This window comes from Carassius auratus, chromosome 4 (genome assembly GCF_003368295.1).
Source record: "Carassius auratus strain Wakin chromosome 4, ASM336829v1, whole genome shotgun sequence".
Lineage (NCBI taxonomy): Eukaryota > Metazoa > Chordata > Actinopteri > Cypriniformes > Cyprinidae > Carassius > Carassius auratus.
Genome location: NC_039246.1, coordinates 10,288,783 through 10,351,195, shown reverse-complemented (window position 1 = coordinate 10,351,195; position 62,413 = coordinate 10,288,783). Strand labels below are relative to the sequence as shown.

The 62,413-nt window shown below is 35.2% G+C and overlaps 4 protein-coding genes and 1 pseudogene across 5 annotated transcripts in view; 1 reads left to right on the top strand and 4 right to left on the bottom strand.

The window, feature by feature from the left end:
• Positions 1-1,722: 1,722 nt before the first annotated feature.
• LOC113067830 (ataxin-7-like protein 1) lies at positions 1,723-18,966 on the bottom strand (annotated as a pseudogene).
• A 1,541-nt stretch (positions 18,967-20,507) lies between these two features.
• On the bottom strand, positions 20,508-25,029 carry LOC113068130 (synaptophysin-like protein 1). Its single transcript, XM_026240752.1, has 5 exons — positions 24,511-25,029; positions 23,463-23,581; positions 22,241-22,442; positions 21,958-22,146; positions 20,508-21,228 (listed from the first exon to the last, which is right to left on the bottom strand). Exons 1-5 carry the CDS (start codon positions 24,580-24,582, stop codon positions 21,109-21,111), a joined length of 702 nt encoding a protein of 233 aa, XP_026096537.1. The 5' UTR covers positions 24,583-25,029; the 3' UTR covers positions 20,508-21,108.
• Positions 25,030-26,520: 1,491 nt separating this feature from the next.
• Positions 26,521-47,037, bottom strand: LOC113067909 (nicotinamide phosphoribosyltransferase-like). The gene is made up of 12 exons (XM_026240397.1): positions 47,020-47,037; positions 44,532-44,777; positions 38,821-38,977; positions 35,625-35,728; positions 35,410-35,538; positions 31,674-31,832; positions 31,259-31,395; positions 29,909-30,134; positions 29,698-29,817; positions 29,478-29,618; positions 29,253-29,387; positions 26,521-28,256 (listed from the first exon to the last, which is right to left on the bottom strand). Exons 1-12 carry the CDS (start codon positions 47,020-47,022, stop codon positions 28,143-28,145), a joined length of 1,671 nt encoding a protein of 556 aa, XP_026096182.1. The 5' UTR covers positions 47,023-47,037; the 3' UTR covers positions 26,521-28,142.
• Positions 47,038-47,108: 71 nt separating this feature from the next.
• On the top strand, positions 47,109-54,234 carry LOC113067686 (phosphatidylinositol 4,5-bisphosphate 3-kinase catalytic subunit gamma isoform-like). Its single transcript, XM_026240084.1, has 11 exons — positions 47,109-47,273; positions 48,132-50,125; positions 50,500-50,565; positions 50,642-50,867; positions 50,952-51,055; positions 51,444-51,590; positions 51,673-51,763; positions 51,875-52,005; positions 52,327-52,438; positions 53,267-53,424; positions 53,504-54,234. Exons 2-11 carry the CDS (start codon positions 48,140-48,142, stop codon positions 53,783-53,785), a joined length of 3,303 nt encoding a protein of 1,100 aa, XP_026095869.1. The 5' UTR covers positions 47,109-47,273; positions 48,132-48,139; the 3' UTR covers positions 53,786-54,234.
• Positions 54,235-57,283: 3,049 nt separating this feature from the next.
• Positions 57,284-62,413, bottom strand: part of LOC113067810 (FYVE, RhoGEF and PH domain-containing protein 4-like) — a 16,192-nt gene continuing 11,062 nt past the window's right edge. For both annotated transcript variants that reach the window (XM_026240292.1, XM_026240283.1), the window contains exons 9-17: positions 62,271-62,329; positions 61,934-62,080; positions 61,199-61,371; positions 61,081-61,111; positions 59,689-59,772; positions 59,455-59,580; positions 59,192-59,341; positions 58,724-58,867; positions 57,284-58,015 (exon numbers count right to left, since the gene is read on the bottom strand). In XM_026240292.1, coding sequence (XP_026096077.1) covers positions 57,755-58,015; positions 58,724-58,867; positions 59,192-59,341; positions 59,455-59,580; positions 59,689-59,772; positions 61,081-61,111; positions 61,199-61,371; positions 61,934-62,080; positions 62,271-62,329 — 1,175 coding nt within the window. In that variant the 3' untranslated portion in view covers positions 57,284-57,754. The remainder of the gene's footprint in view (positions 58,016-58,723; positions 58,868-59,191; positions 59,342-59,454; positions 59,581-59,688; positions 59,773-61,080; positions 61,112-61,198; positions 61,372-61,933; positions 62,081-62,270; positions 62,330-62,413) is intronic.

Genomic DNA, 62,413 nt, shown 5'->3' with positions numbered 1-62,413 from the left:
TCAGGCTATAATCTTTTTTTTTTTTTTTACCAGTAATGTGTGTTCAATGCTACACCTGAAATGCTTCAGTTCTTCAAAAACTGATGACGAAACAAACTCATCTTCATCATAAATGGCCTGACGGTGAGTACATTTTCAGTAAATTTTTGGGTGAACTGTTCCTTTAAATATTCAAATATTTATGCTAGTGATGAAGAGGCTTCTCAGAGATTAAACAAGAGAACATGGAGCTGAATTGTAAATTATGAAAAAATATCACAATGCAAAAACACAACGATCTGGAAACCTGTTTGGAAATCATCATTATTTTGCAATTCCGTGCAATTCTATGCACTTCACATTTAATGTCAACATGAAATTTCCATTTACAATCCATTTTACTCTTGCAATTTCAATGTAAAACTGAATATTCAGGAGGAAGTCAGTGGGACTTCCTTTTTTTTTAAGTTATCATGGTGCCACATTATTGCCATATAGTTTATTACAATTATGCAAAAAATAGGCCAGGAACACTTATACAGCTATTTAAAAAAAGGATGTTTTGAAAAAAAAAAAAAAAAGTATTTATTTGATAAAAAAAATAGTGTAAAAACTATAAAATGGGGAAATATTATTACAATTTAAAATAACTGTTTTCTATTTGAATATATTTAAACTGTAATTTATTCTGGTGAAGCAAAGTTGTATTTTCAGCATCATTACTCCAGTCTTGAGTGTCCACATGGTCCTTCTGAATTCATTCTAATATTTATCATATTTTTATGGAAACTGTGATTCTTTGAGGAATTTTTAAGTTTAATTTCACTTTTGATCAATTTAACGAATCCTTGCTCAATAAAAATAAAACGGTAGTGTAAATAGAGAGTAAACAGCCAATTCATCTCTCCGTTAACTCTTTGAGAAGCTCTTCATTTCTGATGGTCAAACACTAAAAGTAGCACGTATGACCTAACAACATCTTTAAAAAACTGAATTGGCAACAGACCTCGGCCGACTGCCAATACTGGCTCACAGCAATGTACCTTTCCTCTAGAAAACACTGGGATCCTGTGGGTACATCATCATTTCAGTTAGTATTCCTTAAAAACTTAATCAGAGAGTATAAATGGAAAGGCCCTTTCATAATCAACCATCTTAAGGTTTGTGAAGATACATATGACTGAGGAAGATAAGAAACCACTAAATCCTTGAACCTCCGAGCGATACGAACAATAAATACAAAACAAAACAATTATAATAAAAGATATGTACACACATTTCCAACAACAGGGTCTCTGTAATACTTTAAAATGGCATACAAATATACTTCTGCTTAATGTGTGAAGCACTAATCAGGTCAGTTAGAAAATTAATAAAGGATCGATTATTGTACAAAATTCATCACTGGTTAAAGTTAATTTACCACAGAGGTGTCAGTCCTGGCTTCTTTTTTTTTTCTTTTTTTTCAAAAACAAAAACTCGATAACCTGAATTCATCCAATTTAGAAAAATACAGCTTGCTGAAAAAGCGTCTGTAAAATATTCCCTTGTTTGAAACGTTTTTTCCCCTCCTCAGACTTGAAATTAAGTGGCACTTTAGATCGACACGGTTGAGTCTGAAGGGTTTTCCTTCATGTTGTCCTACGTTAAAAAGAAAAAAAAGAAAAACTCCGTATGTCTGAAACGTGTTGTGTACTGGTCAAATCAAAATCTGAATCTGCATGAGAGGAAACGTGAGAAATTCATTGTTTGAGAAACTGGCAGATGAAGCATTTATTCCTAATGGGAACTGAACGGAAGAAGCTGTAGGAAAGGAGGACGCGACTCAACCGTAGAGGCAGTGGTGGGATCAAGGCAGGACCTCACAGGACGTCCCAAGCTCTTCTCAAACTCACACTGCATCAGTGAGGGACCTTGGCTACAAATACATCACTGGTTAGTATTTGTGCATATGCAAGGATTCTGAATGTACAGTTTAAAAACAAAAACAAAGAGAACCAAAAACCCTCACTATAATTCATGAAAAAAAAAATGGTATGAAAATAATTTAGGAATACATCACATTATCCAAGGATGTTCCACGTTATTATTTCTTCTTCTAGTGCATAAAATAATATAATAAGAAATATATTCAGATGATTCTTTAAAATTGCATTAAATTGAATTTAAAATATTATATTGTTTTATAATCACAATCTTTTAAAAGAATAATATCTTTTATGAGCTAGAAAAAAAAAAATATATTACACTAGAATAAAATATAGAGGCTAGAAAAATTGCATGATTGTAAATAACTCAAAATAAAATAATAATATAAAAATTTTTTTTTTTTTTTTTTTTCAAAAATATATACATTATTAAAAGAATACTATTTAAAAAGTATAAATTTTGTCCAGGCCTGCAAAATTATAATATTGAAATACCATACTATTTGATATGTCTATAACAAATAATAATCATTATATAATATTGTAATTGATTTCCAGGGTAGGAAAAAAAAAAAAAATATATATATATATATATATATATATATATATATATATATATATATAATATATATATATATATATATATATATATACATATACATATACATATACACATATATAGAGAGAGAGAATGTGTATGCTAAAAATTAAGAATTACATCACAACTTTTATATTATCTTAATAAATAATTGTATATATATCTGAATGTGATTTATGATGGTATATCATATTTCTTATTTAAACAATATAAACATTATTTTAAAAAAGTACTATTTAAAAGTTATACAAATTTTCCAGGCCTGCAAATCATTTCTATTATTGCATTTTATTTCTTAATATATCTTGTCATATTGAGTGTTTTTCAGTGGATAAATGCAATGAATTGAAATCAACACAAACACACAAAACTTGGTCTACATCTGTCGGTCTATAACGACACATTACTAGATTCTGAACATGTTGCACCTGTCTGTGGAGGGCGCTGTGGGGCGACTCGGCGACAGACGACAGTAAACCGCTGCTGCTCTTCCTGAAGATCCCGTCCAGTGCTGTGGATTTGGTGCTTCTGCTGGTGCTCGATCCAGAGCTCTTTCTCTTCCTCCCATCGGAGGATCCGTAGGGCAGTGGACTGTGGGACGAGACGCCCCCATGATCCCCGGTGAGCGCCTGCGGGAGGGACAGCTCCACGCTCCCATACCTGTCCTGCTCCCTCGGCCCCGGGGCCCCTGGCCGTGGCTTGGCCCGCACACTGAGGGCCGCGGTCCCGTTACTGATGTGCGCAGATGGCAGATGGTAGCTGTTCCCGCTGCTCCCGCTCTTTCGTGACTCAGAGGCCGGAGGTGCTTTCCGCTTTTTAGGTCCAGCTCCGTCCCCTGAGGCTTTTTTAGCCGGTTTATTCCGCTGCGGTGTGGGTCCGGGGTCCCGGATGCAGAAAACCCCAGAGCCGTTATGAGAGAAAGAGGTGGAGTAGGAGACCATGGAGACGCCGTCCAGAGGAGCCGCGAGTGCGTGGTTGGAGACGAACGGAGAGCCGATGGGAGAAACTTCAGTCGGGCTCGTCATGCTCTCCACCGCTAGGGGGACTTTCCTGTGACAAACAGGATATGACATCACCAGTGTGCGGTAGGAAGCCTACCAGTTATGTGGCATGTTAACCTAAATTTTGTCCGTCTACTGAGTGAAAGAAAATGTTTTGAGCCTTTGTAAAGTCATCCGAGTACTCAAAATACTCAACTGAAGCTAGAAACATAATTCATTGAAGGCTTATGAAACAAAACTCACCAAAAAAAATTGTAAAATCTTAAAAGAAAATGTATTATTTTTTAATGAGACAAAGAAAAAGAAAAATAATATTTGCATAAAGAAAATAAAGTTTTTCATATTTTAATGAGGCTATTTTTCTATATATTTATATATGTATGTATGATTATTATTTAATATACATTATTATTATTATTATTATTATTATTATTATTATTATTCAACAGTCATATTTAATAACATTATTCAGTTTAATGAGGTTTAAAAACTATTATTAATAAAAACAATAATTTATTGTATAATTATTTGTTAAATAATGTCTTAAAAAAAATTCATCATGAGAATAAATGTCAGAATGCAGAAAAAATCTTGATCAAGTTTTTCTCTTAATTCTAAATATATTAAATTTCTTCTGATATTTGGGTGAAAATAATATTTTGCAGATGAAGCCTAGAAAACAAAGCCTGTTTAGAAGAGTTTTGCATTGCAAACATTTGAAGGTCTCTATATTCCTTTGGTATTACTAAATTTAAATTGTTGTATTATAATTACAAATAATTATAGATTAACTGTTAATAAAAAATTAACAGAAAAATTTTTCTCAATGCAATATATTTTTTCCTTATGATTTTGGGTTGAAATACAACCCCTACTATATATAGATGCATCCTATTAAGGAAAAAGTGAACTGAATGCATGCACCCATAAATACATAATTCATAAGCAATAATTGTGTGAGCATATGGACAAGCGTGTCACTGTGGGCCATGCGGGACGCTCACCTCCACATGAGAGAGTTGACGTGTTTTTCCACCATACAGTGGAGCGCCAGCCGAACCCGGTCCCACCGCCGGTCGAACACGTAGTGTCCCCGTCCCATCAACCGACTGCTGAACGCACAGCACTAACACAGGAGAGATTGGGTTTTCCATTATATTCCTCCATCTACAGTAGGTTTCACGCATATACAGCAATATACAGGGTCCCTGATGTTGTAATGTAGTGGGTTTGGTGCAGCTCACACTCATGGGACGCGGGTGCTGTGGAGAATAGTGGCACAGCATCTTCTCCGACTCCTCAGGGAGGTCGGTCTCTCCTTCATCGCTGGACAGACGTGTGTCTCCGCTGCACTGCTGCCAGCCGAGCGTGGGTTCAGGAGGAGGAACAGGTGCAGAGCTGAACACGACTGCACCGCCGCCGCCAGACGCTCTGCAAATAAAAGGCTGATGACACTCCACGAAAACCTTTTTTCTGATTTTTATTTTTTTTTATTGTTTAATTATATTTTAGTATTATTATATACTTGAATATTATTTATTTAATTTAATTGATTTGTTTTCATTTTCATTTGTTTTGGTAATTTTGTTATATGTTTTTGTCATTTTTAACTTCTTTTTTTTTCCAGTTTAGCATTCAAGTATTTTTAGTATTTTTAAAAACATTTCTGGAAATGTAAAAATCAAGAAACATGTGAATATTGCATTGATTTTAAACATGCTTTTTATTTGCGCATTAAGTTTTCCTATTAAATGTGTCATTATACTAATTAAACTATCTTAAACTTTAAACTGTCATTTCAGGTAGCTGCCAAACCAACATTTCTAATTTTCATTTTAAAGTTGTCCTTCTAATAATTATTCACCATCATACTACAATAATGATAATATGATAAGATATATGAGTGATAATATTTATATTTTATGTTATCTATATTATATAGATAATTAGATATATATAGATAATAGATATAATATTATTTTAACTAACTAAAATCTGTGAATCGGTTTATAAAGTTCAACAAAAACTCTGACTCAAAAATTCAAAGTCCACCATAATTTACGTGTCATATAAAAAAATAAATAATAATAATATTATTACAAATATTAATATTATGCATATTTATGTTAATTAATATAAAATGTTTTAGTCAAATTATGTAGGAAAATATGATAAATTTTTATTTATACATATTATAAATGACGCACATAAATAAAACATGGAAAACAGGCTTTGAATATTTTAACAAAAATTTTTCTGTTTTACTTTAAAAAAATAGATGATAGATACCTAGACATTAAAATAATAGCACAGTCCTGTAGTCAGTACCTGTGTAAATGTGAATTGGCCAGCTGCGGTTTAAGAGTGGGCGTGGTCTTGGCATTTGTACAGCTTGTGGATAGGCTGGTTGCGGAGTCATGTGACTGTGTGACCTGCACTGATTGGCTGCCTGCTTGAACATCTTTTTTTTGCCCCGTCTCCTTCGGCCGTCCCTTATGCTCCGCTAGAAGGATGTCGAAGTTTTTCCACCGTCCCGGGACAGCTCGTCGATGGGTTAGAGAGTGAGTCTACAACATACACAAACAAACACTTCATAACTCCACTGAAATACTGAGTGGACAGAGATGATTAAATTACACACTAATGAGTGACGATACAAACCTTGCAGGTTAAAGATCGAGTGCAAGGCCGCTTTGTCTCTGGGTCCAAAACCCCACAGTGTTTATTCGGATCAAACACTCTCCCTGTACAGCAAATAACAAAATAACATTATTTATTGAATTGTTTATTATGTATTATAATGTATGCATTTATTACTAATATATATGTGCTATTTTATATATATATATATATATATATATATATATATATATATATATATATATATATATATATATATATATATATATATATATAGTGTAAGAAAATAGATTTATATACATAGCATATAATATTTTATTAATATCATTTTTATTAAAATACTCCATATATAAAAAAACACATTTATTATATGCTTTTATTCAATTAAAATGCGCTAATCGATTATGCTAATATTACAATGCAGAGTTTTGACCTAATATCTTGTGCATTTTTTTTGTGCATGAGTATCTCATAATTTCCCAGGTATATTCTCACTTTGGACTGGACACTGGGAACATATTTGGGAACATAACATATTTTTAACTCTGAAAAGCTGTGGCGAAGGCTGTTTTAAATGCAGAATTGTGATTAAAACAATGCAGTCCAGCTCACGGTGCTATCCGAAGCTCACATAAACACTTAAACTAGCTCAAACTCTCTGTAATAGAGCGTGAGTGTCTGTTGCGGCTGCTGGACACAGCAGAGGATCTGGCGACCGAGAGCAGCAGATTACACAGCATCAATCAAACCTCCGGTGGGGCGAGAGCCCAGTAAACAACATACGGAGAGAGACGACTGACCCTCGAGCAGAGGCTAGTTATGACTAAACATTTGTGCTGCCAGACAAACCATGAGCCTACAAACTATAAACCACAGAAAACAAGCGATGGGATTTATTTATTTCTTTTTGTTTATCGTTTTGGTTTGGGTTTTGTTGTTTGTTTTATTTGTTTTATTCCTCCCTTTGTTTTTATTTTTTGAAGTATATAAAACAATTGAACAACAACAAAACTAAGATCAGTGTTATTTTAGTATTATTTATATACTATTATAGCATTTCACATAACACATTCATGTATATATTGTTTTTATATTAAATAGATTTATATATAATATAAAATATAAGAATATATATATATATATATATATATATATATATATATATATATATATATATATATATATATATATATAAACACATTCATGTATATATTGTTTTTATATTAAATAGATTTATATATAATATAAAATATAAGAGAAAAAATATATATATATATATATATATATATATAAACACATTCATGTATATATTGTTTTTATATTAAATATATATATATATAGATTTATATATAATATAAAATATAAGAATATATATATATATATATATATATATATATATATATATATATATATATACACACACACACATGTAAATATTTTATAAATATATATTTAAACACAGTATACACACATATATTACATAAACAAAAACTTTTATTTTGGATGCAATAAATCGCTTGACAGCTCTAATTATTTCACATTTAAATTTTTATGTTTTCCTTCTAATATTTATAGATTTCAGCCTTCTTTACAGGAAATTAAAAATATTTGTTATAGTTTTAATTAACAACAGTAGCATATAGGATATAATTTTTCATTGAAGTTATACTGTGTTAAGCTCATTCCACTAATGCCTTTTCTTTTATGATGACATCATCAAAGCCATACAGGCGGAGAAAAATATTATCAACCAATAATATCAAAGCCCCGCCTTCTCCTGACCAATCAAATCCACATTGCTTCCTACATTATTTCCAGCTGAATTTCTAGTTTAGTTAAAAAACAAAGTTAAATCTGCAGCAAGTGTATGTCTTCTGGCTTCAAAACAAACATCAGAGCAAAATTTATTCAGACACCTTCAACATTTCTAACATTAAATTTAACAAGAAGTCACTCAGAGTTAAACTGTGTCAGAACAAATTCATCTTGATAATTTAAGATAACTTTGATTTAAATGTATATAATGAATTCGATTGAATAGCGGTCAGATGCATTTAAGTACACAATTAGATTATACCAATTTAGCTCAAGCAATGTTTCATTCTGTTGAGTCTGTGGTTTAAAAAGTTCACATTTAGCAATTCATTTAAAAACACTTAAGCAAAACATGGTCTAAATCATTTTTGATCCCAAACTTCACTGCATGAAGAATTTTGGGGTGTTATATGTCACACTTGAGTTTATTTTGCTATCTTTGCTTACATAGATTCACTTTAGTGTCCTGGTGTCTGATTCATTTTTGCTTTGACTGTACATTAAACAAGCGTTTTCTACTCACCCGACACTCTCCGGTGTCGCCCGCCTTTGGCTCCGTTCTGATGCTTCTTGTCTGGTGGAGAAGGAGGGGCTATAGGTCTCCGGTCCAATAGGGAAGGAGAAGTGGAGACTGCAGGTCTCCTGTCCTGTGGGGAGGGCGAGGGGGCGGGGCGTTTCTCCAAGGGTGATCGTGACGGGCTGGGCCGCCTGTCAATCAACGAGGGGGGCGTGGTGGAGCAAGGCGTCACAGGACCACGACCGTTCAAGAACTTCTCCTGGTTCTTGTGAGATGCTGGTGATGTCAAGGACGACTTGAGAGGAGCGGAAGATGGAGAGGAAGACGTGGAGGAGAAAGAAAGAGAAGACCCCCGCCGTGGGAGACGTGGAGGTGACTTTGATGTGCGCTCCCTCCGATCGATTGAAACACGGCATCTTCTCCAGACTCACCACAGGTAAAGACACGCTAGAGAACAGACACTGTGTATTTAAAGATCTGAACTTGGATAGAGTACAGTTCCCAAACATAAATTCAAATCCCTTTCAATTTATGAGTATTTGAATTAAAAAAAATAAAAGGTCACAACCAAAGGAAGTCGAATTGTAATTTGAATTGACATAAATGTTTTTTTTATGCATCTATTCAGGAATCCAAAAAAAATTTATCACTGTTTCTAAAAGTAATAAGATAATAAACCACAAATGTTTCTTGAGCAGCAAATCAGCATATCAGAATGATTTCTGAAGATCATGTTGCACTGAAGACTGGAGGAATGATGCTGAAAATTCAGCTTTGATCACAGGAATAAATTACATTTTACAGTATATTCACATTGAAAACAGTGATTTTATAATGTAATAATATTTCCAATTTTTACTTCACTTTTATTGTATTTTTAATCAAATAAATGCATCACTGGTGAGCAGAAGAAACTTAAACTTTAAAATCTTACGGACCCCAAACTTTTGAACAGTAGTGTAAATATTATCACCATTAATTTATAAAAAATAATACTAAATTGATTTTGATCAATTATGCCTGTTAATATAATTCTGATGACTAACAATACATTTTTCAAATTGCATAATAAATGCACATAATATCTCTCTAAAACTCAATAAATGAACATAATGAACACAGCCAAACAAATACAATATTAATGTTATTATATATTATATATATTATAAAATGTATGCACATATAAGTTTATTAAAATAAATATTTACATCAAAAATTGGGGTAAGTCAAGAGCTTTCTGGGAAGTTAAGTGTCCTTCTTTCATGGTGAAGATTAATAATTACAAGTATAAGTAATAATATCCAAAGTTCTGTTCTAATCTATTATATGTATAGGTGGCATTTCTAACACTAGTTATTAACATCATCTAGCGTCTATGGATCTAATGTGATATGTTACATGATGAAATACTGATGGGTAACTTGAGCTGGAAAATAATTATAAAATAAAAAATATAAATTGATATAAATTGGGTTTAATTTTAAATGCATCAGGAAACTCTTAACATTGATTCAAATGTTTGGTGTGAATATGACAATCACATTAAAACACTAGAAGATGTTTACAAACTCTTTCTTACAGCTAATCCAGTGTTTGTCAGAGGAAGCATTTATGATTTATGTTTGTTACCCACCAGGCCTTGGCTCGGGCTCCTTTGGGTGGATAGACAGCTAGCGGTGCTTTGCTGAAGCGTGAGTGTGGGTAATCACGAGGAACCCTGAAGGGAAGGGGCTCCACCTCGCTCTGGCCCACCGACATCTTGGCCTTGACAGGAACCAGAGGGGTCCTGGAGCTGCTGGGCGAGCAGTGTCTCCTCTCTGACACACGAATACAACCATCAGAAGATCATGAGACTTCACACAGGAAGAGATGAGGCAGATAAACTACTGGACTGAGTCCCAAATGATATCCTATCTATCCTATACATCATGAAAGATTAACATAAGTGCGTCCCAAATCATAATGCATTCAAAAAAATATGTGCACACTTGTGTTGAGCTGCAAATATGCCACACAACCCACTTACAACATTCAAGAGAGCCTTGTGAGGTTTTCGATTGACTTTTTCAGTTTTAGTAAGACGTATGTTGAGGAAATCTGGGGCTGAAAACCAAACTTTCTGAAACTAAAAGTTAACCAACAATGAAAGTTAAAACCGTGCGTGAGAAATGGGTGTAGCACAAATAAAATAAACTGTGTCTTAAGTCACTGGGGTGTATTTGTAGCAATAGCCCAAAAAATATTGTATGGGTCCAAATTATAGATTTTTCTTTTATGCCAAAAATCAGTAGGATATTAAGAAAAGCTCATGTTGCATGAAGATATTTTGTCAATTCCCTATTGTAAATATATTAAAACTAAATTTTTGATTAGTAATATGCATCTCTAAGAACTCGTTTTGGACACTTTAAAGATGATTTTCTCAGTATTTAGATTTTGTTGCACCCTCAGATTCCAGATTTCCAAATAGTTGCATCTCAGCCAAATATTATATTGTCCGATCTTAACAAACCATACATCAATGAAAATCTGATTTGAGATGATGTATAAATCTCAATTTAGAAAGATTTACCCTTATGACTGGTTTTGTGCTCCAGGGTCACATATGTAAAATATATAATAATTATGAAAATTAAGTCATAGTCAAGTCAAGTAAATGAAAACCGTATCTGATAAATGGGTGTACCACAAATAAAATAATATATAATATTAAAACTTTATAATTTTTCTTCTTGTATTTATTTATAAAAAATTATCAATAAGCAAATTGATCATTTCTAATCTAGTTACAAATAATCAATACATTTTTTCCAATATGTTTTTCACTATTATAAAATAATATTTTCATTCTTATATTTGCGCATATAAATCTTTATTTATTTGAACTAGTAAAACAGTACATAAATCATAATTAATATAATAATAATTTAATAACTTTTGCCATTTAATTTAAATAATTATATTATTCATAAGCTACAAAATCATGCTTGCATGTGTGTAGTAAAATAAATTATTATTATAATATATATATATATATATATATAGAGAGAGAGAGAGAGAGAGAGAGAACATTTTTGCCAACACAAATTTAATTTAATATTGGTTATGCTCCAATAAACGATACATAAGTCATACATTAAATAATACAAATACTAATATTTAGACATTTTATTTCATAAAATGATTATTATCATGCTCTATTTACCTACATGAAGTGTTTGAATTAATTTACTTGAATGGATAGTTTGAATAAATGAATCAAACACTAACACTATTTTTGCTGCTGTTTAAACAAGAAATAAATTTAAACAACTCTGAGATATCTTTTAATACACTTACGGTTCTTGCTATGCATGGCTCTGGAGGGCTCGAGGTGAACACACTCCTCTCTACTCACTGTTCAACTATTCCCCAACTACCTGCAATTACAAACACTCATTAGCGCACACGCACACGCACACACACACACACACACACAACACAACACAACAACACAACTTAGGGTCCAACAGAATATAATTGATGTATGGGGTTTCAAAACACTACACTGAGCCAGATTATTGTACTAAAAAAAAGTCCTTGTTTACATTCAAAGTGAATAATAATAAAGCTCCTGGCTCGATCTGGCAGCTCACTAACCGGCCTTGGCTTCACATCGTGTCTCGTCTGCCAGCGAGTCTCAGCCGAGAGCCACAACACTGTTCATGAGGACTCAAAAGAGCTGATTTCAGAGGCTGTGTTTGGACGAGGAGAACCCCTCGCTCACAACAAAGTCTGACCGCCGACCAGGAGAGAGAAACAATGGCCCGGCCGCAGGGGGAAATTCAGCATCGGGATGGTCTGAATATGAGGCAGGTGTGTAAATACGCCTGTAGGTGTATATCCTGTGCAGCTGGACTGAGACAAAAAATAAATAAAAAGGCCAAAGTCTACCGTGTTCACAGGTATGCTGTCATTCTGATGCTGCTAAAATCATCTGAAGACAATCGATTACAGTTGGTATGTTTTTAAAAGGATGTTGAGATGCACAAAATACAAAACTTTTAGTTTGATCTTATGCTTTTAGAAATCTGCTTTTCTCAGCCACAAGGGGCGCAATAGCAGACATTAGCGCAAATCGTCTTCTGTGGTTGGTTTTCTTCTCAAGCTCAACTGATGTGATGGCGGTAATTACGACTTTTTATGTCACATTTCAGATTTTTTTTCCCCTTACAGTTGCAATTTTAAATCTCGCAATGTGATTTAAAATTTTTTTTTTTTTTCTCAGAATTGCAATCATGCAATTGTGAGAAATCAAGTCAGAATTGTACAACTTGCAATTCTGACTTTTTTTTCTCACTAATCTGATATTTTTCTCGCAATTGTGCGTGTTTTGCTATTAAGTTGTTTTTAGTGCATTGCTATAAGGTTTCTAGAGAGTTCTAAATGGTTTTAATTGCATTGCTATGCAGTTGCTCTGGTGTTCTGATCGTTTTAGTGCATTGCTATGAGGTTTCTATAGAATACTAAATAGTTTAAATTTTTCATCTAGATAGAAGTTAATTCAAAAACTGTATTATGTGCAATTTACATGTTTGCATTTATCTTTTTTAGTTGCGCAATTTACATGTTTGCATTTACCTTTTTTGTTGCGCAATTTACATGTTTGCATATATATTTTTTAGTTGCGCAATTTATATGTTTGCATATATATTTTTTTAGTTGCGCAATTTACATGTTTGCATTCATCTTTTTTAGTTGCGCAATTTACATGTTTGCATTTATCTTTTTTTCGTTGCGCAATTTACATGTTTGCATTTATATTTTTTTGTTGCGCAATTTACATGTTTGCATATATATTTTTTAGTTGCGCAATTTACATGTTTGCATATATATATTTTTTAGTTGCGCAATTTACATGTTTGCATTCATCTTTTTTAGTTGCGCAATTTACATGTTTGCATTTATCTTTTTTTCGTTGCGCAATTTACATGTTTGCATTTATCTTTTTTCGTTGCGCAATTTACGTTTGCATTTCTTTTTTTCGTTGCGGAATTTACATGTTTGCATATATATTTTTTAGTTGCGCAATTTACGTTTGCATTTATCTTTTTTCGTTGTGCAATTTGCATGTTTCCATTTTTTTTTGGGTTGCGCAATTTACCTTTTTGCATATATCTTTTTAGTTGCGGAATTTACATGTTTGCATATATCTTTTTTTAATTGCGCAATTTACATGTTTGCATTTATCTTTTTTTAGTTGCGCAATTTACATGTTTGCATTTATCTTTTTTTAGTTGCGCAATTAACATGTTTGCATATATCTTTTTTTTGTTGAGTGTTTTTTTTATACTAATTTAATTTTATTTTTGGCTTTGTTGTTAATCCTATCCTTATAATAAAGTAAAAGGGCTCCCTATAGTTTAGATCATAAGGTGAGGTAGATTTTTATCCTAAGTAAATTATGTAAATTATAATTGAAAAAAGCTATTTATGTTCAGTGTTTTTTCCCTGCTGTAATAAAAACATACCGAACCGAGACATCAAAACTAAGATACGTACCGAACCGTCATGTTTGTGAGTCGTTACACCACTAGTTTCTGTCTATTTGCTGTAGTGTCGTTGCTGTACAGTTTCTAAGAGAGTCTTGCAGGTTCAAGTCTCTGTGATATGCTGATCTCTAGATATGACTCAGGTCTCTCCTCCAATGCAAGTCTGTGGGATTTCTTCATCACTTTTATAAAACTAAAGTCAGAATGCTCAGAAAAGCATTAGCGCACCTCTCCCCGACAAGTTGTAACAAATCTAAGCAACAGTGATAATTAACTTACAAAAAACACCCAGGATAAAACTTCAGTTTCGTAACACTGTCCCAACATTTCAAATTGTGTAGTAGTGACATCAGTCATCGTAAACCCGTTGACACATGTGTAAGTCTGTGTGTGTGTGTGTGTGTGTGTGTGTTCTGCTATTAGCGTCTGGCTATCTGACAGACCACAGGAAGCCCCAGGCACCAGCTGAGCTACGTTTGTTTACATCCGGACTGTAACTCCAGGAAGATGACCACTAGCTAAGCCCAGTCCTGCTCACAAACAGAGCCCAAAACCGCGTAAACTGAAAGCTAAGCAAACACGTGAGTGTTCAAAAGCGTCTGCTGTGAATAACACTCGCATGTTGGTCGAGGAGACACACTTACCCAGCCTGTCTGCTCCGCGGCGGTTGAGGGCATAGAAGAAGAAAAAAACAGAAAGCGAAAGAGAAAAAGACGAGAGAATAGCATGCCTCCTGTGTGGCTGAAGGCATCCCGCCTTCTCTTTCTGGGCCGCGGTGTTTTGAGTTGAATAGCTGCAAGTCGTTGACCCCTGCACTGAACCTTTGCAGCTCTACGCTCTCAAAGAGGGGCGGCAGGGGACCAGAGAGGAAGGGGAAGGGGGCGAGGGCAAGCTGCCAACGGGCCTTCCATGCATTAGCATCACCTCCCGCCGCGCAAAACACCTCTCCGGTCCGCGAGCGCACGTGTTCTGGGCACAAGACCAAAGACAGATGTGATCCGAGCAGACGAGGCTAAAACGAAAGTGAACAAGACGAGCTGGAAAACCAGTGATGGCGGATTGGTGGAGCCATTCTGCCGCGGGACAGGATACTTTTTGAAAGAGAACCCTTTTTTTTCATTCCCCACAACGGTGTCCCAACGACTCATTTCTAAAGGGATAGTTCAACTAAAAATGTTAATTCTGTCATCATTAACTCACCCTTAACTTGTATGAGTTTCTTCTTCTGTTGAACACGAAAGAAGATATTTTGAAAAATTTTAACATTCTCCAAAATATCTTCTTTTGTGTTTAAAGGAAAAAGGAAACTTGAAAACAACTTGAGGGTTAGTAAATGATAGCAATTTTATTTTCTTTTTTTTTTCTTTTGGTGCATTGTCCTTTTAAAACCACAAACACCCAAGAAAAAATGCAGTAAAAACACATAATATTGTAAAACGTTATTACAAATTTTAAAATAAATGTTTTATATTTGAATATAAATTAAAATGTAATTTATTCCTGTGATCAAAGCTGAATTTTCAGCATCATTCCTCCAGTCTTCAGTGTCATGTGATCCTTCAGAAATCATTCTAATATGCTGATTTGCTGCTCAAGAAACATTCATTATTATTATTATTATCATTATTGAAACAGCTGTGCTTCATATTTTTGTGCATTTTTATATAAATCTTTTTAAGTCTTTTCATAAATGTCACTTTCAATCAATTTTTTTTAATTTTTTATTATAATGAATTATAAAGTGAATAGTTTTATATTAAACAATTGTTTTGTATTTGATTACGCCTTTTGCAGTGAAACTGAAGACTGGAGTAATGATGCTGAAAATTCAGCGTTGCATCACAGGAATAAATTACATTTTACAATATATTCAAACAGAAAATAGTTATTTTAAGTTGTAATAATATTTCACTATTTTACAATTTTTACTGTCTTTTATGGTCAAATAAATGCAGTCTTGGAGAACATAAGGAGACTTCCTTCAACTTAAACAGTCTGAATGATGTTAAAAGCACAGTTTCTCTCACTCAGTGCCCAGAACCCTAACCAAAAACAGTCCCAAAATATCAATCAAAGCACATGATGGGTTTCTGAACTCAATATTGGAAATATCAGCCTTTAACACACACTTCGGTTCACTAACGTCAAGAACTCAGTGAGAACATTAAGTTCAAATAAAATCCTCCTCATAAATCGGTTTCATTACAAGCGATGGCTGTCAGCGAGTCACGTTCTGGCCAACACTTGCTTACCGTAATGAGTCAGGACGTCCTGAGGCTTAACGACTTTGTTGCAGGCATCGCAAACGACGGGTTTGAAATCCTCATGGGTTGGGACGTGACCATACAAAAGCATATCTACAGCCAAGAGAGAGAGACAATCAGTAAATATGACAACTTTTAAAACCACTTCACATAGTAGCATGAATATCACATCTGCTGTGGTTTAAGCGGAAAAATCATCTGGCAATAGTGCGGTATTGTTTTTGACAACATGATTAAAAGCTCAACTGGAAGAAAATATGCTTTTTTTCAAAATGGTCCTGTGGTGTAACAAACATTGTCTTCTTTTACTCCCAATGCAAACATGAGAAAAGTGTTGCTTATCGCAGCTTTCTGAAAACACTCTCTTAAAGAAACAGTTCACTGAAAATGCAAACGTGCTGAAAACTCACTCTCACGCATTTTAAGTATGTAGATGAGTTTGTTTCTTCATCAGATTTGGAGAAATGTAGCATTGCATCACTTGCTCGCCAATGGATGCTCTGCAGTGAATGGGTGCCGTCAGAATGAGAATTTTTCAAGACATTAACTGATGGACTGGAGTGGTGTGGATTACTTGTGGATTATTGTGATGTTTTTATCAGCTGTTTGGACTCTCATTCTGACGGCACCCATTCATTGCATAGCATCCACTGGTGAGCAAGTGACGGAATGCTAAATTTCTCCAAATCTGATAAAGAAACAAACTCATCTACATCTTGAATGGCCTGACATTGAGTGCATTTTCAGAATTTTTGGGTGAACTATTCCATTAAATGTGTGTAATAATCATTTTACGCCCATGTTTTAAAGCAGGACGGACTAGTGACCCATTTTGCTTCACGTTTAGTGAAGTATTTAGTCACTCATGGCTAAATCTGAAGATCAGTGGAGAACTGTGACGTAAGCGTTCAGAGGAGCTTGTCAGATCCGCTGAGCTTTCTTTCACCATCCATGCAGAATCACTGCACACTTCCGCTAGTACACACTGAGAACACACACTCCTCTCACACTGAGAGCTAGTGCTGATGTTAACAATGAGAAAAACAGAGCATTTCCACCAGCTGCTTGTGTGTGTGTCGTAGTCAGACACTTAAATGTTGTTTATGTTCAGAATGTCACACAACTGTATTGTTATGAACACCGTGATGTTAGCACTAAAGACCACTGACTGTTTTTTTATTAGTATGTGAAACAGATCCGTTCCTAACCATCTGAATGTAGATCTGTTCAGCTGATATAGCTTATATAATGCAATGTTTGTTAATGATTTTTTACTCAAAATAACAGATATAATAGATTTTTCATTATTATATTAAATGCAAAAGAATTATTACTTATATACCAAGTTGGTACTAAAATAAAAATATTTGTTGTTGTTGTTGTTATTACTTTTTATTTAAGCACAACATGGAAGTACATAACATCTAAATACATAAAATTTGATAATCGAAAATATAAATTTTAATACAATTACAATACAAACAGTATTTATTAAGTCAAAACTATACAATTAAAGTATACAAATAACTTAAATGTGTATTGTAATAAAATAATGAATATACTAATTAAAATATAATAAAATATGCAATATTAAAAACATATAAAATGTTTATTAATTTGAATATAGTTACAATATCAAATATTAATGTTATTTATTAAAATATTTTTTATTTCAACAAAATGCAATATGATGTATTTTTAGTTATTCAAATAAAATGTAAAATATAATTTAGATATTTATTTAAATATAACTACAATAATATTTAATAAAACAAAACTGATAAATATATAATCATTAAAATGCTATTTTTATTGCTGTAAATACTTATAGTTCTAATACTAATGTTCAAGCAGGCACAAAAAATGTATGTTTCAATGGTAGCATGAAATAATATTATACTTATAGATTTTTTTTTTTTTTTTTTTTTTTTTTTGCATGTTGTATGAACTACTAATGCAATCCTAGTATGGTGACAACAATGGAAAAGGTTCAAACAGTGATTATGCATGCTGTGAAAGTACAGTATTACCCTAAGCCTATATGAGCTCTGACAGCAATAACAACATGATGACACGAGAAGAAACGCCCACCATCATGACAAACACACACTCACCTGCTTTACTGAGTCTGATCACCTCTGAACCCTTCAATAGCTTCTTCCCAGCAGTATCAGAGTCAAGATCTGAAAATATTCAATATCACCGCATGCATCATACTGACACTGTAACCAAACAGTTAACGAGCATGCACAGTTACAGATACTGGTAGCTAGATGGCTGTCTTGGTCCAGCAAAGCAACACACACACATACAAATACGCACACAAACACACAGTGTCTAAACTTATACACACTCCGTCTCCTGAGCCACTAACATTGACGCGTGAAGTACAGAAGTGCGCGACACCTGTCAATCAATCGTGACAGATGACGAAATGAATGCACGCGCGTTGTTTATACAGCAGCGCAGATGCACGCGCGATCTCCCGTTATAAAGCCTGACATCATCGAGTCTCGTACTGCAGTCGAGCGGGTGTCTGAGGGCGTTAATGTGACTTACGGTGTGTGTTGTGGCTCCTGTGTGCAGTGCGAGCGCGCGGCGATACAGCGTCGCCATTGCTCTTCCTTCTTCCTTCACAGACAGCGAGAGAAGAGCGAACGAGCGAGCGAGCGAAACATATGACGCCACCTTCGACACAGATCGGCCAGCGTTCGGCGGCGCTCGGCTTCCGAGACGGAAAGGTGAAAGGCTGAACGTGTGAATCGTGCATTCTGAGGGCACATAATATTCGTATATACTAATCGTCCTTATGCCATTTTATTATTACTTTCATTTCTACATAATAATTAGATATGCATTAATAATGGCAGATTTGTGTTTATATAACATGAATATAAAATAATACATTAAATAAATTAATAATATGAGCGTAATCACTAGCAATAATTATGTAATAATATTATTAGTAGTATTACTACTTATTACTATTATTACTAGTATATTGTTGTTGTTTGTAATACTTGTATAAACTGTTAAGTATAAAATGAATTACATTGTAATGTTTACATATGTAATAAATATTAAAGGAATACTTTAATTAAATAAAAAAAAATAAAAGGAATATCAGTTTAAGTAATAATAATAATCATCATCAACATCTTTTTTGATAGTTGTAGTAATTGTTGATTATAAATTAATCTAATTTTAGTGTTGTTTAGAGAATGTAAATAAATATTAATAATAAATACATTAATACATTAATTAAATTCATAATTAAAAATAATTCGAAATGTTATTCATAGCAACAATGATGATGATGATTTTTGTTATATATGGTGGTATTAATTTTATAATCAACAGTTAATACAACTAATAATAACAGTAATAATAACAATATTAATAATAATCACGATCATAATACTAATTGTTGTTATTATTATTATTATCTTCAACGACTAGTAATAATGGCTTTACTACTAATAATAATACATTAAATATAAATGTAAAATGTAATTAAAATAATAATAATAATAATTGATTCTATAACTAATAAACAGATGTTTATACATGTTGTTTACATAAAATATATTTAACATTCTTTATAAAACAATCACTACTAGTTATTATTGTCATGACAGTAATGTAGGCTAAAATGCTTTTTTTAATTCTGTCGTCAGTCGATGTAGTTTTAATTGTCATCCTCACGTGGTGTAGGCTTTAGTTTTGTTATCTTTCAGACGCAGATTTATGTGATCCTGTTGGTAAACAATTTGTGAGGAATGGCAATTTAATTTGACGTCTCATTACACAAGCCCCGTCAGGAGAAAGTCATCGTCTCTCTCATCATCTCCAGCAGGTAGCGCTGTAACACAATCATTACCTACACACCTCTTAGTGCATTTGTTTAGAGTTCTCCAAGTGTTGGAAAGATGAACAGTCACGAGAGTCGGACAAAAAAAGGTATACTTAATATCAATGCACTTTTTAGAAATGCACATCCATGACACACACACACACACACACACACAAGTAATATGTGAATAAACAAGCCGAACACTGTGAACTACCAGATCGAGGTTTTCGCTCCAGTTAATGTTTTGTTTGTTCTTTTGAGAAATGCTGATCAAACACAAATGCCATTATACCAGAAGGAAGCCAGGGTTTATTTGAGTAAGAAATCACACTTTCTCCCCAGAAGCACAAAGTCCTGCATGTACACAAACACTACCAAATGCTCTTCACAGTCAGTTTTATTAATCAAAAAATGACAGGAAAACAACGCTTGCCTGAAGAAAAGAGAGAAGACCTTCCAAAACAAAACTTCAGCACCATTAAAAATTCACTGAAGTGTAATACTGAATAAAATGGGCATAGATAACAATATAAACGCAATAAGGAATTTGATAAGAAATAAGAAACTGCTAGTTTTAAATGCAAAAATGCTCAGAAAATATGCTGTGTGACACTTAAAGGAATAGAGGTTGACAAAAAAATTGTTCTCAAGATTTTTCTACTTGAGTTGACAATAAAAATACATCATAAATGTAGCATTTCTCGTAATTGTACATTTGCAAAAAAAACTTGCATTTCCATTAAAAGCAAAAAAAAAAAAATATATATATATATATATTATTTCTGATATAATTGAAGATATTTCTTCAAGTATGCCAGAAATCAAAACATAAAAAACAGAAAAGGAGAAGATGGACATTTCACAAATTAAGACGGCAGTCATATGATTATTGTTCTTACAGACAAACTGCATAAAGCATAAACTGTTACTGTGTGTTTTTCATAAAGGCTACGGTGGGCACCATTATGCTGGGGGTAATTGTTTAGATGGGTGCAGGATTTGGACCCCGTTGAGCGTTGACCTTCTGAGAGTGCCAGCGTGTCTGCTTATACACAAACCAGGCGTTCACAGCCCATATGATGAGATTCAAGAAACCACATATCTGAAAATAAAGTCAGGAGACAGTTATTTATAAAATACACTCAGGGTCAAACGTTTGGAATAACTGGGAAATCTCTTCTGCTCACCAAAGCTGCATTTATATGATGAAAAATACAGTAAAAACAGAAAAATTGTGAAATAATATTACAATCTAAACATACCAGTTTTCAATTTGAATATGTTTTAAAATGTAATTTATTGCTGAGATGCAAAGCTAAATTTTCATCATTACTCCAGTCTTTAAATCCTCTCACTTTTGAACAATTTAATGCAATCCCTGCAGAATAAGTTAATTTCTTTTTTATTTGTACTTTTCCCAAACTTTTGAATGGTGGTGCATCTCAGTTTCCACAAAAATATGGAGCAGCAACATTTTAACATTGATAATAATGTTTCTTGAGCAGCAAATCAGCATATTAGAATGATTTCCGAAGGATCATGTGACACTGAAGACCAAGGGGGAAAAAAGCATTTGACAATATATTCAAGTGAAAAACAGTTGTTTCAAATTGTAATACCTTTATTATTCCAAAGTGTTGGTCCAGTGTACAAACTTCAAAAGCATCAAATGCCAGTGAATAAAGATCCTTTTCATTTTAACTACACATTAAGGAAGTTAAGTGCATTGCAAATGCGGTTTAAAATTGTCCTTTTTTGTGGTAAAAATTGATAATCAGCATGATAATAAATCGTGAAAAAATACAGTTGATAAGTAAGTGTAATTTCTCACCACAGATATATTGAGCGAGCGCATGCTGGCGTAATCAGTGACTTCACATTTGACATTGTCCCTACAGAGCGCCAGAGTGGATTCAATGCCAGCCGTACCGGTGGCGTCCTTCACCGTCTGCAGACCTCGAGCCCAAGCAGACGAGCACACCAGCCACAGGAACGCAAAGACTGCTGTCAGCACGAAATCCTAGCAGATAAAGACCCTTAAGAGCATCTGCGTCATGATATTCAAATGCATATTGCATAAAAACTTCAAGCTCATCTGCCGGTTGCATACTCACAAACATCGGTCCGAAGTCTGAGTCTCGGTACACATGCATGTAGCCCAGATAGACCAGCAGAGCCACCATTGAATAGAGGAAAGCCAAGACGGCCACAGCCACGAAAAACTCCACCGAGGACGACGAGTCTCCAACAAGATGAGTTGCAGCAACTGTGCGGTTGCAAAGAGTGGTGTTCTCCACCAGCAGCTCCTGGTTTAACCTGTAAATGAAGGTATCGAAACACAAAGTGAGTAGCATTCCATCACTTGCTCACCAATGGATGCTCTGCGGTGAATGGGTGCCGTCAGAATGAGAGTCCAGACAGCTGATAAAAATTAACCACACCACTGCAGTCCATCAGTTGACAACCTGATAAGCAACAAATCTGTGTGTTTGTAAGAAACAAATGAAACATTAAGGTGTTTTAAATAAGAGTCCAGAATTCATCATAATGCTCCTTCAGTGGAAAAAAAAAGACCATCTCCTGTTTTCCTCCAACATCAAAATCCACCAACATGTTTGTTTAGAAAAGTTTTGGACTGTTTTTAGCTTGTAAACATTGCTTGATCTGTGCAGATTTCAGATGAAACAACATTTTCACTGGAACAAGCAATATTATGAATAGAGGACTCATATTTTGGGCAGAAGCAATGGATTGAAGTTAAAATTGTCTTAATGATGGGTTTGTTTCTTACAAACATGCAGCTTTTCACTTCACAAGACATTAACTGATGGACTGGAGTGGCGTGGATTACTTGTGGATTATTGTGATGTTTTTATCAACTGTTTGGACTCTTATTCTGACGGCACCCATTCAGTGCAGAGCATAAATTGGTGAGCAAGTGATTGAATGGTACATTTCTCCAAATCTGATGAAGAAACAAATTCATCTACATCTTGGATGACTTGAGGATGTGTACATTTTAATTCATGGGTGAACTACTGCTTTAATATTTTGAATTAGGCCTTACTTTTCTACATTAGTTTTTAATTGTTATGTTTCTCATAAGCTTTTTATTTTATATTTGTTATTTTATTCCAGCTTTATTTTAATTATCCAACTTTTTTTTTTGGGTTGTATTAGTAAATAAAAAGAACCCTGGACAGAGTTTATATTACACTGTAAAAAGTTGTTAACAAAAAGAGTATTAGAGTGTGTTACCAACAGTCTTTCTACTCTATAATTTCACAGTTAATTTAGTGTTTTACTTGCCAATTTCAGAGTGTAACTGGGCCAAACCTGAATGGGTAGGTGAAAGTGGGACTGAGGGTTTCATTGCTGCTTCCGCCACAGAAGATGGAAACCACATTTCTGCCAGTATATCCTCCACAGGTCCCGAATGCAAGCACAGCCGTGAGCTGGAGAAAACCAGAGCATTATTAAGGAAACGCTCCATGCAAACAACAGAAGCATGCAGACACGTCTTCAGTTTCCAGCACGCACAAACCTGAAGATGCACCGCAGAGTTCACCATGAAACAAGCTTTGTTCAGGGCCTGCGTTCATGAATCATCGGACACACTAATCTGAGTTTTAACCTGGGTTCACTCACTGTTTGTGTTTAACCTCTGGCAGTTAAATGAAGACCTGCAGTTCACAGCCAACATCAAGCTCCTTTTCCAAAACCAGATGTTTAGTTGCACTGCATGATACATCCTGTTTGCAATTTGTATCATTCATTTTCAAGAGGCAATTAAACAAAACACAGAAACTTATAATCTGTCCCACCTTTTGGGATTCATATTTTATAGACAGCAACATCAGAGTCAATAAACTCCATTTTCCTTGCTAATAACAAATTCCCTAGAGCAAATGAAGAAGGGAGGAACTTCATGTAAGTAGGTGGCTTAAGAAAACTCAAGACTTGCTAGTGAAGGGAATGTGTATTTTATGCGAAAAATACTTGCAAGGGGGTCCAAAAGTCTGAGAGGATGAGTGAAAATGCTTCTTTTTGAATATTACTGCACTGAAAAAATTTTCATTATATATTATTATCGCATAACAGTCTGAACATGCATGAGGAATACATGATGAAACAATGTTTAAAAGTAGAAAAAAACATTATATATACAAAATATATGTATTTTATAAATATGCAACTTCCTAGTTAAAGATAATGTTTTCAGTACTATACTTATAAGTACTAGTAGTTGGGAACAAACATTTTTAATATTTTGACTACACTTCATAAGGAATGAATGCATTGTTTTAAATGGGCCTTTGTCCTCCTTATGAAGTAACGTTAAAGCTTGAAAACGTGTTCAACAGATTTGGATTTTCTTACTTACCAACTCCACGACTTTCACAAAACCCAGAGGCTCTTTAACGGGGGTTAACTTTAATCGAAATCCCGTCTGCATCTCTCCCAACGACACAGATATCCTCCAGGAAGAAAAACAGAAGGGGCTTGAATCTCAAGTTTTCTAAAACTTTGACAGTGACGTGGTTCTGTGATACAAGATGCTGCTGCTCCTCCCCCGACAGGAAACCAGAGTAAATCCAGATGATCTGATTTTATCCGACAAAGCGGGATATTTCGCAGTAGATCTGATTAATATGCATCTGGATCGTGTCTCCGGTATATCATCACGATACGATATTTTCGATCGTTTCTTCTCTAAGAAGTGAATGAAACGCGTTCAGGAGTCCAGCGAACTATATTTCAGTCATATGATTCTGAGACACAGACGCAAGTCTAGAGATGGATTCTCGACATTCCTGTGCTCCGTTATAAACTCAAGACTCTTAAAGGAACAGTTCACCAGAAAATTAAACTGGTCATTTTAATGGTAGTCTAAAAATATGTATTCTTTTTTTTTCTTTTTTGAGTTTAATGTATATACATACACATTTAAGTAGCACTTATGACTTCAGTAACCAAAAGTTTAATTACAAAGAGCGTAATTACAAAGAGCGTCCGTTAAAGGAAGTTAACAACAGTTCTGCTGGAGCGATTTCAGTTCAGTATCCCAATATAATATATATATATATATATATATATATATATTTTTTTTTTTTTTTTTTTAAATTAAAGGGCATATACTTTCAAACTGCATTTTCAATCATTTTATTATCCACAAAAGTTATATAATAAAGTGCTTAAAGTTTGCTAAAGAAACATTCGCGAGTTCAGTACAGCGAAATTTGGCTGTCTAAAAATAAAAATTAGTATTATTTTATTTCTTATTATTGTTTAATGTATGTATGTATGTATACACACACACACACACAAAGTGTTGGGTAAATTATTATAAAAAATTATTAATTACTAATTATAATCTTCAACAATGTAATTAGATTACGGTTTAAATTACTCTCTCCAAAAAGTATTTCAAGTACTTCAAGTAACTAAATAAATTAGAGTCCAATTCTCACTATTATCTAACTATTAACTATGACTTCTGCCTCAGAATATTCCTAATTACTACTTATTAATACTTAAAAGAATTAAGTTTAATAAGGATTTAAAATAAGGTCTTGCAGAATAAGACATTATTATGTCGAATATTTATATTTTTGAGTAATAATAAACAGCCAATAGATTTGGAGACTACAGCGTTACCAATAGTCTTATTAACTTACCAAAGTATTTAAAGTGAGAAAGGTACATAAAAAAAGCATGGATTTTAACTTGGTAATTAGTTACACCCAACACTGTACATAGGACTGTGTGTGTGTGTGTGTGTGTGTGTGTGTGTGTGTGTGTGTGTGTGTGTGTGTATATATACACACACACAAACACACACACAAAAGTTACATTAAAAAGTGTTAAATTACAAAATATTGGATGACAAAATATGTATTTTCTTCACATTTAAATGTGTGTGTGTATACATGTATGTATATATGTATGTATGTATATATGTATGTATGTATATATATATATATATATATATATATATATATATATATATATATATATATATATATATATAGTGACCACAAAAGTTATAAAACAATGTGAAATTTTACTACAGCAACAGTTTTAGTATTGTTATGGGACACTAAATGACAAAACAAGTACTGCATAAATATTTTTAACCAGTTATATTTATTATATGTATTTGCAGTCATTATATATTTCGTATTCATTATACGTTAATAATAATAACAAATATTTTCAGAATTTACATTATAGATTATTTCAATGTAAATAATAAAAGGTTGTTATAAAACTTTTAGCTAAATGATCTGCGATGATTGTGCGATGAATGGCTGCTACCAAATAGACCTTTTTTTTTTTTTTTTTTATCAAATGACCATGTGCTGCATCCAGAGATATATAACCCAAACCCGAATAGGTATGATATTGCTTTTTATTTAAACTTTCACACTAATTTTCCTTAACACAGTTTTAAACTCATCATCTAAATGAAGTGATTTCATTATTAGATTGAAAGCTAGTGAAACAGTTTACTGTCCTTACAGCAGCTATAAAAGGGAATGGTTACATCTTTTTCACTATTCCATAAAAAAAAGGAAAAAAGAAATAATAATAATTATAACATTTCAGCAAAAAGGATGATTCAAAGGACTGTTGTCGTTGATTTAATATGCTGTCAAAATGGCATCCGTCATGTTTGTTTTAAAATATCCCAAGAGGTTGAAATAAAAAGGGAGACCCAACATATACATAAAAACATCAATGAAATTATAATTAGCAAGTATTGTCAATCAGACATGTATGTACACACACACACTCACACCTCACACACATATGCATAACAGCACACGTGCCAGAGACGTGAACTTTCTGTTTGTACAAAATGGGCATTAGACAAAAATAAGAACAGATCTCTCTTTGTACTAATAAGAAGCCAGCTCTCTCAAAACAAACACTCGATATATACGAGAGAGGAGGCAGTTTGGCCACATTATTCTGACTGTAGATATTAACTTCAGCAACTCTGATTCTGTAGTTTGAAACAGTAAGTATAGAAAATAGTAAAACCAAGCTTTTCTAAAATGATTCCCGCTGTATAATAAAACTGGTGTTTTCAAATAAAGAGTCGTAGTGAGTAATATTAATAAAAAAAATCAAAAACTTTTTTTTGTTGTTGACTTAAATATGTCAGCTTTACATTGTATATTTCTGATGTAGCATTTAACAAGTTGGCAAAACAAGGATAATGGTCTCTGCAGAAAGGAAAAGGTGTATTATATTTAGATGAATCCTTTCAAGTCCAGATCATATTTCGACCCAAAAATCAAAAGAAAGAAGTAAGATTATATATTTTGCATAAAGAAAGTTTATATATGTCCTTATGTAATCATTTTACTGAAATACTCAAAAAATACGGTGTGTAAATCTTTTTCTAAATACAGTATTTATAGAGCATGTGTGCTGTCCAGACTTTAATTTTTGCTAATAAATGGTGGTAAAATATTAACACCAAAAATGCTAATTACTTCATGCAAAATTAAGTTTCTTATTTTTTCCTCTTGATTTTAAGGTGAAATGCAATCTAAACATCCTCTTTTATATTTCATCATTCAAATAAAACCAGACATGACATAAAATAAACACAAGGCCGATGAAAGAGAATGAAAGTGTGCCTCTAGTTCTGCCGTCTCCTTTGCATAAAGGAATAAATCAATCCTTGGATAAAGTGATAAACCCTACACACAACATTCACATTCAACAAACACGGAACTATTACCTTTCAGTCCTAAAGTCAAGCAAAGCAAATCTTCTCGTGGTATACGCACACATAAACGTCTCCATTCCTGCAAAGACGTGTGATCAATAACACACTTGGTCAAATACACAGTTAAATGATTTAAATAGCATGATAAGTGCTCTCATCCGCCATTAGAAAGAGACACTAAAGCATAGTGGAGTCAGTTGACAGAAACATAGAACAGCTCTGTACACTGAGCGTGGGGTGACTGTGAGAGAAAGGGCTGATGGGAGACGATCTCACAGCAGAAGATCCTCCAGTTCGCTCTCCTTCAGCTTGCCATTGTCTCTGACCTCATCGAAGGAGTACGTCTTCACAATCTTCCCGTTTCTGAACACAGTGTGCAGCAAGTCCTGCAAAGAGACGAAGAAACGGTCAAAATGAACTGAAAACATGACCATAGGCAATTATCAGGGTTTTAAGGAGCTTTTAAAATCAAAATGTAATATCTGCACAAACAAAATGAACACCATATGTCTCACTATTAATCAGGTATGCATTCAATTGCAAAATGCACGTTTAAAATGCTTAAGTCAAGACATGCTTTATTTAATACATGCATGTGTATTTAAACTGGTTTATGCACTAATATATCCATACATATAAATTATATTAATGACAAGCAATAAATAGCATCTAAATATTAAATGTGTTAATTTCAGATATTCAAGAATTTAAATTAACTTAAATGTCATACAGTTTTTTTTTAAATATATAACCTGAAAATCAGTAGCAAACATAAAAAATCTAAATAAAAAGATTTACTGCATTAATGCAGGTCTTTTAATTATGAACAAGCTTGAAATACTGAATAAAAATGAATATTTTTATTATTAAATAATTTTATTTTGAAATGTCAACTATTTCCAGCTGCTCGTTCAAATTAAGGTAAATATGATAAATTAAGCTAGAATTAAAAATTAAGATAAAAACGCAGTCTTACAACCATCTGTAACATATTACACAATATAAACAGCATAAAGCATAAAATTCTCAACAGTGAATCACAAGCAATTGTTTGGCATAAATGCATATAATTCATAGAATGCGAACTGCTCTGAAACTGCAGAATGTTTGAACACTGAACATTTAAACCATAGCCTTTTGAAGTTTATTTATCATATGAGGCCATATCCCAATTCCTGTTTTCTTTCTCCAAATTTAAGACCTCTTAAAATTATAATGAAGACTTGTGCTATACCATTTAAGGTATTTAAAAATGTTATAGCCTCAAACTTGATTTAATACCATTTAAGGACTTGGGAGTGAACACATTTTTTTTCCCTCATTAGTATTAAGTCAAATGCATTTAAGTAATTCATTTTATTGATTAATTGTTAGTCACACACCTCTCCATATTCCTCCAGATCACCCTTCCCCTCTTCCAGAGTAACAAAATCTCCACTCGGCGTCCTGTGAAGAGAAAGCCGACCCTTCTTTGACCTTTTGTTGGGGTCTGCAACAGGGTCTTTGAAGACGTTGACCTGTAATTAACAACATTAACAATAAATTAATCATTTATTTTCTCAAGTCAGTGAATGCAACTGCGAAATCTTCCAACGCTCGACACTTACGCCCAGTCCGTTCGTCACCACATAACTGCACTTAAAAGAGCAGTTGAGCAGATCTCGGGTCAGTTTCTGCAGCAGTGCTCCTCCTGAGCCAAATGCGATGTTCTCGATGCTCCATCTGTGTTCTTTCATGCCCTCCACAATCTGTAGAACAAAACAAAGCAGGCACAGAATGAGTTTACATTCATATAGCATGCAGTCATGAGCTGCACAACATACACACCTCCTGTAAAGTATTGATGTCCACACCGTCGCCCTGAATGACTCGGATGTAGGGCGGAAGCACCTTATAGCCTTTAGAGTTCTCAACCAGAGGAAACTTCTTTCCTAAAATTTCTAGGACCTGGAAAATAAGATTTAATAGACTTAATGGACTATGCATATATATAAAATTCTAGAATAATCAATCAGCTTTTGGATGCAATAGTGACTACCTTTAGCACTGTGTCTAGAGGGTTTCCCGAATCCGGTCGGACCACCAGCGGGGCGTCTGCACTCCTCTTCTCGATCAGACCCCTCAGGTCCTCACCCCAGATCTTCTCGCAGGCGTTGTAGATGTCGTAGCTGTCGCTGACGATAGACACGGGGACAGACGGGAACTGCTTGATGATGTGTTCAAAAGCATCCTTCTCATGGTCCTTTCCCCAGGCAGTGATTGTGCTGCAACACAAAGACACAATCAGTGAAATTAGTAAATTCGTAAATAAAGTCTCATGTTCCGTGTGCATCGTCTGCAGTGAGGTTTTTTTAGGCTTTACACTTGCGCAGAAAGCGTATTTAACGTTTACTGATGTTTCAGTGTGGATGAGACACTTTTGGAAAACTCTTGAAAATGCTAGTGTGGACAGAGTGTTTTAAAACAAAAATGGCGTTTTCAAATGTCTCTGGATTAATGTAGATGTAGCCGGAGTCTTAGCTAATGAGCTGATGATCTGAATCAGGCGTGCTTGATTAAGGAGACATGCTAAATGTACAGTGTTAGGGGGCCTCCAGGAACGTAGTTGGGAACCACTGCGTTTATGCATCTATACTTTTATACAATGTTAATTCAAAGTTGTATTCTTTAATCCGTTAACTCTGTATTGCTTACATATGTATAGTGTGTGCTAGCATTATAGACTTTACAGATATTATACTTTTTTTTTTTAACACCTACACTATTAAACTTCTAAGCAAATACACATACATTACATATATGTGTTGTGTGTGTGTTTATATTAATAATTTCGAAAAAAAACTAAATTGTTATTATAACGTTATAATATTACTATAATTTCTATGATTATTAAATAAGTTTAATATGCGATTTTCTGCAATTTCCTGGCTATTCAATCTTCTGTCAGCATTACAGATAAAATTATTTAAAACATCTAAATAGCTATATATTATAAATAAATCAAAATTGCAAAAACATTACTCCTAAACCACTGTGCTGGTTGTACTCAAGTTATGATATCTACCACTAGGTGGCAGCATTGTATAAAACATGCTGTATGTCAACAAGCACCTCTGAAACTAGTGCAAAACTCCATTTCCATTTACTACAGTTAAAATTGCACAACAGATCAAGTGTGAGGAAACACTGGTCTTTGGTAGTTATGTAACAGTGCGCTGTCAGCAGAAAATGTGAAGTGTAATAGTGCAGCACCAACTAACCAGAATGCATTGGGCCACATTATCTTATACCTCGCATGCGACACGGTAAAAGGAAACTCTTCAGGCAAGTTCACATTGTTTTGCAATGCAATGTACTATCATCAAGCGCTTGCTTCAAGTTGTTCCACCTGTGTTCTGCAGCTGGAACGGAGAAACCAGGAACCGGGTCTTTGGTGCCGTAGTACTTCTTGATAGCACAGATCCCGGCCACGGTGTCTGTTCCTTTGAAGTTTACCAAGTGTGCAGATGCGCCGATTCCAGCCGTCTGAAACCAAGACGTAAGTATGAACACAGCTAGCCCAGAAACTAAACCATCAAGAGAAAATTACAGGGTGGATGATGTTTGATATGTACTGTATCAATAAAATGCTTGGCATTTACAGTTGAATGTTATGAATCCGAGTAAGAAGACACTAGGATAGAGTCTCATCTTTGACATTCCATGCATGTACTTAAATCAGATTTGTTGGGTTTGTGTAACAGTAAACCGTCTCTCTAAGGTTATAGCACTTCAGATGAGATGTAGCAACACACAAATATCACCTCTTGAGATGAAACCCCTCTGTAGCCAAAGTCATGCAGTTTATATTCCAGTCCTTCCAGGCTTCCTGACGTTTCCATGAGATATTTGGCCAGGATCTTCTTCTGTTCTCGCGAGTTTGTCGCGACAGTGATGGGATACCAGATCTGAACCAGGATAGTCTGTTGAGGAGAAAATTCAACAGTTCATTACATTAAACTATCAGAAACTTGTTGTTTTGTTAGCATTTCTGAACATGCAATCCACCCCCCCCCAAATAATAACCTTATACCTCATGTATCATCACATCTGAAAGTTGCGAATTTATTCTAAGTCATAAACAAAAGTGAAGTCAGCTGGAAACTGAATCCATAAAGCTTGATGCGACCAGAGTGCTTGGGAATGTGTCATAGAGTCAAAACACAGACTCCACAGAGGGTCTGATGGACTCATGCAAGGGGATGCTAGGCAGAAATGCTTTGTTAAAGACCAGCCGGTCAAGTCAATATTATCATACTGTGCACATACCCTGACAAGCCCTGGGCACAAGCCTTTGGGCACAAGAACATCCTGGTGTCCCTGTCTCATGAACCCGATTCAACTCATCTAAACATCTGAGATTCTAGGACAGTGATTTTTAATGCAATCACTGGTAGTCTGTCAATTTTGGATGATATTTTTGCCCCAAACTATGGCTGCAAAACCCACACAACCCTCATTTCATAATGATTTAATTCATTTCTCATTGTAGTCTCTGAACAATCAAAGTTGCAACCCATTTTACTTCAATAACTTTATAGATACAGTAGGTGGCCAGCCTATCTGGGCCTTACCGCCGCGCGTACCTGTAATTTAGTCGCGTGTTAAAATCATTCGCGAAACTACCACCTTATTGTAGATATCCAGTGAGAAAAATGTTGGATGGGATTTGATTTTATCCATCTGGAACTGATTGGATCACGAAAAGTGGGAATTAAAATGTGTAATTTCTTAAAACAATGGCTATCGGCTATCAGTTAACATTAATCAATAGCTCGCTTACCTAATAAAATTATGTCAATCAAAAATTTAAGTCATGTCAAAGAAAAAAAATGTGTTATAATACATAGTAATAATAATTACATTAATATATATACACATATATATATTTTTAAATACAGTAAAATTATATATAATTTACATGTATAAATTACAAAAATAATTAAATTACATATTAAACGAGTATTTTATAAATTAGTAATAAAACAATAATAACTATTATTAATTATAATAAACAGTAATAACTATTACATTACCAAGAATAAATATTTAAATAATTTTAGAAATGATTGTAAAATGACATTATTTATATATATAAATTACACTACATTACTTAAAGAGACCCTATCATGGATGTTTTTAAATTACCAATACATTTTTTTATCTAATAGTGCACAGTGTATAAAATGATTGTCTTTCAAAAGAAAGTCGACTCCAAATCTTAAGTGGTTTCGTGCTGACATCTCAACTCATTTTCTCCTCCAACTTTAAAATCATCAGCAATATCTGTTCGCTTGCAATGGTCTAGAAATGAATAGTAGATGAATAGTGAATTTTTGTTGATGTTTTTAATTTGGGAGTTCTGTGTCTTCAGACCAATCACCGCAGTTTATCGTCAAGCAAAGGAGGGGTTTGGAAAATTAATGCATATTATAAGACAATTTAATAGTTTTTTGACCTTGCATGCATGTCAACCATGTTGTTGGGGACTTCCAAAACCAAAATATGAACCTTTCATAACCCATAATAGGGGCACTTTAAATTACATATTGTTCTTTGTTTTCAAACATTAAAGGAGCTTTTATTTTGGTAGAAAACCACAGGGAGCCCTTACAGTTTTCCTTTTGTTGGCAACAGATTTATAAACAATTCTCATTACAGATTTGGAAAGTGGTATATGTTGCGTTAACAAGTGACCCAAATCACAGCAGCTCGTCAGAATAAATATTCTTATCATTTAAACAGCCTTTGTGATTTGATAATAGTTTTTAACCATTTTACTCGATTTTGCACTTGAAATTTGGCATGTAATAAGAAACGAACTTGACTTAAAATCTGCAAGCTACCATAATTAATACTGGATTCATCTAACTAATGGCTGCAAAGTGATCCAAACAGTTTTCTTGCATTGATCTGTGGGGTTTTTAGCTTCTTTATCGAGTAAATTTCATACATAATGTCATTAAGTCTGAGTCATGGTTCAACGCCGCCCAAACTCTGTCTTTGTGCTCAGATGTGCATCCTGCCATCAGAGATTAGCTTCAAGCTGCCAGGGTCACTAGTGTGAGCGCCGGGTCACATGACTAACTATAATGTGCCAGCATGTGACTCTCCACCCTCACAACACAAAGGATGAAGGTTTAAGAGGAGCTTATACAAAATATTTTAATTATCAGTTAAATGTCGCCTTGGGAGTCTGAAAAGCCTCCAAACAGTTCAGTTATTCGTCAGCATCAGTGCCTTCCCATGGTCATCATAAAGCATGTAGATGCGTGTTTGCAATCAGTGGAGAAGAGATAGATGGTGACAGTGTGTACTGAGAGGCAAGGGCACACGCTCACACACACACACACAGTCTAAATTTACCAGCTAAGCATGACAACATATTTGCCATACATTCAAAGCCCTCTGAGTCATCTGTAGAAGAACTCAAATAAAGCTATACAATAATATACAATAATATAATATATAATATATAATATTTTACTATACAAAAGACTCAAACTGTTCCCTTGGTGACAGGTGTAGTATTTCGTGACCACTGTACAGGTGTGGCTGGAGGTCAGACTGTCAGCATGACTCAGCAGGTTTGACATTAAATCCTAAGAAGTCGAGTGGCATGAGATGTCGCTTTTTGTCTGTAACAGCATATGGAAAGTTTGGAAAACTCTGTAGTCATTACAGTGAGAAATGTAAACTGCATGCCTTATTATATATAATTATTAACCAAAAAAGGATTGTGCTGCCAAAACAGGCACCCTACGGTTTACTCCACTAGTGATTCATGAAATCTGTGTGTTCTGTGGCTAATATACAGTGCCAAAACAATTTAGACTATTATGACTGAATTATTCCTATTTGGATCTCCGTGAATTATATTTCAGATATATATTTTGGGTGAATTCCAAACAGATCAATAAATTGGATAAAGATGATTAGTTTATAAGTGTATATTCTATATAAAAAGATAATAACAGAGTTAAAATGGTAATGCAATTTCAAGGATTCAGGAATAATAATTTTCATAGGATTTAATTTATTTTTATATTTCCATTGGCTCAGTAGTTTCATAGTATTTTCCAACATTTTCACTGGCACGAAGATGATACATTATTAATTTGCCTCACCATTTTTTATGATAAATTTGTGTTAAAAAATAAAACAGAATAGAAAAAATTAAAACAGACAACACAGAATGTGAATTTCGTACTTGCATAATGCCTTACCATCTGTAAAATCCTATTCACATATATTAGATTATTAATATTATAATTTGTTTTATAAATTTGTTTGATTAGACATAACCTAAACTCTTGTATACTGGCCCGATCCATCCAAACTGGAAGTTAAATGGAAATTAAAGCCATAGATATGTATTCTTATGAAAATCAAATTCACATACAAACAAAATGTAAACTTAGAATGTAAAGTAAGTTGCTTTAGATTAGTGTTAAATGATTGTAAATGCACTGTAGGGATCGGTTCAGGGTCGTGTCTCACCTCTACCCAGTTAGTGAGCCAGTAACACTCCGGATCTGTGCTTTCTACGGTGAACAGCACATTCCCACGCGGGATAACGCTTCCCTCCGGCACAGCCTTGATCTCGATGGGCAGGTGACCGTTGTATTTCTGCAGTGACAAGACATGACTTAACATCCCTGATGGGACAAAACAGAGCACAGACAGAAATGTCCCAGAGGTGAGTTTCTCCATACCTCCAAAATGTAATTCCATCCTTTTTCATTGAACACATCATCCTGAAAGTGTTCCCGGTACACCTCTTTTGCTTCCTGAATCTTCTCTCGTGTGACGACCTGTCCTGTGAGTGCAAAAAGAGACAGGACAACTGTGAAACAAGAGCTTCACAAACCTCAAGGAAGTGGCTGAACAATACAGGAAAAGACACTACTCAAGAGAGAGGTTGGTGTGTTCCTTGTGTGTGTGTGTTAAAATGCACATTTTCCTACATCCTTGCTTTATTGCATTATCGACTCTTCCTTGCTCACAGTGTAACTTTGTCCTACCAGTACTGTCTTAAAGGTACAGCATCCTCATAAATAAAACAGCAGCTCTTCTTGTGTTTTAATACATTTTAGATTATTAACCCTTTCGAGTCGATTAACGCATATATGCGTTTTGAGTCATTTTCTCCTGATAACCCCGAAAAGAACTTAAATTACACTTTCAGTTTTAATCGTACAGATAAGAGCAATACATCAATCGAATCTGTAAAGGGTCTAGTTTTTTTTGGATACAGACATAATAACAAAAAACCTTTGTGCACTTATAAAATAAAGATAACAAACAAGGTGCGCTGTCTACAGTCTTTGTCTCCGCTGATCGTCATGTACAAACATTTCATTAAAATGAACTGTAACTCCGTGAATACTCAAAGAAGAGACATGAGAGAGATATCTATAGAAAGCCTGGAATGTCTACTTTTAAACTAAACGAGTGCTGCCGAAAACAAATATTCTGAGATAAAGTAATCCATATGAAAACAACGCAATGTCTGTTTTTCATATCTCAGCTCATTATATCTAATGTGACCACGCCCCCGCGCTAAACGCGCTATTCAGATTCAAACTGAAGCGCGCGGCTTGAATACGCCCACACAGAAGAAAAGGCATTGACACTGTTCTTCAAGTTTTTATTTTATTTTACTGTTTGCTTCGCGATGAGAGGACTAAGACATAATTCACCCCAAAAAGATGTGGTGTGGCTGAGGATTTGAGAAATGGATTTCCTCAGAAAAAAGAATGAAGCACTTTATTCAGCAGAGATCATAAACATGAGTAAGTCTCTTTTTATTTATTTGTACTAGTTTTCACATAACGTGTAAACATTTTACTAGTTAGACTTTTTCCAAAGACTTTTTCCAAACTATAATTCCTGACTAAACGTATAATCAAGTGAAACATTATGAAGTTTCAATAATAATATACAATACTATACCATTCAAAAGCTTGATGTAAATAATATAAATGTGACAAATAGAGATAACTCTAATAAATGTAAAAACAATGCAGTTCTTTCGATTTATTCCCCCTAAAAAAACCTGAAAAATATTCTCAGCTCTTTTCAACATTAATAATAATAATAATAATGATGATGATAATAAATGGGGTTTATTTGGTAGAAAATAAGATTGTTAAAAGGATTTCTGAAGGATTGTGTGACTGAAGTAAGGATGCCAAAAAAATTGTTTGAAAGTCAGCTTTGATTGTTCCTAATAAACTGTTTAACTGCTCCCCCAAGTGAATATTAAATTATGTTGTGGGATAATTAAATATATTCTTAATAAACTACAAACATAAAATTATATACTTTTATTTTGTTCTCACATTCTTTCTTGTAAGTCCTCCCTCACAGTGGCACAGTTGAATGGGAGGCTCATTATGCAGCTCATTATGCAGGCCTTTGTCTTCTCAGGTGTAAATCACAATGATATTCATGATAGTTGACGCCTACTCGCATATGACTTTTACCAACAAAAAGTGTTTTAGAAAATTTAAATCAATACATTGTTTTCTGTGAATGAGTAAACAAGATGATTTTCACATCATTCAGAAAGAAAAATTCTTGGCTACAAGCTCCAGTTCTCAACTTTTCCGGCAACCAATTTTATGTATGTGTTTTATTGCCTTATTCAAGTGATTTAACATTTTTAGTTTTTCACTAACCATGCATAACATTTTTTTTCTCAAAAATGCAATCATGTACATGCATGCCTTTCACATATTATTATAGCCCAGTTTGTGCTGATTACAGTGATATTAGACTTTACCCATTTAGATATTTATAAGAAACTGAAAAAAGCACAAATGTCAGGGCATGACAAAACTTCTCAAGGCCCCAAAAATACCCTTAGACTCCAGAGGGTTAAAGCAGATACTGTGACTTAATTTTTTGTGTGTGTGTGTGTTAATAGGGTTATTATAGTTAAAATTTCCATTACTTATTATTAAAGCAAATTAAAAGTAAAAAAAAAAATAATAATAATAATAATTCAGCTAGTTGCCAAGGCACAGTTTTATCAATGTGAAATGTAGTTTTGATTTGGTAACTTGATGTGCTAAAATAATAAAATAAACAAAAAAGTACAAAATTCATCAAATAAACAAAACCTACTAAAATTACTAAAACTTCAACCAAAATTAAAATGAAAGTATAAATATAAAGTATAAATATAAATATAAAAACGGACTGATTCAAAATATTAATAATTATTATTAAAATAACACTGGTATAAAATTAATCAAAACGTCTGTAATTTAAGTGTGTAAAGACTATGATGACAATCGCTGATTGAATCTTAAAAGTTTTTAACAGTATCAAGTTTACAAAAGGATGCAATGATCTGCAAAACTAATTCTGAGGTTTGAGATTTAGGGGACAAATTCAAGCATAAACAACATATTAAAGAGAAATAATGCAACTTAAGTATTTGTTTATTTGCAGAATCCAGACTGAATCTGTGATCAGGGCAGCTGTCTTTTGTGGGTGAAAGAGCAGATGTTCAATTGTCTTGTTTCATCCTATCACACGATTTCTAAAGCCTTCACCCCCAGCGCACCATGAAATCCTTTTTTCAGTGTAAAAATAGACAAAATTCCTTTATAAAAGTGGCACATTTGAGCGGCATGCGAGAACAACAATGTCTTAAACTCAAACTGCTATATTCTTAGCTTATAACTCTACCATCAAAGTTTGGTCATTTAACACTGGCTCCATCATGAGAAAGTAATTTTTTCCCGTTGGAACAAACAATGTTATTATTTTTCGGGTAGACTATGACTAAGTTTGAAGGGCATGCAGCATTCTTGAGCGAGAACACAACCCTAAATTACCAGCAAGGCTGCGTTTTCCATCTGCAGCCTATACTAGTGCTGCCAGCCGCGTCCTACGTACCTTTTAAATATCTGTGGAGAATGTACTGAAGCCCATAGAAGACCGTTTTGTCGTATTTGACTTTTCTGAGCTTGGTAGGGTCTGTCTTCTTCTCGCGGCACTCAAAGTAAGAGTACACCTTGGTGGTGTTTGGTGGATACTGTTTGTAATGTGTGACCTGTAAGAGAGAAATTACAACATGTTACATACAATTCATAAACTGAAAGAAATCCTCTGGCACGGCTGTGTTAACATTGCAAATATGGATGGATGGATGGATGTCAACAAGCCTGGGTGCGTCTGTGTCCACACAGTTTCCTGTAATTTAAACAGCTGTTGGGTTTGATTCTAGCTGGTCTGCCAGCAATTCAAGACCACCAGCAACATATTATTAGGCAGACATTGCTACTACTACTATTAATCTAACTGAAGTGAAGTTTTACGAAAATAAATAAGAACTAAAGCACAGACTTGTATTGAACCAGAGGGTGTTTAATCAACTCACACATTACACAGGAAAGGAAATTTGATTTGGTGACAGAAGTGTAAGCCAAAAATTCAACGACATACCAAAATATGCAGACAGACAACTCTTTTACAAGATGGAGAACTGAAGGAAATTGGGTTTCAGTCGAGATTTCTCCTCAAAGTAAGGCAAACTCAATGTTTTTGCCATGCATGTGAGCTCTTTACTGTCAAGCCCCAGATAAAATGTAGAGATACTGTAAGGATGAGAACAATCGTAAAAGTGTGAAGAGCATTTGCAATGGTAAACCGTTTTATTTTTCCACTAGCTGTCACCAGAAGCACAGAAACTACATACCTCACCTTTAAAAGTTGCAAAAGAAAAAAGACCCTGCACTATTTCTAATCAAACACATATGAACACATGTGAATGGGGAGTGGTCTGGGATGTGCGTAAATGCTCTTTTTTGAGCCTTTTTAACACAAGAACCAGTTTTGTGCAACAAAAGGTTGTAGTTACTTAGATTATTTACTTGTTTTTGCACAAGCAACATTTTCTTTCAAAAACAATACAAGCAAAGTCCTGTTTGCCCTCTTGCGATATTATATCTTGTGATATAAATACATTCTATGCTGAGAATGTAACTACAGGAACAGTTACACTAGAGCTCAAACAGACAACCTGTTAAGCTCCCTTCTGATATTTTGTGCATGCTGACCTTTCCCTGGCACTTTTTGGCTGTTCCCTTGCGTACGGGTCAGCCTGGGAAAAGGTTGCACCCTCATGGTTATGCCTGACAGCTACTGCGCTTGCTCCCTGCACTCCAAGAACAAATGCAGCTTTTTCCCCTCCAACTTTCCCAAAGGGCAGCAATCCTTGTGGAGCAGCAGCCGAGGAGGTCCCACTAGGGTCCTCTCTCTTCTGGAACAGACCGTTCATGTGAACAGCTGCATACGGTCAAGGCATGAGCAACAACTGGCTGTGTGCATGGAGGACACGGCAATGCCACAGAACAGGCTTCAGAACAAGGCAAACAGCCACAGAGGTTTTTTTAAGGTGTGGCAAACTGATAGAAAAGTGAAACACCATAAACAAGTTGTAAAACTGAACAATCCAGATGTGCATGTGTTTTGACCTGATCTGATGCTCCCAAGCTGAGCAATTAGTCAGTAAAGGCCTGAAATCTCCTGGACAACACAACCATGTGATTGTGATGTTGACAACTGAGGATAAAAGGGGAAAAATGCAACACCAGATGGAATTGTTAAAACATAACCCAGCGAATGCCCTTTATGGTTCTAAAGTTAGTGTGCTCATCGATTGGTCAATCAACATTACACATACAACAGAGCGTGCACATGCAGTCAAGGGCATTCAAACAATTCCATGAACCATCAAGCTCTGAGGATTTAGCACATTTCAAACTGAGATGTGCGACAAAACTTGTTTGAGGAGGTACAAGTTTAACAAGAATTACAAACAAAAACTAAGACTGTATGGAAAAGTATAAAGAAGTAGTGCACAGTGTTAAAATTTCAATTTAGTGTTTGTTTTCACTAACGGGCCATTCTATTTTTTTTTTAACTTTCAGTAAAGTAACCGAAATGTAACTGGAAAGTATCGGTGCAAATAACTGTGTAAAGTATCTGTAAAGCAAACTGATATTCTTCAGTATGTTTTACTTGCTGTCTGGTGACATTTTTATGCTTTAATTAATTGAAGGTACAGTGCAAAAACTGAATCCTTCACAATATTGTGCATTAAAAACGATTTAACAGTCATAATTTTCTATTATACCTTAATAGAAAACAGGTAAGTTTTTGAGTCTATTTCAACTTTTTTTTTCAGTTTGAGCAGAATTTTTACCCTGCTAGTAAATTTCACAAGCAATTACAAATAAATAGAAAGCAATGCATTGAATTAAACCACTAATTAGGTTTAGTTTAGGTTTAGGATTAGGGTTTGGCTTAGGGTTACTTGTAGAGGTGTAACGATGAACTCGTTTTGCCATCCCTGACGATGTATATGCATCGATCTTGAAACATGATTTTTGAATCGTGAATCGCCAATCTCTGACAGTTATCGATTTAAAACACTAAGAATTGAATGAATCACAATTTCTATAGCAATTTAATGCTTTCAAAATATAAACACATTAAATTACTACAAGCAAGAATGAATGGAGACCTTGAACAGTGTTTGTGCCTCACTTCTCTCCTTCACGAGCTCCACTATTACCGCCCGAGACTGTCACAGGATTGCGCTCGCGCTCCGTTTGTCTCTGACGGCAGCTGATGTGTGATCTCTCGTTAGGACTTGTAGCCAGTAATACTGAGGGAAGTAGCTTTACTTTTCTGTAGCTTGTCAATGGTTCTCTGCATCTTACAGATGGTGTTACCTGAGCAGTCGAAAGCTGTGCATTCAATGCATGGACAGAGCAGAAATGTAAGTTTCTAAATCAAATGATTGATTATTGTCCAGCAGTGTATTTGATTTCTTACAGCTAATTAAAAGTAATAAAAAAGAAGAGATTTCCTTGAATTCCCAAAAAATGATTATAATAATTATAATTATGATAAAACATACGTAACACATACATAAAATGATTGTATTTGACATTTCTGTCACTATTGAAATGATATAATAAAATGAAATAGGAAATATATATGAAATGAAATTATAGCCCCTGGTGTAACAAAATGTTAGCCTATACATAATACTTTTCAAAGCTCTTTTATATAATCTTGGCTTACATACATTTTTACGTTTGCCATGTCATGCCATAGCATCATTAAACGAACATTTAACAATGGACAAAAGTTTTTTGTTTTTGTTTTTTCTAACCTATGGTTCTCGAACCATAAATGTTACTGTTATTTGCCCCCTTAACTAAGCATTTCAAGAATTTAGGAGAATCATTTAAATAATCCTGTGAATGCACTTAAAGAATGCAGAATTGAATCGTAATAATCAAATCGAATCGTTATAAATTTGCACAAATCGTTCTTGAATCGAAAACCTATGAGCCGTGAATCGAATCGCTGCCTACCCAAAGATTCACAGCCCTAGTTCCTTGAATTTAATCATGCATATTTTGCTTTTATTATAATAGTAAGTAATTGTTACTTGTGTAACAAGGACACCGTCAAATAAAGTGTCACCCAACGTGGTTTGAAAGAGACACCCATTCATTCTGTCATTTGCAATGCTTCATGGGAGTGGATGATTGCAAGTTGAAATCTGAACACATTCTTCAGGTTTCTAGAGAACTATAAATGATCATGCTCTCTATCGCGCATGTTACTCCATATGAATTCGACCATAAAATCTTAACCACACCCTTTTCTCATTCCTGGTGTCATCTTACTTCCTTCTCATCACCTCTTATTCTAAATGTCACTTGCTTCTACAGTTTCACCCTGTTTCCAATAAGAGCTAAATGGATTCAAGAACCTTGAATGGAGAGTAAATACCGAACGCATCGCAAGGCCAAAACTCATGAACTGACTCCTGAAACAAAAGAGTAGGAAAATCAACAAACTATCAAGAAGACACAGAGAGCAGATGGAATAAACAAGGAACAACCAGCTATTTCCCACATGTGATCTCTGACCCTCCAATGACCTCTGCGGGATCCTTAAGTAATGAAGCGTCCCTTTAAAAGGCTAAATGAACGTGTTATCAGCCTCAACGCGAAACACGAGAATACTATTACATCCGTGGTGGGAGGATAAAAGACAAAGGCATCCACTCCCGTCCTCTAGCAGCAGTGGTGAAAGAATACACTGAATAAACATAGATGAGATAAACAAGATGAGACCATATCCAGAACATAACAGACACAACAGCAGACAATGACGCAACTCTGGACACAAGGACAGAGATTGATGGGTTGAGATGAAAAGTGAGCCACAACTTAAAGTAAAACATGCATACTATTGATATTTTAAGATCATTAAGGATCCAAAGGTTATGACATACTTGCGTTTGATCATTTCTTAAACGGAAGATAAACATTTTGGTTGCCTCACGTGTTGGCAAGACTTGACAGATATGGTGTATGAATAAACATCAGCAGTACAACTTACATTGCAAAATACTAAATGCAGGTCATTTTATTAACCTAACCTACTTTATTCAAATTTGTTTCGACAGCTGCATTATAACATTATTAGTTTTTACATTTCAATTAAGTATTTTAGTTTCAATAGATAACTGCCCCTAAATCTTTCAGTTTAATGATGAATCTTTTATATTCAACAGTAAATTCAGTTTCTATTTCAGTTTTAGTATTTTATGGCTTCCAAAGTTAATGTGTAAACTTATGTTTTCTAAATGTTTTACATTAGAGCTTACTGAATGTGAGATAGAAAATCATTTTACAATAGAGTGCATCATAAACTAATCTGTGGTCACTTTTGAATTATATTATATAATATTATATATATATATATATATATATATATAAAGTTTTGGAGAAAAAAAAATTCTATTTTAGCTTATTTTATTTTTTTCCCTTATGATTAATTTTGTCTTATAACAGTGTTATACTAGACATAAAGCATTATATTCTTTACATTAAAATGTATATTGCGGTCCAATTTATTAATATAAAAATTTTTTGACCACATTTAATTGTTCTACAATACAATAACACTAAACGTGTTACATTTTGAAACCTTATATTTTTTCCAATGCAATAACCGAATATATTTTAAGATATACATTTTTAATTCGAATAGAACATGTCAGCAATTTATACAAAATTTGTCATACCGGTGAATATTGCTAAATATCTAGGTCTAGTAGTAGGTTAGTTCCACAGATGTCAGTCAAAATCATATCTCTTCGTTATATTACATCTCTTAAATAAGGGAAAACACTTAATGCTGATCAACTTTATCTGATTTCATTGTGCAGTACTTTCATTTCCTTAACAATCATGTGCTTTCAGTTTTGCTTCTGAAGAGAAATGCCCCTCAGGACACGCGCCTCTTGCCCTTTAGGTGTAATTCACACTCGTAATCCGTTATTATATACATAAAGACACATAAATCTAGTAAAGAGCAATAAAGATGAAGATGTACGTATCGTTTCTCCTCACACACACTCGGCCTACAGACCTGACTGACACCGACTCGACCGTTAACGGCCTGAAGGATGAAACCACCTTCATTTCTCGTCCTCTTTCCCTCATTTTTCTCTCACTCACGGGTTCGCCGGTATATAACAGAACACCGGGGCCCGGCTGGGGCTCTCTGCTCACCTTGTAGGAGTCAGTAGCTAACAAGATGTTGAACTCCGCGGCGCCTGTGTGCTGCTCCATCTTCTCCTTGACGTGACTGGAGTCGCGTGCTGCTGTCAGCTCTGTTGTTCCTTCTCCGCCGCGCGGACTCTCAACCAACCGCCGTCGCTGAGGAGGGTGCGTGACGGAATCAGAATGGGCGGGACCGAGTGGGGTAGACTGGCCAATCAGGGGGTACGGTGACTTAGACGTGGGCGAGGTGTGCCGCTTACGGGAAAGCGAATGGACGAAACAGAAATGTATTAAATTATACTGATCATTTGTTTTATCAGAAAGTTCTTAATTTTATGTTTTGCGTGACTATTTTTTTCTAAAAAATATAATTCTATATTAAATAATTATAAAATTGATTTTCTTTTCTTATTTAACCCCTTAAGTTTTTATTGCATTATGTTTACTGGGGCAGTTCAGTTCATCATGATATTTTGAAAATACTTTTATTGTTATTTAAGAATTCATTTTCGAGACACTGCTATTGTTGAGATGGTAAGGTAGTAGAATATTAAATGTATAATTTTAGGACAATAATCCTCTTTCAAGAGAATATAATGTTATGATTTAATAATGTGTACTTATTTAGTATGAAGTAAATATTACATTAATTAATAAAGATGGTCAAAGACAATAAAACATTCTCTGAACTGTTGCACACACCCTATGCAATTTAATTTTAAGTTTATTTTTAGTGATTTTAGGATAGCCTTGGTTTATCTATAAACCTTTAAGGTTTATAATGACCCTGGACCACTATACCAGTCATAAAGATAATTTTTTAATAATAGCTTTCAATTGATGCATGGTTAGGATTGGAAAATATTTGGCTGATATACAACTATTTGAAAATCTGGAATCTGAGGGTGCAAAATGTTTTTACTGCAAAGCTCAAGGAGTGTTTAAATAGTTTCTTCAAAACTTTACTTTTTAGTAAAGAAAATGATTTATCAAGGTTTATAATAATGTACATGACTGTGTATGTCTTTAATGGGAAGGTCTGACCCAGGGCCGGCTTTGCTCACAGGCGACACAGACGGCCGCCTGGGGCGCCATCTGCTGGACGGGACGCAAAATTGCAGAATCTCTCGCCTTGGACACCAAATAACCTAGAGCCGGCCCTGGTCTGACCAATCCCTGGCTGAGCTCACAATGACGTCTAGACAAGTCCTCAGCCAATCACAGGGCTTCTGCTGTAGCCGCTCTCTGATTGGCTGTGCGAAAGGCACTGCAAATGACGTCTGTTCTTCAGATCATATGTTACTTATAATGGACTGAGATAAAGCCTGAGGGGCCATTAATTTTTTTTTTCTAAGCTAGTATAAAAACACATTGACTTAATTAATAAGTTAGCAGTCTGCTGTTTTTGTTGGTTAAAGACATGAAGTAATACGTTTGGGAACTTCTGTCATGCGCTGCAAGGAAATGCAAATGGGTGTTTTGCAATGATCTGAAATCTTACAATGTCATGCTTGTATGGCTAAACAGTCGCTGAGCTGACATTTACAGCCGATTAGACGGTTTATAAATTTATATATATATATATATATATATATATATATATATATATATATATATATATATATATATATATATAATATATAAAACTGTTATTTAAAGGTTATTTAATGCCTCTGACCGTCTAATCGGCTGTAAATGTCAGCTCAGCGACTGTATATATATATATATATATATATATATATATATATATATATATATATATATATATATGTATATATATATATATATATATATATATATATATATATATATATATATATATATATTTATATATAGTGCATAATAAACCGATTGCATAAACTTGCATAGAAGTATTTAAAAATATTACATATAGCCAGACCTATCCCGACCCAGATGTAAAATATTGTGATGTAAAAACTTGAATAAATAAATCTACACTATTAATGTGTATCTCGAACTCTAACACTAGAGGACACTATTGCACATGTAACATAGTGAAAGTTTGACACACTGGGTGAATAATATGGACTTTAAAACTTTAATTAGATCTTAAAAATTTGCTTGCATCAGTTTTTGTGTTGTTGACAAGTAAACAACTAAATAAAAACACAAATTTAAATATATATATATATATATATATATATATATATATATATATATATATATATATATATATATATCCTTTTGCAATTTGGCAAATAAGAATATATTATAAAATGAAAAACATTAAAATAATGTTGAGGCGTTTTTATTGCAAATCCAGTCCAAATAAAGTGTCAATGCATTATAAAAAAATAAATTACTAACGCAAGGTCAGTGCAAAGAACAGTGCCTTGATTATTGAACGCATGAACTGGAAAATACCTGATTTAAAATTCATAATAAACTTTGCATTTAAAATAAGTATCGTAATAAAATCTAAATTCCGTTTTTTCTATGCAAAACATATTTGCATATTTAAAAATACATATCCTACCATGTATTCTTCGGTGTAGAAAGTGACCCAATATGTGTCCAGCCAATGGGAGCAGCAGCTGAATCCGTCATGCGTGATCAGATGATGAGAGGAGGAGAAACGCGCTTCTGTGACTGCTCGCGTTTATTTTCGATTAATAACTGCTGGAATAAGAGTGTTTTTCTGTCATGTGGTCTGTACTGAGTTTCGTTACATCCATGCATAAGGATTCACCCGACCGCGTTCAGGGTCATTGGCTCTGCGTTTGCTGAACGGTGAGTTTTATTATTTTTTCCGCTTTCATACGGCAATCTTCCGGCAAAACCGTTACTTCTGATCTGTCAGTGTTATAATCAGTTTGTCTTATTAATTTATGCAACAGTGACGTTGCACCATAGATAAAGTACTTGCGTTTTAATGTAACTATAACACTTTTCAGAGTGTTATTAATGTAAGAAACTTCCGCATTTGCGGGGTGTTTCTACAACATGGAAATATTCCTTTCAAAGTTTCCGCTAGCAAACTGATCGGTGTAGGAAACAAACTGATTGCAGTGACATTATTTTTGCGTTATTTGGGAACTTTTCTGCTTAAAAAAAAAAAAGAAAAAAAAAAAGATTGTTACTGTTGTTTGAAGGGGTTAGCTCATATGTGCTTCCTGCTTTGCTTACTTCCTTTGCATAAAGTGAACGTTAACTCGTATTAGATGGTGTGTTAGATAATGTAACCCCGTAACGACTAGAATACATCTAGAAATGTCTCTTAAAATATCTGGAAATGTCTCAATACATAAAAAGTAATATTTGATGAAAATATTTGATGTCCACCTGCTATTTTAAAAGCTAGTATTGATGGAGGTTTTTTATTTTTTTATTTTTTGAGGGAAATTATTCAGATCTAATCATTTAATTGTTATATTTATACATTTTATTATTATTATTATTATCATGCATAAATAAATATTCATGCATTGTCAAATATTCAGGATGGGCGATGGGTTAATAGTTAGAATGTAAATCGTTAATTGTCAAAATATTGCGATGGTGATCTATGTTGGTTTTTAATATATGTGCATGAAAATAACCAGCCTTAGTACTAAATAGTAAAAAAAAATGTTTCTTTTAAAAATTTAGCATTGGTTATGGAACACCAAGCCAGTGATGAAGAACCACCAGTAGTTCGTAGAGAGGAAAACAAGAGGAGAAGAAGAAAGATGAAAGCATTTACATCTAACTCCGCTGTATCGACGGATCAGATAGCCGTGGAGTTTGTACTTCCCACCACCAATAAAAACAGCAGGAATCCAGACACATTGCAAATAGACGTGACTGGCAATTGGACGGTAGAGCAGGTGAAGGTTCAGATTTGGCACAGAGCTGTAACCACTAAATTGTGTCCTGAATTTTACCAAAAATACTCTCCGGATAACTGCATGCTGCTCTACCAGAAGAAAGGCAACTGGTATGAGATCTACGACAAGCAGCAGGTATTCCAAACCCTTGATTGTATCAGATATTGGAAGGCATTGAGAAAAGAGGTCGGCAAGATTCACCTGGTTGTTAGAACGCAGCCTTCCGAGGATTCGCTTCAATATCAACGGTTTCTGAACCACCTAATCGGATATGATGTCACAGATGTCAGCAACGTCCATGACGACGAACTGGAGTTCACGCGGAGAAAGCTGCTGACCCCTCGGAAAATTGAGCTGTCTGATCGCGATCCCAAACTCTACTCGATGGATCCATGGATGACCACAAAGCCTCTCCCTGAATACCTGATGAGCAAAATAAGCAACAATCACATCCTGGTTGTGATACACAAGGACACAACAAGCCAGACTATTAAGGTGTCTATAGATGACACCCCTGTCCAGGTTCTTCAGAGCTTCTTTGCCAAGATAAGTAAAAAGCGAGCAATTTTAGGCATATCGGAAGATGTCAGTGAATCGGATTTTGTCTTGAGGGTTTGTGGAAGAGAGGAATACCTATATGGCAACTACGCCATCAAAGATTTCCACTGGATCAGACAGTGTCTTAAAAATGGTGAAGAGATCCATTTGGTTTTAGAGCATCCTCCAAACCCAGAACAAGATGTGGTCCAAAAAGAGGACTGGTCTCAGGTCGATGACTGCACTGGAGTCGCTGGTACTCATGAACAACTGACCATCACTGAGAAAGATCACGAGAAGGTGTTTACCATTTCCCTTTGGGACTGCAATCGTAAATTCAGGGTGAAGATCTTGGGGATTGACATACCAGTGCTGCCACGCAATTCCGAGTTGATTGTGTTTGTAGAAGCCAGTATTTTCCACGGACAACAGCTGCTGGCCCAAGAAAGGACAACCTCCAAACCCTTCACCGAGGAGGTGCTCTGGAACACCTGGTTGGAGTTCAACATAAAGATCAAGGATTTGCCCAAAGGTGCCCGACTTAGCCTGCAGGTATCGTGTGGAAAAGCGCAGACTCAAACATCCAAGGAAAACGAATGCAAAAACAAGAGCCGCTTGCTGTACTACGTCAACCTGCTACTGGTGGACCACCGCTCCCTGCTCAGACAAGGAGAGTTCATCTTGCACATGTGGAAGATGCCTGAGAAGAGTGAAGACAACAGCAGCGTTAACGCGGACAAACTCACATCCGCAACCAACCCGGACAAGGACAACTCCATGGCTGTTGCCATTCTCCTGGACAAGTACTGCTACCCTGTGGCTCTTCCCAAAAGCAAGGATTCTCCGGACTCGGAAAAGGAAGGGGAGCGTGGGCAAAGAGAGATGCCCAACCATCTGCGCAAACAGTTCGAGCAGATAATTGCTACCGACCCTTTGCATCCGCTCAGCTCCGAAGATAAAGAATTGCTTTGGCACTTCCGGCAAGAGTGCATGAAGGATCCCAAAGCCTATCCGAAGTTTCTTTCCTCGGTCAAGTGGGGGAAACAAGAGGCTGTAATGATAACGCACCATCTTATTGAAAGGTGCACTGTTTGGGACCGAAGCTCGCTAGATGTGGGTTTGGCTTTACAGTTATTGGACTGCCACTTCTCTGATGAAAATGTGCGCACTTTGGCCGTCCGGAAGTTGGAGACTCTGGAAGATGACGATGTCCTGCGGTATCTCCTGCAGCTTGTTCAGGTGAGGCTTGGGTATTTACAACACACTGAGGTTGCTTTTGCATAACTGCTCAGACATAACAACTCAACATTAATAAATAAACTTCAGCTGGCTATTAAAATCAGCCATGCAAAGTAAACATTTACATGAAATGGGAGATTCCTGTGCAACTCAAAGGCTGATTATACACATGGCAACTTTTTGAGCAATGTTGCTGGGCAACTTTGGGCAACCAAGTGAGATGCAAGGCCCACATAACCGATCTAAAATATCCAGTTAGAAATTTGTTACCCATTCTCAATGGAAAAGTGCCTAAGAAATATTGCTGAAATAGTTGCCCTGTATTGCATCAGCCAAAAAATCTTAATCTTTGTTGCTGCTTTTTTGTTTTGTAGGCTGTAAAATTCGAACCGTACCATGACAGTGCACTTGCCCGGTTTCTTCTCAAACGTGCGCTTAGAGTAAGTCAGAACCTCATCCTTCGTCTATAGTCTTTTTAAAGAGTTTCTGGGTTTAACTCCTGTGACCCCTTCACAGAGCCAGCGGATTGGCCATTTCTTGTTCTGGTTCCTGCGTAGCGAAATCGCTCAATCCATGCACTATCAGCAGAGGTATGCCGTAATACTTGAAGCGTACCTCCGTGGCTGTGGTGAAGCCATGCTGCAGGACTTCAGGAAGCAGGTGGAGATAACAGAGGCCTTGCAAAAAGTTACTCGTGAGATTAAGCAAATGTCTGCGGAAAAGTATGACGTGTCAGCACAAGGTGATAACTACAGGCAGTGTTTGTCCCTAGCAAATTTGCAATAGGCAAATGCAGTACATATCTAATGTTGTGGGAACAATGTAGTTGTTTTACAGCTGCGTCAGAAACTGGAAGTTCTGCAGACGTCAGGGTTGCCAGACAGCTTTAAAGTGCCTTATGACCCAGGCCTACGGGCAGGGGCCCTTGTGGTACGTAAAACCATACGGCACACAAAAAAAATGATTTTCTTACTTGCTCTTGTTTTCTAGTATAAATATAAAAAAAATTCTTGAACTTAGATACATTTCATTGACAAGCAAATTGTTAACTTTTTTTTTTATTTTATTTTTTTTGCTTAAAATCAGCAAAAATATGTGCCAATGGGGTAAGAAGAATAATCTTTGTTGGCAGATCTTTTTGCTTGTTTTAAGCAAAAACAAACTAAATTGTGATTATTTTTTCAGAAAACACAACATACTATCTTAAGTCATTTTACTTGCAAAATAATTCTAAAAGAATCCTCTAGAAAACACATTTTTTAATCAATATTCCAGGATAATACACCCATTAATTATTGCACCTTATTATGAATTGTAGATTGAACAATGCAAAGTGATGGCATCCAAGAAGAAACCCTTGTGGCTGCAGTTCAAACGAGCCGACCCCACCACCTTGTCAAGTGACACGATTGGGATCATCTTTAAAGACGGGGATGACCTTCGTCAGGACATGCTGATATTACAGGTAGACATCATTTAAATGCATGCTACTAGTCCTGACCAACATTATCAGTGCTGTCTCTCAAATAGACCATTGTTTCTCTCAGATTCTACTGATAATGGAGTCTATCTGGGAACTGGAGTCTTTGGATCTTTCCTTGTTACCGTATGGATGTATTTCCACTGGAAATAAAATTGGTAATGGTGGTTGATGTGTTTCTTAATGTTATTAAGCAATGGAAAAAGTACATGCATTGCACACAGCATCAAGTCAAATAAAATGATGACTTCCTCATGTTCCTCTGGTAGGAATGATTGAAATAGTGAAGGATGCCACTACTATCGCTAACATTCAACAAAGTACTGTCGGGAACACCGGAGCTTTTAAAGATGAGATCCTCAGCCAGTGGCTTCGTGAAAAGTGTGTGAATGAGGACAAGGTATATTATTTCAATTTATACTGTTGTATGTGCAAAAGAGGAAGGAAATCTCTCACTTCCTGTCGCATTAGAGTCTTTGTTTGAGGGGGTTTGCCTTTGTGGAGACAAAACACAGCACCTACACACTTCCAGTGCGCTATTTTTAAACACTCATGTACCATCGTGGGCAGGTTTGGTAAAGTTCAGCTTCTGATAAGGGGGTTAGGGCTTGCGTCAGAAGTTTGCTTGTTAATATGTCTGTGTTTGCTTTATGCAAATGTGAAAAAGGTCTGACGTTGCTGATGTGTTTGTGCATTTTTCCATCCCACACCACCTCTTCAGCACCAGCAGGCTGTTGAACGCTTTGTGTTCTCCTGTGGAGGGTATTGCGTGGCAACTTATGTCCTGGGCATCGGTGATCGTCACAATGACAACATAATGATTACAGAGTCGGGTAATTATTGTCATTACTGGAATCTCTCTGCTATGAAATGGCTGTTAGAGGAATATTCCAGGTTCTGTTCAACTTAAGCTCAGTCAACAGCATCTGGGCATAATTTTCATTTTTTTAGCAAAAAAATAATTATATATACAGTACGCGCACACAGTTGTACTTACAAATTGAAGTGAATCAGTTTTGTTATTGTTAAATAAAACCATTATCCGAAATAAACAAAGCTGAAATAAAATTATAATATAACAATAAAACAATATTTATATTATATGAAAGACTTAAGCTTAATATACTGAACCCTAAATAATAAAATAATATTAATTACTAATGTTATTTTTTATTATTATTTAAGGTTCAGTATTTCAAGCTTAAGTCTTCCATATTCCGTAAATAAATAAATAAATATATCTGCAAGACATGTTAATATGGTTTTGGTGTAGAAAAAAATAATTTACTAACGTAAAATTGTATAAATAAACAATCTAACTTTTTCTTATAATCAGTTCTACACCTTTTAATACTATAAACCCTAAAATCCCCAAATGACTGTAAAAATGCAGATTTTAAAAAAGCTTTACTGCTCAAATAATGTACAAGTTTTAACAGACAAATTGTTTAAGTGCTTTCATGTCATTTTTAAGCACAATTTTACAACCTGCAAAAATGTGCTCCCTTTGCTTGCATTGTACAACCTTGATTTGCGCTTTATAAAATTGTATGGTTTTTTATGCAAATGCTGAGTTTGAGCTCTACTTGTATTAAAACCTGAATGTTTCATTAGTTAACCAGCTCAAGGAACAATAACAAAATGCATGTGTTTTCAATCAGGCAACCTATTCCACATTGATTTCGGTCACATACTTGGAAACTACAAGAGTTTCATGGGAATCAGCAAGGAGCGAGTTCCTTTTGTGCTGACACCTGATTTTCTCTATGTGATGAGCACAACAGGCAAAAAAAACAGCCCTCATTTCCTCCAGTTTCAGGTACGTTCCTACAATTTGAGCTGTTGGCAACAGACTACTCTGCTGTGACTAAACGTGATCTCCCTCTCCCTCATCACAGAATGTTTGCCTGAAGGCCTACCTGGCTCTGAGACACCACACCAACCTGCTGATCATCCTGTTCTCCATGATGCTGATGACCGGCATGCCTCAGTTAACCAGCAAAGAGGACATCGAGTACATACGGGAAGCTCTAACGGTCGGACGCTCCGAGGAAGAGGCCAAACAACACTTCTTGGACCAAATCGAGATCTGTCGGGACAAGGGTTGGACTGTGCAGTTCAACTGGTTCCTACACTTGGTGCTAGGCATTAAACAGGGAGTGGAGAAACGTTCAGCTTGAAGACAAACATTACATTTCCTCGATGAAGTACATTAGTGTTTGCATTTTAAAAAAGTGCCGCTTTTTCAAGTGTTCGGTTGCTGTATTTTTATAATTTAACCAAAAAGCTTTTTATGGACCTAAATTATATTATACATCATGCATTGTGTTGTTTTTAATACTTGCAGTCTTGTTATCTTGCACTGTAATAAAATTCAAATGTACATGTTTTAAGAATTGGGTAAATTTAATGCCCATAATAAAGCTACAAATAGCAAAAGTCAGGAGAAGTTTTCCGGTATTCGGTTACTTTTGCTTAGATTATCTGCTTACGTTTCGAGATGTAAATCGAGTAATTTTGTTTCTGTCTCAAATATGACTTGGACCTATTAGCATGGATGCTGCATCATGAAAATGTTTTTATTTACAGATGTAATGGGTGAAATGCCCTATCCACATTTATTTGTCACCCTTTATTATTTTATTCTGTAAAGCGATGTAAAAATGGTGACCACCAGGTTGTACAAGGAAACCCCCTTTTCTAGATTTGTCAAAGAAATATTATCAAAAATAAAAAGGAAACAACGGAAACGATATTGGTTACAATAATTATTAATTGTAAGCTTTAGTTTTATTCAATCAGGTAGAGAAATTATTGTATATACAGATTACCAATGTCAACATTAAAAGATGAAAAAAAAAAATATATATATATATATATATATATATATATATATATGTGTGTGTGTGTGTGTGTGTATTTAATAAATTTATATTAAATTGCTTTGTAAATAAACTGTCAATGTGTCTGTTTCAGTTATTCATCTCAATTTGCAGTTCTTTTTATTTTCATGCATGAATTTAATGTTTTCTTTCTGCTGTGGAACACGAGAAGGTATTTTATTTTATTATTTATTTATTTTATGTCCATTGACATAAAAATAAATGGGGTCCAAAGCTTTTTCTATCCCATTGACTATCACTATCAAAAACTATTATATTGTGTTCCAAAGAAATAAAGTCATAAAGGTTTGCAACTACAGACAAGTAAAAATGACATCATGGTCATTTCTGGGATGAAATATACCTTACTTTGTCATGTTTCAGAGATTTTGCCGATTACTTGGTTACTTCTACATCACTGAACATGTACAGTAAGTGAGAAAAACAGTTAGCAGAGTTGAGGTAAGCCTTTGTTCAATGTAGTAATTCCAGTTTTACTCCTTCTTTAAGACATTAGCTTAAAACCATTCATTGCTAATGGGAATTTCCTTTCCACCATAACGTATAAATCAACCAGAACTGCCAGTCTATTTAGTAAACAAAGCAGACTTTGTCATCTATCACTAATTTCACTTTTTCCCACACCCAACGGCCAATTGGGAAGAGTGGTGGGGCGTGTCTACTTATTTCCAAAGAATGGAAATTTGATAGTCTACAATCTCTTACCAGCAACAGTTCATTTGAATCACACACATTACTGTTACCCACCCTGTTACAATCCATTGTTCATTAAGTTATTTATAGTCCCCCAGATCAAATGAGAAACTTCTTAGAGGAGCTTGATGTGTTACTCTCAAACTTCCCTAAGGTCAGTACACTTCTGGTACTACTCGGTGACCTCAACATTCACCCAAATAAACAACAGGCTGCTGACCTCAACACTCTGCTTGCCTCATTTGACCTCAAGCGTGTCTACTACAGCTACTCACAAATCAGGTAACCAATTGGACCTTATCTAGTACACACGCTACTGCTCAATGGACAACACTCAGACCACTTCGTCATCACTTCTAATCTCACACTGTCCGCTTGATCCTATCCCTACTCAAATCCTTCAGGCAATTTATTCTTCAGTTATACTCACGCTTACTCACATTATCAACACCTCTCTTCATTCTGGTTCATTTCCCACAGCATTCAAGGAGGCTTGGGTGACCCAACTGCTTAAGAAACCCTCTCTAAATCCAACACTTTTAGAAAACTACAGACTTTTATCCCTTTTTTGGTTCAATGCTAAGACACTTGAGTGAGTTATGTTGAACTAACTCTCTATGTTTCTTGCACAGAACAACCTAATGGACAGCAACCAATCTGGCTTCAAAAGCGGCCGCTCAACTGAGACTGCACTGTTCTCGGTTACTGAAGCCCTGAGTCTGGTAAGAGTAGCTTCCAAATCCTAATTACTCAACTTGATGGATCTGTCTGCTGCTTTTGACACTGTTAATCACCAGATCCTCCTGTCCACCCTCATGTAGAAGGGCATTTCATGAACCGCACTCAAGTGGTTCAAGTCTTAACTCTCTGGTAGGAGCTTTAAGGTGTCTTGAGCCCCTTTCACACTGAAATTCCATATAATACACAGGTAATGTGTCCCGGCAATTGTTCACGGATCGTTAGATTTTGGTTCATTCACAGTGCCAGTGATTTCCCAGAATATGTGTGTGCGTTCACATACAACCCGTAAAGGTCCAAAAGATCTTAGCTTTCGCACGGATAGAAAGGAGCTAACTGATCTCTGCTTCGTTACAGTTTGCATATATTTTTGCATCGCAAACTTTAATCTACCTTCCAAACACCCGGTAATGAGTCACACGACAATGTGCGTCATCACTACGACACATCCTTTATGGCATTGGTTCTGGCTTTTGTTCACACAGAGCTCATTCCGGCAATGAACCCGGCAATGTTACTAGGATCGATCCCGGAATCAATCCCGGGATGTGTTTGCATTCACACAGAAGGCGATCTGGCAATGTTCAGGCAATTTTCCCGCACCAACGGTCAGTGTGAAAGGGACTCTAGAAGGGTGAGGTTTCTAAGTCACAACTTCTTGCTACTGGGTTCCTCAAGGCTCAGTGCTTGGACCACTTCTTTTCTCCATCTACATATCATCTTTAGGATCTATCATTCAGAAGCATGGCTTTTCTTATCACTGCTATGGTGATGACACTCAACTCTTCTTCTTATTCCAACCAGATGATCCAACAGTAGTTGTTTGCATTGCAGAGGTTTTCCCTAACACAACATTAGGAAGATAGCAGAGCAGACTGCACAATTCCTTTTCCAAGCTCTTGTTCTCTCCAGACTGGATTACTGTAATGCTCTCTTGGCAAGGCCTTTCTGCATGTACTATCAAGCCTCTGCAACTGATCCAGAATGCAGCAGCCAGAGTGGTCTTCAACGACCACATCACACCTCTCTTCATCAGCTTGCAGTGACTGCCAATAACCGCTCACATCAAATTCAAGGTACTGATGATGCTTGTCAACAAGACAACCACTGCACATCACCAATATACCTAAACTCGCTAGTTCAGACATATGTGCTCTCCAGAAGCTTGTTTTCTGCAAGTGAATAATGCTTCGTGGTGCCATCCCAAAGAGGCACAAGGTTTTCTGAGTGGTTGCTAGGGTGTTTGCTTTGGTATTTAAACTGGTTTATAGGATTTGGTTGCTTGGCTGTTGAAATCGGTCTCCACTGATTCAGACGGTAGCAACAGAGAGGTCTAAGGATTAAGGCGATAGAGCTTAACCTTTATTAATTAATTTTAATGTCAATGTCCTACTTTACAAAAAGCAATAAAGTGCATAAATCTTACGGACAGTTGCAATGACAAAAAGCATATTAACATTACAAATTGAAAATATACATAAAACATGATGTCAAGAAGAGAAAGGCTAATAAATCACAACGCATAAATCAGACTTTGCTGAGATTGGTCTGCAAACAAACTTTTGTAAACTAAGACAATATAATGATTTACATAAATCACACACTGAATGTTTTTACCAGTCTGATTGAGGTTGGCATTATAATACATTCAATTAAAATATCTGATATAAATCAACTGACTGCATATGTATGCAATGAAAAATCTATTTATACACTCCCAAACAAATCCAATCTGTTTCATAAGGTTTAACAATCTAATCAACACATTCTATTCTGCTGAGTTACACGTGTAAGATGGAAAACTGCCTAGTCTTTTCAGGTACCATCAGGCACGTCTTCATGGCAGCCATTGACAAGGTCATCATCGACTGGTGTTTGGCATTCTGGAATCTCCCCGATCACGGCCTTGTGTATCACTTTTAGCCAGCGCAGTTTCACTTCCTCTGTGTCGGCAGTGAAGCAGTGGACAGATTTTGACTGGCACAGACGGAAGCTGGTGGCTGGATGATCCACAGACCGTTGGACATCCTCAACCTGGTAACCCAGGAGCGGGATGGTACACTGGGCTTTGACATCCTAAGAACAAAATCGCAGAGAAACCGGTCTTATTAAAGGCTGGAAATGACCCTGTGATATACTCTCGAGACATACAAGGTGTATATGAGTTTCTTTTTCAGACAAATAAAATTTGAGTTATATTAAAAATGCCCTGGCTCTTCCAAGCTTTATAATGGCAGTGAATGGGGGTCGAGATATTAAAGCTAAAAAAAGTACATCCATCCATCATAAAAAGTACTCCACACGGCTCTGATGGGTTAATAAAGGCTAACTGTCGTATGCATGTTCACAAGAGAGTAGTGTTCCAGTGGATGATAAAGGTTTAAAAAAAAAACACTCAAATGCTCAAAGCTGATTGTTTTCAGCTGGCGAAAAAAACACTTTGGTGGATACGTGGCCTTAGCGTAAGCTATGATACGAATATGCTAGTCTCGTGAGAACCAAGCTTTGTTTACAGCAAAGGAAGAACAATCTCCTCTTGATTTATTTTGAAATCCTCAGACATTCTTCTCAACAAATGCACATTCTGTATTTATAATTTGTGACGGGTGTAGCTAAGTGGTTACAAAGGTGATCTGAGGTTTGCTAGGGCATTGCTTTGTCAAGCTAACATAATGTGAAGCAAGCTACACAAATATATTTATTACTTTTTAGTCATTTCCATTTTGTCTATATCGCATAATTGAAGGGTAATCAATGTGAGCTGGACTACACTTCATCTCTCACCTGTGGAGCGCCGTACAGGTAAAGAACAAGTGCGTCGTGCTGCGGGATCACACACCAGACCCTCTGACACGGTTTAGTTCGGTCCGTACTGTACTGCAGGAAGCCACAAAGGAAACTGTTTCCTGAGACCTGAGCTGCTTCAATCTGGTAAAGGTCAAGAGAAAACGAAAGCGAAAAAAATCAAGCAGAGGTGTGAAGTATTTGATTAAATGTAATTAATTACGGTGCTTGTGTATCTTCTTGGATACTCTGTAGTATTCCAAAGAAAGCATCAAAGATATTACTCTTCTTCACTACATTTTTTAATAAGCACTGTACTCTTTAATCCACTACAATGACAATGAGTGTCACAATTACACATCAGATGTTCACTGTAAGGTATCTCTACATTTTCAGGTGCACATTACACCTCTGAAATCAAGATTATTTCAAAAATGGTTCATGCGGACAGAAAAAAAACCCCAAAACCTCAAGAATTCCTCTTTTCTTCCCGCTGACTGGTTCCTCAGCATCCACTCGTCCGGTCAGAATGAAGTAACAGTCCTTACACACTTTGTTTAATTTGTTGCCGTCGTACCGCAGCGATGCCTTGTAGTCCGAACATTTATAACACACCACCTGAGACACATTTCAAAACATTACAATCATCATCTCTGAAGCATCTTTGAGTTTGGAGTTCAACAGGAAGTGCTCGTTCAGATTTCGAGATAAACGTAGACATGCAAACTCACGTATCCACATGCCCTGCAGTGGTGTCTCCTGCGGGTCAGAGGGTTGAAGGGCTCCTTGCACTTCATGCACATGGTCACCTCATTGTCCCGAATCCAGCGCGGGGCTCTCTTCCCCAGCTCCTCTTTCTGAAAATCACATGAGCACAGATAAGGGAAGTGTCTTTAATGAAGATTTCCCCCTTGACCCCTACCACAGTCTTCTTTATGCATGACCGGTCTGCTCTTTCTACTTACAGAAACCTCATCCGTTACTTCTTTAGAGGCTGATTTGAATGTTTCGTTCTTCTGCTGAAAGATTTCAATGGTCTCCTTGAATGCCTAGAAAACAAACAGTCTACATTGAAACTTTCCAATGGAAAAAAAAGATAATCAGATAGTAATTGCAACTTTTTAATCTCACAGTTCAGATTTTTTTTCCTTGCAACTCTTGATTACAGGATATAAACCTGCAATTGTGAGAAAGACGTTTTAATCGAAATTCTGAATAACATAAACTAGCAACTAAAAAAAACATTCAATTAGTTTATATAGTTATTATTTTTTATTAAGTTTAGCAAAATCTTTATTTAGTGATCTTTATTCATTTTATGTCATTTAGTTTATATTTTCCTTGCAATTCTAAGAATAAAAGTCTGAACAGACAAGATAAAAATTGAATATAAAAACTTTTTTCTCACAATTGTGAGTTTATATATTGCAATTAAGTGTCACGGGTTTATTTCTGCCAACAAAAAAATAAAACCTAAACGTAATTATGAGACAGAAATATGATAAACAAAATCCACCAGACTGAACTTGGGCACGCAGTACAGCAACATGTTGTTAAACTGAAAAGAGAACAGCGTTGTTTCCAATTTAATTGGAAAATCGGATAAAAAAATATTTTGGTAAAAAAAAAATTACAATAAAAAAAATTATATTATATTATATATATATATATATATATATATATATATATATATATATATATATATATATATATATATATATATATTTTATTTTTTTTATATATATATATATATATATTTACTGCTATTCAACAAAACCAAAAAAATATTTAAAATATTTTTAAATATACGTTTATAGCTATTTAATTGAAAATCATACAAATTTATTTTATGTTAATTATTTTATATATATATATATATATATATATATATATATATATATATATATATATATATATATATATATATATATATATATATATATATATATATTAGCCATTTAACTAGACATATCAAATTATTTCATATTATTTGTATGTATTTGCAGCTATTTAAAAAAATTAATAAAACCAAAACATAATTATGAGACAGAAATATGATAAACAGAAATATGAAATTCTGAGGAAAAAAAAAAATCACAAAGTCACAAATTTCTGCCAAATAATAATAAAATATAACTATTTGCAAATTTTTTATCTCACAACTTAACATTTTTTATCAGAACTGCAAGAAAAGGAGAACCTAATTGCCCCAACAGTCTATTACTATCTATATTTATATACACATACAATATATGTGTTTTATTCATTTTTTATTTTGTGGTGGAAACCAGTCCTGATTCTAACATTGATATAATTCAGATTTAAAGCAGCTTTGAACAACACAACAACACTGATACCTTGATCCAGTCCACTTTGTCTTGCTCGGAGCTGTGAATCACAGAAAGCTAGAGTCATTATGTGCTAAAACAGACACGTTCTCTGCTGTTCTCTATATCTGTATGGGTCTGTCCTCACCTGGCCTGCAGCTCCAGCGTTCGCTCTTTACCCGACACCTGGAAGGTGTGCGGATAGTCTTCATTAGAGGTCTCAAGCACCTTCATGCCCTCAACGCAGATCCGCGTGCGTACAGTGTACCGCTGGCCCACCAGACTGAACTTGGGCACGCAGTACAGCAACATGTTGTTAAACTGAAAAGAGAAGGACGGCGTGGTTTCAACCCAATCGTTTTATGTCATGCTTTTCAGCCAAACATTAAATTCTACTTACTACTTGAAAAGCAAAATTACATACCGTATTTTTCGGACTATAAGTCGCACCTTAGTATAAGTCGCATCAGTCCAAAAATATCTCATGATGAGGAAAAAAAACATATATAAGTCGCATTCATTTAGAACCAAGAGAAAACATTACCGTCTACAGCCACCAGAGGGCGCTCTATGTTTTCAGTGTAGACTACAGGAGAACTGAGCAGCATAGAGCGCCCTCTGGCGGCTGTACACTGTAACGTTTTAATGTCTCTTAGTTAATTTCTCTTGGTTCATGTCAAATTAATTTTGATAAATAAGTCGCACCTGACTATAAGTCGCAGGACCAGCCAAACTATAAAAAAAAAAGTGCGACTTATAGTCCGGAAAATACGGGTATCTTGTTTTCTGAAAAATCTAGAATGCTTTTTTTTGTCAATGCATTTTGATTGAAGGATGTTTAGATGGAAAACAAGGCAAAAATACTGCGCGAGAAGCATCTAACCAGGAAAAGGTATCTCTCCATGGACGAGGTGTTTCTGGCGGCCAGCTTTAGGATTTGTCCTTCTTTAATGAGCTCGTTGGATGGGTGAACGATGTCCTCCTCACCTCCCAGCATCTCATAGATCTCCATGAGCTTCTTCAGGTTCTCCTGAAACACATGCATATAAAACCAGTGAAGAATTTATAGAGAGCGAAACACTAATGACTTGTAGGGACCGATTGTTGGTTGGTTATTTCAATGCAATGCATTTTCAAGTTGAAATACTATACAAAAGATATTTAAAGATATAAATGTTCAAATGGATTCAGCGCATCTTGCTTGTGAAAGTGTCTCTCACCATCTTGCGGATGGCCGTGTTGGAGTGTGTGGCAGCCATTGAGATGATGTTCAGAGACTCTGGAAAGGAGAAGGAGAAGTGATATCTCAGCTGACTCATCCAGTTATGGAACTGAAAGCAGTTGGGAACTAAACAATACTTTC

Coding starts and splice junctions, on each gene's coding strand:
- LOC113068130 (XM_026240752.1), bottom strand. CDS start 24,582: ATGCAGACGGGATTTCGATTAAAGTTAACCCCCGTTAAAGAGCCTCTG. Junction 23,582..24,510: donor TTGTGAAAGTCGTGGAGTTG/GTAAGTAAGAAA, acceptor GGTTTTCTCCAG/CTCACGGCTGTGCTTGCATT. Junction 22,147..22,240: donor CAGACTTCGGACCGATGTTT/GTGAGTATGCAA, acceptor TTTATCTGCTAG/GATTTCGTGCTGACAGCAGT.
- LOC113067909 (XM_026240397.1), bottom strand. Junction 35,729..38,820: donor TCTCCACAGATATTTAAAAG/GTACGTAGGACG, acceptor TTGCACTCACAG/GACAGGTCGTCACACGAGAG. Junction 30,135..31,258: donor GTTCCAGCTGCAGAACACAG/GTGGAACAACTT, acceptor TTTGTGTTGCAG/CACAATCACTGCCTGGGGAA.
- LOC113067686 (XM_026240084.1), top strand. CDS start 48,140: ATGGAACACCAAGCCAGTGATGAAGAACCACCAGTAGTTCGTAGAGAG. Junction 50,566..50,641: donor TTCTCAAACGTGCGCTTAGA/GTAAGTCAGAAC, acceptor ACCCCTTCACAG/AGCCAGCGGATTGGCCATTT. Junction 51,591..51,672: donor AGGACATGCTGATATTACAG/GTAGACATCATT, acceptor TGTTTCTCTCAG/ATTCTACTGATAATGGAGTC.